This window comes from Podarcis vaucheri (assembly GCF_965113315.1).
Source record: "Podarcis vaucheri genome assembly, chromosome: 9".
Lineage (NCBI taxonomy): Eukaryota > Metazoa > Chordata > Lepidosauria > Squamata > Lacertidae > Podarcis > Podarcis vaucheri.
Genome location: NC_138767.1, coordinates 345684 through 415247, shown reverse-complemented (window position 1 = coordinate 415247; position 69564 = coordinate 345684). Strand labels below are relative to the sequence as shown.

The 69564-nt window shown below is 54.5% G+C and overlaps 1 protein-coding gene and 2 long non-coding RNA genes across 5 annotated transcripts in view; 1 reads left to right on the top strand and 2 right to left on the bottom strand.

The window, feature by feature from the left end:
- The window catches only part of LOC309540167, a 9980-nt gene extending 588 nt beyond the window's left edge, over nt 1-9392 (bottom strand). Inside the window, exon 1 of the long non-coding RNA XR_014223091.1 lies at nt 6879-9392. This is a non-coding gene — a long non-coding RNA (uncharacterized lncRNA). The remainder of the gene's footprint in view (nt 1-6878) is intronic.
- Nucleotides 9393-12701: 3309 nt separating this feature from the next.
- LBX2 (ladybird homeobox 2) lies at nt 12702-20859 on the bottom strand. 2 transcript variants are annotated; one of them, XM_082236744.1, is made up of 2 exons: nt 20587-20859; nt 12702-13977 (listed from the first exon to the last, which is right to left on the bottom strand). In XM_082236744.1, exons 1-2 carry the CDS (start codon nt 20780-20782, stop codon nt 13499-13501), a joined length of 675 nt encoding a protein of 224 aa, XP_082092870.1. In that variant the 5' UTR covers nt 20783-20859; the 3' UTR covers nt 12702-13498. The 2 variants fall into 2 exon arrangements, with proteins under 2 accessions (XP_082092870.1, XP_082092869.1); XM_082236743.1 differs by lacking the exon at nt 20587-20859 and adding an exon at nt 17581-18347.
- LOC309540194 lies at nt 18576-36551 on the top strand. 2 transcript variants are annotated; one of them, XR_014223118.1, is made up of 3 exons: nt 18576-18681; nt 19709-19817; nt 35904-36551. It is a non-coding gene; the product is annotated as an uncharacterized lncRNA (long non-coding RNA). The 2 variants fall into 2 exon arrangements; XR_014223119.1 differs by lacking the exon at nt 35904-36551 and adding an exon at nt 21916-22311.
- Nucleotides 36552-69564: the final 33013 nt, after the last annotated feature.

Here is a 69564-nt window from a genome sequence, read left to right as displayed (position 1 = left end):
ACACAATCACGAATTTCAATTTCCAATTTCAATGTCTGATTCTGATTTCTTTTTTTATGCATTACTGTTCAATATCACATCTTTACAACACCACTGTCAGAGCTGCTACCAGGTCCCAGCTCACATAGGACCACGCCACACAGCGTCCACTTTAAAAGAGTCTTTATTGAGTTACAGGTTTCATTTCCGAACTGCAGCGTGCAGCTCTACACCTTCTGCCCTAGGTCGGCGAAGACCCATCTGAGTCCCCGCCTCTTGCACACCAGCTTAATACCCTAGCCTTGCTCCACCTCCTTCGCCTCTCCCTACGTCTCTGGGTCCTTCTGCCCCCCTGGGACTCCTCCCTTCTACTCTCCTCTGACGCTGACCCCCCTGATCCTTCCGCTTCCTTTCGGCGGGCTTTGGGACCTGGCTCACTCTCCGGGCTGCTTACTGCTCCAGCTTCCGCTGCATTTGAACTTGGCGCGCGCGCCCAACTCTCTACTTTCCTCTTGACCGTTGCCTCGCTCTCTGAGGAGGGCGTGACCACCCCTGACTCGTGCCCTCCCTCCTGCTGACGGCCTCCGGAACCCGATGCCTGGCTGCCTTCCTCCCTGCTGCTCTCAGTCTTGAGCGTGGGTCCCGACTTCCAGCTGCTGCTCTCTGAATCTCCTCTGTTCCCTTCCTCCTGGGGTGTTCCCCCGGATCCCCCCCTTGCTCTGCTCACTGGGGCTCCCTTTTGGGAGTCCTCTGACTCACTGCTTAGGCTTGGAGATCTCGGGTCGTCATCATCACTCATTCTCCCTTCGGCTTCCTCCCCCTCGCTCTCTGTTTCCACCCTTCTCTGCGTCTCTGCTTCTGAACCCCTGACATCCATCCCCCCCTCGAAGCCCCCCCTTCCCCCCTCCCCGCTGTCAGGTGTGGGTGCTGGGTGCTCCATCATCATGGGAGGGAATGCTGGATACAGGTCGCTCCCCGTGGGTGGCCGCCAACTGAAGACCTCCGAGTCTTCCCCCTCGCGGTCGTCGACGTTGACTTGTTGCTCTTCCATCTCTGTACCGCCGTGCTCGAACCCGAGGTCCTCCCCGAACACGTCCATGTCAGTCTCTGCGTCGGTCGCTCGACCTGGCATCTCCAGCCACTTCTTGCGCCATTGCTCCTCTGGTCGATCGTCCCACCAATACGAGTTGCCGGATGCCGAACCTGCCGGTGAACCTTCTGGGGAACGGGTGCTCCGTGCGGGTTCCCCTTCTGAGTCGAATCCATGGAACGTGCTGGAAGAAAGTGTGGGTGTGAACAACCAGTCGTCGAAGAAGCTCGCTGGCATGGGTTTGTGTGGGAAGAGGGCATGAAACTCGTCCTTGAGCAGGGGTTCCTCCAAAGCGTAGTCTGGTACCCAGCTATTGGCGCTGGCCCGGGTGCCCTCTCTGGCTAAGAGGTATTCGACTCCCCCTTCCCCCCATCTGGAGTCCAAAATCTCCGTGACCTCGTTGATGTGGTCCTGGTGCTTCACCCCCCGCGTCTCCGTCCGTTCCCGGAGCGGACTTGGCGCCGTCCCTGGCTCCTGGAACCTGTGAGGTGCCTTGTAGGGAGTGAGCACCGACCTGTGGAACACCGGATGCATTCTGGAACCCTCCGGCAGCGCCAGTCGGAAGGCTACCGGGTTGATCTGCGCTTCGACTTGGTACGGACCGATCTGCTTGTGCCCCAACTTCTTCTTGGCAAGTGACCTGGTCGGCACTGCGTGGGCTGCCAACCAGACCCAGTCTCCCACTTGGATCACTTCGCCAACCCGCCTGTGCTTGTCAGCTTGCACCTTGTAGGCGTGTTTAGCTAGCTCCAGCTGCCGTCTGAGTTGATCGTGGACCGCCTGCAGCTCTGACGCGAACGCGTCCGCCGTCTGTGGTTCTCCTTCCCCCACTCTCTCCAGTCCCGGGAAGGTTCTGGGATGCCTCCCATTGTTGGCAAAGAACGGCGTCACTCCTGTGGACACGTGCTTCGTGTTGTTGTAAGCGAACTCGGCTAGCGGCAGGTAATCCACCCACGTCGCAGGCTGTTGATTGGCATAGCATCTCAGGTACTGCTGCATGATGGCATTGACCCTCTCTGCTTGCCCGTTGGTCTGCGGGTGTCTTGCTGATGCCAGATTGACCTTGACATTTAGAAAACCCATCAGCTTCTGCCAGAAAGACGAGATGAACTGGCGTCCGCGGTCGGACAGGATAGACCGTGGCAGGCCATGCACTTTGAACACGTGATCTATGAACAGTTTGGCGGTTTGTTCCGCCGTGGCCACCTTCGCACACGGAATGAAATGTGCCATCTTGGTGAACAAGTCCACCACCACCAGCACAGCTGTCTTGCCTCTCGAGCTGGGTAAATCCGTCACAAAGTCCAGGGCCACCCTCTCCCACGGTTCAAACGGCGTTTGCAGCGGTTCTAACAGTCCCGCCGGTGGTCTGTGTACCGGCTTGGCCCTCTGGCAGGTGTCGCACCTCGCGACGTAGTCCGCGACCTCCCCTCTCAGCCTGGGCCACCAGAAGTCTCTCGCGACTAATTCCATCGTTTTCTCTGTGCCAAAGTGACCGGCCGTGGGTGCGTCGTGCAACTGTTGCAGTACCTTGGCGCGAAGGTCGTCTCCTGGTACATAGACAGCTCCTTTGCGTAGGAGCAAACCGTCCCGCACCTGGAACTCGTCCGTGGTAGCCGTGCCTCTGAGCAGTTCCGCCATCTTGTCTTGCGCGAATGAGTCGTCCCGCAATGCACGTCGCACCGCATCCAGGTCTACTGTAGCTGAGGCACACGCCCACGCCGTCGGTGCGAAGATGTGCATGGCCGCCGCTGGCGTCACCTCTTCTAGGTATTGCGGTTTTCGGGACAGTGCATCCGCCATGATGTTGGTGTCTCCTGGGACGTACTCTATTCGGAAATTGAAGTCAGCAAAGAACTCCGCCCAACGTATCTGCCTCTGGTTCAGGAACTGAGCCGTGCGCCAGTGCTCCAGATTCTTGTGGTCCGTGCAGACCTGCACCGTGTGCTTGGCGCCGATTAGGAAGTGCCTCCACGCCTTGAAAGCTGCATGAATGGCCAGCAACTCCCTGTCCCAGATGGTGTAGTTCTGCTCCGACTTGCTGAGCTTTCTGGAGTAGAACGCTCCCGGCCGCCACACCCCCTGCGGGTCTCTCTGCAGCAGGACAGCTCCCACGGCTCTGTCTGACGCGTCTGTCTCTACCCTCAACGGTTTACTGGGGTCGATATGCAGCAGTTGCTTCTCCGATGCGAAGAGATGCTTGAGCGCTTGAAAGGACTGTTCCGCCTGCTCCGTCCAGATGAATTTCTTTTTTTTGGAGCTGAGCGTGTCCGTAATTGCTGCCGTCTGCATCGCGAACCCCTTGATAAACTTGCGATAGAAGTTGGCGAAGCCGACAAACCGCTGGACCTCCTTCCGGTTGCGCGGGCTCTTCCAATCCAATACCGCACGAACCTTGGTGCTGTCCATGGCTATCCCCTTGTCCGACAACTTGTATCCCAGGAAATCCACCTCCGTCGTGTCGAACTGGCACTTCTCCAGCTTGGCGTACAGTCTATGTTGTTGCAACCTGCTGAGCACCTCCCTCACGTCTCGGTCGTGAGCTTGCTGCGAGTCAGAGAAAATCAGGATGTCATCCAGGAAGCAGACGCATGTCTTGTAGAGGAGTCCCTCCAACACGTGATGCATAAAAGCTTGAAAACAGTGAGAGCCATTTTGTAATCCAAAGGGCATAACTCTGTATTCGTAGGTGCCCAGCGGTGTGAACATGGCCGTCTTCCACTCATCGCCCTCCCGCATGCGGATGAGATTGTACGCCCCTCGCAGGTCCAACTTGGTGAACACGCGTCCCTTGCGTACCGTCGCGAGGAGGTCGTCAATCCTGGGCATGGGGTAATCAGACGGTTTGGTCATCTGGTTCAAAAGGCGGTAGTCCACAACGAGTCTTTTTTGGGGCGTGTCTTTCTTTTTCACGAAGAAAACGGGACTGCCCCCCACTGCCTTGGACTCTCTGATGAAGCCACGCTCCAGATTATGCTCGATGAACTGTTTGAGTTCCTGCATTTCATCTTCAGACATGGAGTATAGCCGCCCCTTCGGCAGCGTCGCCCCCGGTAGGAGGTCAATCTTGCAGTCATATGGCCGGTGAGGGGGTAGCTTGTCCGCCTCCTTCTCGCAGAAGACCTCCAAAAAGCTCGCGTATTTGTGGGGGACCGCTTGCAACGTTCCCAACTGCAGTTGCGATTCCTCCTCCTCTCCCTCCCGACGGGGCAGGATGCAGTGTTCTGCGCAATAAGAGGAGCCGAAGATCAGTTGTCTCTGGTACCAAGCCAGTGTCGGACTGTGCCTGTCCAGCCAACTCATGCCCAACACAATGGGCGTGTCCGACAGTTGGGTGACATTAAAACTGATGACTTCCCTGTGGTTGCCAAGGCGCATCACCATCGGTGGCGTCTGCTTCACCACCTGCCCCCCTAGCAACTCTCTGCCATCCACTGTGACGACTTGCAGGGGCAGAGTGGCAGGCAATAGCTGTATAGCGTGCTGCTCCACAAAGCTCTGCGCTATAAAGTCTGCGTTGCTTCCAGAATCCACAGAAAGCGGCACTTCGATAGTGACGCCGTCGGGTAGCTGGAGAGACGCTGTGAGCTGCACTACTGGTTTGGGTGGGAGGGGATCCGTGGGTTGCAATATCGCTGGGGACTGCTTCACAGATGCGTCTGGCTGGGCCCCAGTGCCTCCGTCTCCAGCCAGACATCGTCGTTTCCCTGCTGTGGTTCTCCTTGCTGCGTTGCTGCAGTCACCATTGCTGAGGCTGCAGTGTGCTTGTGGAGCCTCCGGGGACACTCCTTCGCCAAATGGCCTGGATCCTCGCAGATGTAACACTTCCTGTTCCCTCTAGGAGGCTTCGCTTTCACTGCTGCCGGTGCTAGGGCTCTGGCTGCTGACTGAGCCCTTGCACCTCCAACCTCCATCGGTTCCCCTCCCCCTCCTGGCGGAGGTGTGGATTGCGCACGCGCTGCTTCCCTCGGAACGAAAGAGAAACTTCTCGCTGCTTCGCGCCCTCCACGTCCTTCATCTCTGCACCATGGACGTTCTTCCAGCCTCACCCCCACAGTCAGCGCCCTTTGGACCACCTCCTGCGTGCTTCGGGGCCTCTCCCCCCTTGCAATTTCATCCTTAACCGCAGAACTTAGACCCTCCCAGAAGAGGTCTCTGACAGGGTGCGAATCCCGCTCCCATTCTAAAGCACTGACCAGCGCAAAAAATCGGGCGTGATACTGCCGGACGCTCGCCCTCCCTTGTTTTAGTCCATGAATCTCCCGTCTGGCAAGATCCACATCAATAGTAGACAAAAAACACGCATCCATCGCTTTGATAAAGGCATCTGCATTCTGAAGCGCCGGATCTTTATCCCTCCACAAATTGCGCAGCCAGGCTTTGGCATCCCCATGCAAATGGGACAATATGAACCCCACCTTCTCTTCCTCATCTCTAAAGTCTTTTGCCAGCAGTTGCAGTGCGCACATTACGTCTGCTCTAAAATTAGGGTACTGTTGCAAAGCCCCATCGAAGTGAGCCACAAGCCCTCCTGCTCTCCGTGCCAATCCCACGCCCTCCGGTCTGGGTCCCGGTTGCCCTTGCTTAACAAGCATTTCAAACCTGGCGTGTAGGTCTCTGTAGGCGGCTGTAGTCTCCTCCTCCCGTTTCTTGGAAGCCAATACCTCTGAGGACAACTGGGTCACTGCCTCTTGCAACGCGGAGATCCTCTGTTCTTCCGTCATCTTACTAACCTTTGTGAGCTTGCTTACAGACACCCCTCTTCCTCCCCTAGCGGCTTCTGCTCCCGCTGCGAGGTTTCAGGTTTCTGAAGCTTTTTCTGAGATGGGTCTTACTGTCAGAGCTGCTACCAGGTCCCAGCTCACATAGGACCACGCCACACAGCGTCCACTTTAAAAGAGTCTTTATTGAGTTACAGGTTTCATTTCCGAACTGCAGCGTGCAGCTCTACACCTTCTGCCCTAGGTCGGCGAAGACCCATCTGAGTCCCCGCCTCTTGCACACCAGCTTAATACCCTAGCCTTGCTCCACCTCCTTCGCCTCTCCCTACGTCTCTGGGTCCTTCTGCCCCCCTGGGACTCCTCCCTTCTACTCTCCTCTGACGCTGACCCCCCTGATCCTTCCGCTTCCTTTCGGCGGGCTTTGGGACCTGGCTCACTCTCCGGGCTGCTTACTGCTCCAGCTTCCGCTGCATTTGAACTTGGCGCGCGCGCCCAACTCTCTACTTTCCTCTTGACCGTTGCCTCGCTCTCTGAGGAGGGCGTGACCACCCCTGACTCGTGCCCTCCCTCCTGCTGACGGCCTCCGGAACCCGATGCCTGGCTGCCTTCCTCCCTGCTGCTCTCAGTCTTGAGCGTGGGTCCCGACTTCCAGCTGCTGCTCTCTGAATCTCCTCTGTTCCCTTCCTCCTGGGGTGTTCCCCCGGATCCCCCCCTTGCTCTGCTCACTGGGGCTCCCTTTTGGGAGTCCTCTGACTCACTGCTTAGGCTTGGAGATCTCGGGTCGTCATCATCACTCATTCTCCCTTCGGCTTCCTCCCCCTCGCTCTCTGTTTCCACCCTTCTCTGCGTCTCTGCTTCTGAACCCCTGACAACCACCTTATTATCATCAAATCAAAAACATCATAAAACACATAAAGAATATAACAACTTCCTAACAGTAAGTTTCTTCATGAACATTAAACTTCCTGTCCGTTTCATATCTTTTCCTTATTAATAAACTCGATGCTGATTTATTATTAATGGAAGATTACTGTTTCTGTATATTTGTCCTTAACATATATTATCTACAGAAATTACTCGTTTCTTACCTGCCCCCTTCACTGTGTATGTACATGTGCTAGCTAGTAGGCACTGTCATGGTCCAGGGAGTCTCCTAAATGAGAACGGTGGCACCACATGCCTTGTCAGGTGGGCAGTGCGCTCTGGGCAGGCCATCGAGCTGTGCAGGCAGGGCAGAGCTGGCCATCTGCCTCAGCGTCTCGCTCAGCCCTGGACTCGGGCGCAGAGCCCTGTGAAGCAGAGGCCCCCGAGGAGTTAGTTGCTGAGAAAGGCCAGGTCGGGAACCTGGGGGGTGGGCAGCACGCAACCAACACCCAGTGCAACAAAGGCATCGGCAACGGAGTGAAGCCGGGCAACTCATGGTGTGAGCAGCGTGTGCTGGGCGGGCCTCTCCACGGCCCTATGCCAATCCCAGGCGCGCATGAGGGTGGAGCCAGCCGGCCACCTCAGCGCCTCACTCACCCCCGAACTCGCGCAGAGCTGCCCGCAGCAGAAGAGCCCACGGCGCTCTGATGGGCTCTGCTCTGCTCTCCCCGGACTCCACCTCTTGGCCCAACGCCCCTGAGAGCCTGGCGCTTGGGTGGCCTGCACCCCTGGCTCCCCCAGGTTAAGACGGCCCTGCTCTCGCCTCCAGCTTCCCCAGGCGCACCCCACACCCCTTGCTGTGGCCTAGGGGCACTCAGCACTGGCATGTCCCACCGAGTCTTTCTTTGGGACCCCTCCCCAGAAGCAAAGCTGGGGCCACTGCCTGCCCAGAGGCGTCTGCTCCCTCCGAAGAGGTGAGCAGAATGAGGACATCGGTGGTGGTGGCCCTTTCGTAAGTGCCGTGACCCCTCCTCTCCAACAGGAGGGCAGCTGCCGTCTAGGGGGCCGTAGCTGAGAGCTGGGTCCAGGCAGAGAATCCAGCTCCTACCTTCTGTGAGCTACGCTAATCTTGTAGTGAAGGCTGGGGGTCGGAGGGTGAAGGTGCCCAGCTGCCTGACGGGATGACTCTTGGGTTTCATCCAATGCGACAATTCTGAGCTTCCGATTGCCCCGCACCCCAACACACCCAAACCTGAGTCCGGGTGCAAAGGACCCAAGGCCGAAGTTTCAGGTCCCAGACCAGGCACTTTCTCTGCCAGGGCTCCAAACCAGCCCCCAAGAGGTGACACTCTTCTCCCTGACTAAACACGGAAAAACTTCATGACAGTAAGAGCTGTTTGACAGTGGAACAGACTCCCAAGAGAGGCGGTGGACTCTCCTTCCTTGGAGGTTTTCAAGCAGAGGTTGGGTGGTCGTCTGTCCTGGATGCTCTAGCTGAAATCCCTGAATTCCTGGGGGGTGGACTGGATGACCTTTGGTTCCCTTCCCACTCTAAAGATTCTATTATTCTAAGTTCTTGTGCAGAGAGAGAGGGATTGTTCCAGGACATCCCTTGGGGCAGACTGGTGGCGTGGGGCGGCTTTTCCTGCTAGGCTTCCTCCCCCCCCCCCGCCTGCTGCATGTGTCTCATAACTGTCAAATTAAAAGCTATTCCCTGCAGAGAAACTCAAAGGCACCTTCAGGGATAAATTTCATTTCTGCTGAAGCCCTCCTCCCCGCTGTGCTGCAGAACAAAGGAGAGAGAGGAAAGAGAAAGTGACAATCACTGTTCAGCCCCCGCCCCCTGCACCTCACAGGCCTGGACTTCCACCCTTCTCCTCTCCTTGCTCCTATTTTGGCCCAAATCAACTCTCTCTCTCTCTCTCTCTCATTGTGGGTCTCTCCTTCCTACAGAGCAAAGCTGACCTTGCTCAGCCCGTCCTCTGACAGGGGAGGCAGAGGGGGTTGAATGGGGAGGGGGCTGCACCAGCACTTGGCAGCACAGCCGGGACATAGCATGGGTTGCCAGCACCCGTGGCCAAGCAAGTATTGCCCCTCCCTAACCCAAGGACTGCTAACACTCTCCAAGTCCCTTCCACCAGTCCATTATTGAACCCATTAAATCCCCCAAGCACATGCACTGTATTTTTTAAGAACACGCTGATGAAATTAAAAATGCATTTAATGATAGCATGCTCAAATTTATTTAAAATAGCCTGGTGTTAATTTGTGTGCATTTTTCAATAACAGTATCAAAATTTACATTGAAATCTCTCTCCATTAACAGCATCGCTAGGTCACTCGTTGGCTCTTGGCTTCTTGGCTCACTGTAGATCTCTGATACGTTTCAATTGATTTAAGTTTTGAGAAACTTCTTTCACAACTGGCAGCTGAAACAGCAGTAGTTAAAAAGATCCTTAATGCCACAAAAAAGCTGGTCAAAATCTCTTGCAGCTTCCACTTATTCGCCCACCGGAGCAAATCTGAAGCTTTTTGCAAATTCTGAAGTATTGGAGCAGCTGTTTCACCTTTCTTTGTCTGAAACACTGTCTTGCATAACAGACCCGGCTTCGCCCATTTCTTCTTGTTCAATACACTTTAGAATCCTTTCTAAATGTCGCCACCACTGAATGAAATTATTCTGCATAAGGTTGCATAATTGGGGGCCTTCCTCAACAACAGCATTCTTGCTATCCATTTTAAAATAAAAAATGCTCAAAAAAAAATACAAACGGGAAAATAACTGGAAATTCAAAAAATCTGACAGAGAGAGAAACCAGTAGAACACTTCCATCTCCCAGGAGATTCAATACAGGATCTGGGGCAGCTGTCTTATTACAAAAGAATTTCAGAAATAGACATAAAAGAGCAGTGGCAGAATTAAAACTTATTACTAAACTGAAAACTATGGAGAAACCTGGTCCGAACAGAGATAGTGGATTCTTGTCTCATTACACATGTGAAAGCTATTTTTGGTCATCTGCATACTATTCCTTGCTCTTTCCTGTAGAACTAATTGCAGTCGTTAACAGACAGGTTTACCACACCCACCCTCCCTCTATATAGTAGTGTCTGGGGACTTCTGTTTCCCTGTATCTGAAGAAGTGGGCATGCACACCAAAGCTGAGGCCCAGAACAAACTGAGTCGGTCTCTAAGGTGCAGTTGTTGAATCGTTCAGTCATGTCCGCCTCTTCGTGACCCCCTGGACCAGAGCAGGCCAGGCCCTCCTGTCTTCCACTGCCTCCCGCAGTTTGGTCAAACTCATGCTGGTAGCTTCGAGAACACTGTCCAACCACCTTGTCCTCTCTCGTCCCCTTCTCCTTGTGCCCTCCATCTTTCCCAGCATCAGGGTCTTTCCCAGGGAGTCTTCTCTTCTCATGAGGTGGCCAAAGTCTTGGAGCCTCAGCTTCACGATCTGTCCTTCCAGGGAGCACTCAGGGCTGATTTCCTTCCGAATGGAGAGGTTTGATCTTCTTGCAGTCCATGGGACTCTCCAGAGTCTCCTCCAGCACCAGAATTCAAAAGCATCCGTTCTTCAGCAGTACTGGACCATTTTTTTTATTTTAAAAAATCAATTTGTTTGGACTCCTCAGACCGACACAGCTACCCACCTGAATCCGGCAATTCAAAAGGAGGACTTTGAATCTCAAAAGCAAACTCACCAGGGCAGGGAGGGAAGAAACCCAGAAGCCTCAAAAAGCAAGAGAAAAGTCGAAAACCGCAAAAAATGGCCCAGAACAAAAACACCTCGCCCCTCGGCGCTAATAATAATACCATAATAATATAATATATCTATTATAATATAGAACAATATTATTATATATTATAATATATATATTATAACAACAACAACAACAATAATAATAATAATAATAATTTACACTGAATGAGGAGGCAGAGAAGTGGCGAAAGGCGCCGCCAGCTCAACGGGAAGCGAGACCCGGGAAGCCTCTCTCGGCGGCGGCGGAGGCAGCTTCGCCCCGGAGCCCAGGGAGGAAGTCCAACGTCACTTCCTCCCTTCCCGGAGGCGTGGCGCGGACGGCCCTCTCTAGCCACGGACAACTCGGAGGGCCTTAACCCCTTCTGCTCCGGCCGCAAAAGCTCCTCGAGGGACTCAGCCGCCCGTCGGAGGGAGGAGCTGGGCTTCTTCTCTGGCGGCCGCATGGCGGGGACGCGGGTCCGCACGGGACGCCTTCCTGCTACAGCGCTCTCTCTCTCTCTCTCTCTCTCTGTGCACCACCCGCCCCACGGAAGGGGGTGCGGTCCCCGTCCCCGGCCAAGGGTCAGTTTCTGCCCCCTCCCGGGACCTCGAGGGCTCCCCCCTCGCCCCTCACCCAACCTTCCCTTTGGATCGGGGCTTCCCTCCGTGCTCGCAGCTGGCCCCGCGCCTTGCAAGCGGCGACCTTGTTCGACGGCACTCGCTCTCCTCCCAAAGCGGCTCCCCCACCCCCGACAAAAGCCAAGTCTCCCTTCCGAGGAGACGGACCCTCCGCATCTGCAGAGCAACTGGACACGTGTAGAGAGAGAAGGGGGAGGGGTCTGGCCCGACGGGGCGTCCCTCCCCTGCGGAGGCGGGGCTTCCTCCCCCCGCCCCCTCCCGCGGTGGCCGAGGCACGTCCCGCTCATAAAAGGCGCTGTCTGCGGCGCTAGGGAAGGAGGGGGCCGCTGGGCCGGGGTCTCCCCTCGACGCCCTTCCTTCCCCCCCTCCGGAACGAATCCCCCGGCCTTGAAGTGCGACCCATTCCTCTCCAAAAGGCCGGGGGCCGGCCGGGGGTGGGGAGGTTCATCATCGCTAACCCCCCCCCCCGTTAATCAATTGCTCTGCTTGCATGGCCTCCCCTCGACAGGCGGGGTCTCCAATCCATCAGCAGGGCGAATTCACAAACCAGATGGCAGGGCCGGCTCCCAGCGCCTAATTGAATCGTACGGGGCGCAGACACGGCGTGGAGGAGAGGGGGCGGCGGCGGGGGGGGGGGAGATGGATGGCCGGTGGGGGAGGGGCAGCCCCTCCCCCCAGCTCGGCTGATGCTCACATAGCGACCCTCCCTGTGCCGTCGGTTTTTTGTTTTATTAAAGATATTTTCGATTTACAAAAGTGTGCAATGTCTCCCTGTCGTCCCCCCCCCATGTAACATTTTTACAAATCAATTTCATTTGTTGAGACATTAGGAAGAAAAGGGGGAAAGAGGTGGAGGGGGGGAAGATGGGTGGGGGTGGGGGTGGGGCTCTGCCGTCGGTTGAAGCTTGGAAAGGATGCCGGATTTTTCTGGAAGGGGGGGCGCTCTCTGCACATGGTCAGGCGCGCTTGGCGACGTTGCATGTAAGCCTTCCGTTCGGCGCAGGCCGATCCTAGCGGTCTTCTTTTTAGTTCGGAACATTTTGCGCCGCCTTTCTGCCCCCCCCCCGCCCCGTCCCACACAAGTTATTCCCCGTTGAAAACACCCCTAACCCAGAAGCAACGGGAAACTGCGAGCCCCAAGGTCAGTAGAAAAAGGGGGCGGACTCTCCTCGGTTGGACGGCCATCTGTCAGGGATGCTATAGCTGCTGTTTCTGCGTTCCGGGGGGGGTTGGACTGGATGACCCTCTGGAACCCCTCCCAATTCGACAATTACAGGTCTGAGGCCACCACCCCAACTGTTCCAGCCAAAACCAAATACACCCCAAAGCCCCTCGATTTAGCGGCAAGTCCCCTGCGGGGCCCCGTCCCCAGCCCCTTTTCCTGTGCTTGAGACAGACTTGGGGGGTGCCTCTGTGGCGACTCCCCTCCACTCGTGGGAGCGTCTTCTCCGCAGGAGATCCGTCGAGGGTTGATGGTGAGGGGAGACGCTCCCGTTTTCTCATGCGACACCGCCCTCGCCCACCTTCCGTCCGCGCCGCTTCCTGGCTCCGGGACTGCCCGGTTCCTCAGTCGGCCTTTCCCTTGAAAGTTTGTGTCTCAGGCTCCCGGATCCCCCCAGTGCCCCCCACCTGCCCCAGTTCTTCTTAAACTGGAACCTGGCATCGTCATCTGGTGTGTCCTTTTATTCAAAATATATACACGCACACACGACCGAGAGAACCGGGAAACTGAGGGTGGGGTGGGGGTGCGCGAAGGGCTGGGGGAGCTGCCCCCACCCCAAACTGGGAGGGAAGGAAAGCCCCCCTTCCCTAGAGGGGTGGTTCCTCGCGGAGTCGCCAGAGCTCCAGGCCCAGCCGTCGGTGGGCCCTTTTGGAATGTGCTAAATGCGGCCTTCCCGTAATACACGCCCCCCCCACTCCCACAGTCCCCTGTTTCCTCCGGGTGGGTGTCCCAGTCTGGACTCATGGAGGAAAGGCAAACAGCAAGGACACGGGACGGGGGGGGGAGGAATCGAGATCACAGCAGGGACCAAACCACGACTGAAAAATAATGATAATAATAAAATTAATTGATTTTTTTAGAAAAAGAAATTGCACCAAATCTTCCACGCCAGTGACCGAAGGAGGAGGACGGGGTGGGGTCATCTGGGGCCAGAATAAGGGGGGTGGGTCTGAGGGGCAGGCAGGGATGTGTCGGGCAACGCATGGACGACATGCAAGGGGTGAATGGACGGGGCGGGCGGATCAAGATGGAGGGAAATCGGGGTGAATGGAATCCTGGGGCGTCAGGGAATTGGGGTGCAGGACGTCGAAAGTGGGGCCTCTCTGTTCTTGGGCTGGGGCGCCTTCTCAAGCCCCTTTGCTGGCGGTGAGGCGGGAGAAAGAGAGGGAGGTACGGGGTCCGACGGTCAACCCCCCGTCCCTTGGTTCGATGCTGGGGGAGCGGGCTGGCCCGCGCGAGGCTCTCAGTCCCCCACGTCGATCTCCTCGTCCTCGTCCTCGCCCTCCTCCTCGTCGTCGTCTTCCTCGCCGTCGGAGAAGGGGTCCGTGGCGCGGAGCGAGGCGCCGGGCGAAGACGGGGGCGAGGCGCGGGGCAGGCTGCCCCCGCGGGCCCGGGCAGGCTGGGGCTGGGGCTCCAGCTCGGGCATGCTGGCCAGCTTCTCCAAGGCGGCCGGGGGCAGCTTCTTGAGCGACTCGACGTCGGCCTTCATCTCTTCCAAGTCCCGCTTCAGCTTGGCGCGCCGGTTCTGGAACCAGGTGATGACCTGCGCGTTGCTGAGGCCCAGCTGCGCCGCGATGTGGTCCCGGTCGGCGGGCGACAGGTACTTCTGGTAGAGGAAGCGCTTCTCCAGCTCGTAGATCTGGTGGTTGGTGAAGGCCGTGCGCGACTTCCGACGCTTCTTCGACTGCTGCCGCGGCCCGAAGGCGCCCAGCGGGTCCCGGCCTGCAGAGGGAGGCAGATGAGAAGGATTCGCGGTCAGCCGCCCCCGCCGGGCACAAGGGCCAGCGTCCCCCATCCCGCACCTGCCCTGCCCGGTCTGGAGTCGCCAAAGAACCTGCAGCCGTCGGGGGGACAGGGGACTCCAGAGCTACCCCACCAGGGCTGGAAGGGTCGCTTCCTCTGCCTGGAGGCCTGGCAAGGCCTCTCGCTATCCCTTCTGCTGGGGTCGGGAGAGACCTCTTCCCCTTGGGCGCAGGAAAGCGTGAAACTGGCCGCAGGGCGAGACCCGACGGGAACCGAAACCCAGCGAGTGCAGTGGGGGCGCCCGGAGAACGACGGGCGACTTCTAGCTTAACCTCCCCGCCCCGAGGCTGAAGCGCGGAGCGGGAAGCCCAGGGTGCTAGCGGGACGTGGAGCATCTTGGAAAACCGACGGCCTCCCTTCTCTCCCCGTTCAGTCAGGCGGACCCAGTTCTCGTGGGGATGGAAGGGCGAGTGAAGGAGCACAAAGAGGGACTGTGCTGGGCGGCCGCCCTTCTTCAAAGGCGTTGATAACATTTTGTTGAAAACCAGACTCTGGGAAGCGCCGGCCATTTGCTCGCACGACGAAGCAAAGGCGGTCAAGGCGCCGACCTTTGTCCCAGAGAACTGGGCTGGGGGGGGGGGCAGAGAGAGAGAGAGAGAGAGAGAGAGAGAGATGTTTGGCACCAAACTAAAATTTGGAACAAAATTCCAGATCAAGGAATAATTGCTACACTTTTATCCTGAAGTGAGGGTGGGGATAATAATAACAATTTAATAATAATAATAATAATAATAATAATAATAATAATAATAATTTAATAATAATAATAATAATAATAATAATAATAATAATAATAATAATAATAATTTAATAATAATAATTTAATAATAATAATAGTAATAATAATTACAGCAACCGCATAGCAGTGATACTTTCTTTCTTGGTCCTGACTGTGTGATGGGAAAGGAGAGCGAAAGTCTCCTGCGTCTATTTTCCCATTTCTCCTTTCCACCTCTCAGAAAGGCGCGCAGGAGGCAGTAATGAAACCAAATGGCTGCTCTGAAGTGCGGGACCCTTGACCTCAGCTGCCGCCGAAGGACAAGAGGTCTTCTTCCTCTCCTCTCGTCCCGGACGAGGACCTTAAAGCCGAGGGAGTGACGAGGCCAGGGACTGCCCGAGACTAGGCTGCGGCTGAGCCCGCGCGAGGGCCTCGTCTAGAATTAAAACGATTCGGCCCACAGCAGAGAAGCCGGACCCCTCCAGGAAGGCCTATTACCTCTCGCAGAATTAATCCGTTTGGGTGACTCCACAGGATCAGGCCCTTCTCATCAGGATGGGCTCATCCAAACTAATGGCTCCTTTACACTAACTGCGCGCTGCGCTCAAATCCTGCTTTCCTCTGTCGACTATTTTCGCAAATGCTGCTCAATTTTCCCTTTCCCAGGTCTGAAATCCGAATTTGTACACGTGAACTGTTTGAGCGTCCTGGGAATACCTTAGAAAAGCGTCATTTGTGAATGGTGGGGTGGAAAATGGGACAAAAAGAGAAAGTAAACCCATTTCCATGCGCCGGAATTTAATTTCAATTTAATTTATTGAGATTCTGTTCCGACGCATGATTTGCACTTCAGCTGGGGGAAATGCAAAAAGGTATTAAACTGAAAGTTTGAAAGCGCCCTGAAAAAAGAGCAACAAACCTGGATTTAAAATTGGTTTAAATTCTCTTTCTGTCCCATTTTCCACTCCACCATTCACAAATGACGCTTTCCTAAGATTTGTTGTTTCACGATTAGAAGGAAAACACCCGCCGCCTCCCTCGCCCTTGGCCAGTCAGAATTTTGCCCGAAGGGCGCCGAACGGGCCCTGGTGAGGCCCGGCTAATTTCACAACGCAGGAAAAAAAGAGAGTTTCCCGGGTTCTTTGGGAAAAGAGGAACTCAAATATTACCCATTTTGGCGCCGGGAGAGAGGCGTTTGAAACATGCTCCTTCATATTTATATTAAGTTGAAATATGGTTTTGGGGAATTGCAAGCAATTTAAGCTGAAAGACTGGCGAGGAACATTCTCCCAAGAAATATGGGAAATTGTAAAATATAAAGAATATGAATTAATATAATTAATTTGAACTAATTACGTAATGTCCGATTGCGCCTCTCCACGAGGCTCTTTGGGTACCTTTGAGAAGCGATGAGAAGGAGGGTCCGGGGCCTTCACTCGCTTTTTGCCCAGGGCACAATTGGGGGGCTGACTATTCCGAAGCGTGGCTCGGCCAGGAACAACCTTCCCGAATTCGGGGTCCTGGCGGAAAATTGTTTGCTCGGCCTGAAAGGTTTTTAGCCGCGGCGACGACTGGAAGGCCCGGCTCCCCGGAAAAGTGGAGGCGAAACGTTGTGTCTCACTCTCAGTAACATTTTTTAAAAAGAGGGGTGGTAGAATCCGTTGAGGAACCGGATGTTAAACGGCGGTTTTTTTTGTGGGATGGGGGCCCGGGCAGGGCTGTGCCCACGTCGATTATCCGGCCGTTCTCCAACCGGCTCGATTCCCGGATTTCGCTCCTGGACATCGGAGCAAACGGCCCGGAACAAACTAGTGCGTTTCCCTTTGTGGTTTAACGCGATTCGGGGCCGTTTTTCGGCGTTCATCCTTCTGCTAATTTGAATCGAGAGTGTCTCTCTGTGTGTTGCAGGGGCGGGAGGGGGGGTCACTTTACAGAAGCAGAAGGCAGAATTAAATCGCAGTCGTGTGAAACCCAGCAAGGAGAAATTATCGCGCGCGGTAAACGAACCCAGCCGCCGCCACGAACTTGAGCACCCGCCAGAAACGAATTCGCGCCGTTTAGGCCGGTGGCATTTTTCTTTCTCGTCCGGCGGGACCGAAAGAGAGAAAACGGTCTAGTTTTGAAAGACCCAACGCGGCAGCCATTTGCTGTCCTCGGAGCGCGGGCGGTTTGTGTGTCGGTTCGCGGTCTGGACTGACTCTGCCCGTCAAGTGGAGCCAGCGGGACAGATAAACAAATCCACGCCGCTGACATAATATTGACTTAACCGGCTGCGGATTCCGCGGGGCAGGAAAAAAACGATTAGAAAGGCCAAAGGGGAGGAAGCGGCGTTGGCGTTGGGGGGACCCTGTGGAAAGAGGGCTGGGCGGACCAGCCCTTCGCCCCCGACGCCGCTAGACCTCCGCATCAGGATTTCCGAAGGAAAGCGGCGGATGAGTCTCTTCCTCGCCTCCGGGAGCTCCGCGCTTTTCTCGGGAAAGCGGCGGCAGCGGCGGCTCCTTGGGACACCCGCCAGCCCCGGAGGCGGCTCCCTGGGCTTCCCAAACCGCGGAGGAGGGTCCGAGCCTCGCCCTTCGCTTTGCCCGAGAAATCTCCGGACAGGGGAAGGGCCGCCGCTTCCTTCGCTTCGCAGCAGCGGTGGTGGGAAGGTGGCCCCCGGGTGCCGCCTCGTTACCGAGCCTGCCCAAGCCCCGTGGCCGAGAGCCCCCGAGGAGGTCCCCCCTCGGAGCGGAAGAGGCGAGCGCGGCCCTCCGCCGCCCCGCCGCCGCCTCTCCTCTCTCGCTCGCCCCGCGCCGACCCCTTACCTTCGGCCGCCTGGAGCACGTTCACCTCGAGCCCCTTGAAGGTCTTGCTGGCCAGCTCCTCGAGGGCGCAGAGCGGAGAGGCGGGCGCGGGCACGCCGCTGCGGGGAGGTCCGGCCGAGCCGGCGACCTTGTCCAGCAGGCGGGCGGCGGGGGCTTTGCGCGCCGAGGGCTTGCTGAGGATGTCCTCGATGCTGAAGGGGGTCAGCGGCTTGTTGGAGTTGGCGGGCGGCGGCAGCTGGTCCAGCGGGCTCCGGCGCCGCTCCTCGGTGGCCGGCTGAGGCAGCGCGGGAGCCGCCTTCCCTTCCTTAGCGGAGGTCATGGCCCGCGGGAGGGAGGCGGGAGGGAGGGGGAGGGAGCCCCCCAGCTTCTCCTGGAGCAGGGATGGGGCTCAGCACCCCCTTGGGGTCATGGTGCTGCTGCAGATCCCCCGGCGTTGTTATCTCTGCGCGCCAGCCGCTCTGAGCCGCCCCCTCCAGCTTTGAGCGCGGAAGCTCCTCTTCTCTCCCCCCCCCCCCAGCCCCGCTGCCCGCTGGATCCGGGCCTAAGAGGAGAGCGGCGCCGCACAAGGGCCCCCCCGGCCCATCCCCCTGCCTGGCCTTGCCCGGCGCGGCTTGGGGAGGGGGCGTCCCGTCGGGTCTTCCTTGCCTCTGGCCGCCGGTGAGCCCGTTCAGTCCTAGCCAAGTCCGCCCGGGCGCTCCAGCCTTAAAGACGCACAGGCAGGGCCATCAATTGGGCACCCGGGTAGGAGGAGCCAGCGCGGAAGTGTTAGCAAAGTTTCAGAGGGGGGAGCGAGTGGGGGGGGGGCGCGGGGAGGGGAGGGGGTCCCCGCTTCTCCGGCCGCCTTGCAGAAGCGGCCACCGCCCGGCGGCTCTGCCTTTGCTCTCAGGCCTGCCCGGGGGCTCCCTCGGCTCCACCGCTGAGCTGCCGGCCCCGATCCCGGGAGCAAAGAGGCGTCGCGGGAGCGGCTAGGCCTGCGCCAGGGCCCGGACCCGACAGCTTCTCCGGCTCCCCAAGCCGAGGACAGCTTCTGCTGTGAAGCTGCGCCTTCCGGGCTGGCCCCTTCTCGGCTTATCGCGCTGGGCCTCGCCTCTCCAGCTCCCGGTATGTGTGCTCCGCGGTGGTCCCGCTCCTTCCAGACCCTTCCACCGCCCCCTGCCAAACTGGCTGTAGATACAAGAAGGGCAGCTGGGGTGGGCGATAGAGGACCCTGCCTCCCCTGCGGGGCTCATCTCTGGCAACTGTCTTAAGCTGCCGCAAGTGTCTCTGCTCCCCTGAGTTTTGGCATTGTCTCTTCGCCCCCCCCCGCCTCTCTCCAGGAGCTTTATGGAGCCGCCTGGATCGGGTCTGCTTTGGAGGAGGGAAGCCTTCCTTGACCGGCATGTGGGGCGCCCTTTGCGGCCTTTCCCTCTGGAGAGATAGTCACGCTCCCTCTAGCGCAGTTCCTAATCGCCAGTCGCCCTTCTCTGGCGAGGATTCTTCCGAGCCGGGTTCTTCCGGGGCCTTCCGGCTGCTTCTCATTCGGGCGGCGGCGGCGACCCTCCAGCTAAACACCCCTCGGGGGTTTGTGGCAGCCTCGCTTATTGTTCTCGGGACTCTGGTTTTACCTCGCCGCGCAATTACGCGCAATTGCAGCGCCTTCACTAGCTTGGCGGCCCCGAAATAGCCCCGCGGGGACTTCGGGGAGAGGTTTCTCTTCCTCCAGAGCCGACAGAGCCACGGAGGGTTTTCCTCCGCTTGGTGTAAGGGAAAGGAAGGAAGGGAAAGGCAGACTTCGCACCCCGCGAGAGCCACTCCACGCTCTCCTTCGCGGGCGCACGGAATTTTGTTGCTGCCGCAATTGTTGAAGACGTGCTTTGCTATTACTATGACTATTGTTGTTACTGTTGTTACTATTAGTAGTAGTACAAGTAGTACAATCAGTAGTACTCTTTGTAGTAGTACTATTATTCGTGCTAGTTACAGATGGGTAGCCGTATTGGTCTGCCATAGTCAAAATAAAAAAATTCCTTCCTGTAGCACCTTAAAGACCAACTAAGTTAGTTCTTGGTATAAGCTTTCGTGTGCATGCACACTTCTTCAGATACATTATTCGTGCTATTACTGCTATTATTATCTTGGGCACCCTCAGGTTCCCCTCTCGCTCAGCGCCGGCTCCGGCTTGTTCAGCGGGCGTCCTTGACGTGCGTGGCCCGTAGGATCCGAGACGCTGCCCAGAGGAGCCGCTGCCTCCGCTCCAGGTTTGCCCCTCGCGTTTCCCTGGGTGCCCTACGGACCCTCCTCCCCCACCCATCGTGGCCAGCTTGGGGTCTTCTTCCCCCTTCCCGGCCCTCCACCCTCCGGTTCTTCCCCTGCGCTCTTGGGAGTGAGCCGACTCGCTGCCCCGCCCGAGGTGCAGGGCGGCTTCGGCGGCGTCCCAGGGTCTCTGGTGGATCGGGCCCTCCGGCTGCTTGCCTCGCCGCCTGCGGCCCAGCTGGGCGCTCCGCTAGGCCCCTTCGCCACCCCCGCCGCTAATGCAAGGCAGACGTGCAACATCCCCGTAAAGGGAGCCATAAAAAGCGGCTCCCCCCCCCCAGCGCTGTAAAGAGCATTTCAAAGCCCCCCGCGGGCCGCCTGCTGGGGAGGGGAGTCTGTAGACAGGCTGGGCGGCCCCGACCTCCCCCCGACGGCTAGCCCGGCCTCTCCGGAGAGAGGGGCCTCCATGGGGTTCCCCACTCCCCTCCAGGATGCACCCCGACTATTCTAACCCCCCCTCGACTGCCTGGAGTTTTATAGCCTCCCCAGTTCTAAATGGCCCATAAAAGCGCCGCGTCTGGGAGTGATTATGGCCCGCAGCGCGGGGCTTTGGGCAGGTTTTGAGTTTCACTGCCCGGACCGGCCGTAAAAGCCTCATACAAATAGCTCCATGATCCCGCACGCTTGTAAACCCCCCCCTCCTTCCCTCCCTCCCTCCCAGCCTGTCCCCCTCCACAGCCAGCTGCTGAGAGGCCAGGCCCGTCCTGTCCAAACCTCGGGTTCGCCTGCGCGCAAAGGGCTCCCGGTGGACGCGCAACGAGCTCCCCCTGTAGCCGGTCGGACTCGGCCGGAAGGAGGCACAAGACCCCCGGGAAAGCCCACAGCGCAAGCAGGAGAAAAAGAGGGAATGGGGGCGGTATCTCTGAAGGTTACGGGGTGGGGGAGGGCAGGAAAATCCCTTCCCTCCCATCTACACCCCAAATGTAGGCGCACAATCATATAATTGGAGAGTTGGAAGGGACCTCCGTGGGCCATCTAGTCTAACCCCTTGCAATCCAGGAAGCGCAACTAAAGAATCCTGGACAGATGGCCACCCGACTTCTGCCCGGAGGACTTCGCCAATGGGCGGAAGAGAAACGGAACATGGACCTCAATATATCCCAGAGCCATCTCACACCTCCGGAGGTAGCGCGAAAGGCCCAGGAGAAGCTGGCAGCGCTCGCCACGGGCCGTCCGCATTCCGCTCGCCTTCCGCATCCGCCCTGTGACCGACTTCCACCACCTTCTTCGCCGCAAGCCAATCCATGGCACCTTCTTCGGTGTGGGCGAGCGATATCTGGGAAAGTCCTAAGAGAGTCTTTCGTCCTACGAGCCGTAGTCTCTGCCCACACCGAAGGTCAGAAGAGGCCGGAGGAAAGGAGGAGGAAAGGGCGGGTGCGTTCACACGAGACACGGCAAAGCACTTGTGGGGGGCCTCTCTGGCTGTGTGAACGTGGCCAGTTGCCCCCGGGCATCTCAGAGCCAGCAGCTCCTCCAATCACCCTGAAAGGCGACCATAAGACGCCTGTTAGCTAGAAACCCCGCAAGATTCAGAAGTCGCCTTTTGTTTCCCCCTCCCTTCACAACAGTCATGGGGATAAAAGTGGCCCTCGGTTTGTGACAGGAAGGTACAACCTCCGCGGGGCAGAATGCTCCTTCGCGTGATAATCGCCGCCCCGCAAGAACACCGTCTAGACTAGCCTTGAGACGTTCAGCTTACAGGCCTGGAGCACGCGGGTCTCTGAGCCTCCCTCCTCGCCGGCGAAGGCACTGAAGGCCCAGCCTCCTCGCGTGTCGGGCGGCGGAGCTGCGGGCCTGATCTGTGTGTTTCCCAGTCCCGCGATCCCCACGGCCGGGTGGAACAGCAGGTGTGAGGCGCAGGCGGCGTCCTGCCCTGCCCGGGCCTGAGAAAAGCGCTGGCGGCCGGGTCGTGGTGCTCAGGGCCAGCCCAGGAGACCCCCCAAGCAGGGCCAGCTCCCTCCCGGTTGGAAAGGGGTCGGATGGAGCCGCCTTCCACCCCTCTATCGTCTCTTGGTCCCTTATTTAATATTTTGCTTCTTTTAGGTTAACGCAGAACAAAGGAAACCTATAGAAGATAAATATTTGGAAAGTTAGAAGGAATCTGTCAGGTAAGGGGGTGCGGTGCGCTCTTTCTAGAGCTGTAAGGGTTTGGAAAACCTTTTTTTTTTTAATTAAAGAAATAAAATTGTCAGCTGCAACCCCAATAAGGCAGTGCACCCCCTCCGTTTTTCCGGTTGCGTTTTCTTCTCGGCCCAGCCTTCAAAGGGGAATCGGCCCCGATCCTGCCCGGGCTGTCGGAGCGCCTAGATTGTCTGTGGCTGAGGTTCCTCTCCTTTTGCCCGAACCCAGTCGGTCTCCTATTCCCCATTTCCCCCCAAGAAACCTGGAGACGGGCTCCAGGCTTGGCCAGGCCCCAAACCACCCTTCGGCGCCATTTCACGTCGGAGAAAGGTCTCTCGGAGATCATTGTAACCGTCGCGCGCAAAGCCACGTACCCCCAAAGCCCAAGAATGAACGCAGGAGCTCCCCCGTAGAATCACCTCTGTATTGGGGGGTGCAATGCAGTGTGTGGGGGCTCCTCTGCCCAAAGACACCCCTCATGGTTGGGATCAGGCCCAGCGCTTACAGCAGGTGAGGAAGCTCCTCCCGCGGACCCCAAGGCTTCCACCCCGAATAAATTCGCTTCTTGCGTTAGAGCCCCCCCCTCTATAGTCCCCCCCGCCCAGTTAAAAGTTTTGCCCCATCCCGGAGCCGAAGTGGTTAAGCGCAGCTGTCACTCAGCGCCTGGCGGGCTGCGCGCCCCTCCGCTCGGGGGCCTTTAATCCCCGCTCGCCGTGATAGATGGGCCGTTTACACGAGCGATTAGGAGCGGATGGAGCCCGCCATGGCCACAGCCGCGCGGGCGGGCGGAGGGGGGGGCGGCGGATCGGGAGAGCGCGCCGCCAGATGGTGACTTTCATGTCGGGACAATCCCCAGCGCGTCGCCTCATCTGCTTTTGCTGAGGGAGGGGAGCCTGCAAATTGAAATTTGGGAGGGTGGGGAATGAAAATCATTGGGATCGGAACCGGGGGGGGCTGACTTTGGTGTGAAGGCACCGCGAGAGTAAGCGGGAGGACCGGGCATTGTCTCCCGGGCGGGGCGCTCCAGGTTCCGGCCTCGGTCCATTCCGGAGTCGATCCCGAAGGGGCTCGCCTTCCCTTCCCAACTGGCGAAACTCCCTTATGGTTTTCCGGACAATAGGGGCGGGAGGCGCCTTTGGAAAGAGGGGATCCCCCCCCCAATCTGTCGCGCCAGGGGAGCCTCCCTCGACGCCCCTCGCGGGTTCCTTCCAAGCGGGTTTGCCTGACCGGCTCCGCTTTGCTCCGGGATTTCAGCGAAGCCCCGCGGAAGTCTGGCAAGCGCCGCCGGCCGGGCTTTCTCCCTTTGGGCCTTTCTTAATTGCTTTCCCTTTCCGTAGTTCGCCCCTCTCTCAAGACCGCGCTCAGCCGCAGGAGTGAAAACGCGCCGGGCCTTCCCTCGCCTGCTCCTTCCTCCTGTCTTCCGAGAGTCCCCTGAGCGAGACCGGCGGCAGCTGGAAGGCGCATCGTTCCTGGCCGCCAAAGGCTCCGATCCCAAGACTTCTCCGAGCGGGTGGGTGGCGGTCAGAATACCGTCTAAATGCTTCTTCAGCCAGAAGCGCACTGGATGCAGAAGAACCGGCCAAGCCCCATCAAGCGGCTTACACGACGCGGAAGGCGAGGCGGCTCCTGGCGCAGAGATGCGCAGCATCACTTCTGAAAGGCAAACGCTATTTTTATTTGCATCTGTTGCCGCAGAAGTGGGTTCCTGGAGATCCCGATGCGGAGCGAGGAGAGTGGAAGGCCGCTGACCCGAAACTGGGGGAGAGAGGCGCTCCATATGACGAGAAAGGGAGGTGCGAAAGTCCCGCGGGCGGCGGAGTTTTGACGCGGAGCCAGGAAGGAGGGAGCCCGCAGCCGGGGCTACCGCTCCTCCGCCGCCTCCTGTCCTCTCCTGGGAGGGAGCAGGGAAAAGCAGGCGCGCCCCAAAATCTCCTCCAAGGTAAAGCCACCCAAAGCGCAAAGTCTACAAGTCGCCCTAGCTCTCGCTTCCCGGATTCCACTCAGGGTTTCGCCTCTCTGCTTTAGCGCCTTTATTGGTTTTCGTTTGCCTGTTTCTAACGTTGCTGATTTTAAAAAGTTGGCGCCTGGAGCGTCTTGGTTGACAAGGCGGACTAAGAGGTTTTTTTATCCGCCAGCGAAGCCAGAGGCCTGGAAGTGTTGCCCGGCGCACGTCGGATAAATCATTTCTCCGACGGCGCGCGTCTGTTTGCTGCAGTGGGGCCTTGGAGGCTGGCGAGGGGCCCTTGCCCAGTGAGTCGGGGCCTGTTCGCCGGTGGCCCCGATCCCTTCTGTCCCTGGTTCCACAGAGCTCCTCTTAGCCGTCTTATCTTCCTCCTTAGCACTGACAATCCGTCGGTCGCCGCCTCCCAGTCCAGCGCCCGAACCTCCCTCGGCGCCTCTGCGGGAGGAGAGCTGTGGACGCGGGTGGCGCGCAGGATTTGACTCGGGACTCCTCAGGGACAGCCCAGGGGAGGCGCTCTGGGAAAGGCAGGCCCGGGAAAGATCTAAGCCACAGCGGAAGTCCAGCTCGCCCGGGGTTGCCTCTTTGCTAGCCCTACAGCAAAGGAAACGGGTTTGTTGGTTGGTTGGTTTGTTTGTTTGTTTGAAATTAGACTCTGTTTGATTGTAAAAAAGCCTCAAAGTGGTTTATAAAACTAACGAAAAATAAAATTATCGATAAAAACAGTTATAAGCAACATTCGAAAAATTAAAACCACACATAAACTAAAATCAGATGAAAACAAACACCAACATTTTACCTGAGTAGGTTTGTCTAAGCAAGGATGCGTTTAGCAGGCGCGGAGAAGAGCGCAGGGAAGGAGCCGCCCTGCTGTCAACCGGCAGGGAGTTCCAGAGGACAGCGCTGCCACACTAAGAGATCGGCTTCTTACGAGTGAGGAACGGGCATCGTCTGGCACCCGACATAGGGCCAGATCCACAGTTCTTCCAGACTATTGTTGTTATGTATGTATGTATGTATGTATGTATGTATGTATGTATGTACTTACTACATTTATATACATCTCTAAATTCCAAGGGGCTCAAGGTGGTTCCATGGTTCTTTTCCTCACAACAACCCTGTGAGGCGAAGAGATGGTGACTGACTCCAAGGTCACACGGGCTCTCAGCTGTGGTCCAAATAGCCCAGTGTTGTCCACCTCCCTCTGTTTTCTCCTCACAAGAACCCTGTGAGGGAGGTTAGGCTAAGTAAGAAACAGGGACTGTCTCTTGGTCCCCCAGAGCTTCGTGGCTGCCTTTGAGCCGCGATGCCTCCGCTCTTAGCCCAGCGCTCGGACCAGGAAGCCTCGCTGAGACAAAGGACCTCAGGCGACAGAGAAGCCCCTTTCCTCCAAAGCGTCCGCGCCTCCTCCGGCTTCTGTCTCGCCGCTCCAGCTGAGGCCACAACACAGCGGGGAGTCTTTAAGGCCCCACCCGATGCACCTGAAGCACACAAAACCTCCGTTGCGGGGGGGGTGGACTAGATGACCGTTTGGAGCCCTTCCGACTCTACAATCCCGCGATTGCATGAAAGCCTGGTGCCATAATGAAGGCGCAACAGACCCTTTTTTCTGCAGCAGACTAAGGCGGGCGCAACCTCTGGAAGAAAGAGGCGTCTTCGCTGCCCTGGCGTTACACGGGGACTCGGGGCGTGTTCGCAAGGACACTTCAACCTGCAAGGAGAGACAAATGCTCCTCCTGCCCTCCCTGGTTCCTCCCCGCTCCTTGCCTCGTACAGACCCTCCCCCCGCGACCCCCCCCCCCGCCGCCGCCCTGCACACCGTCTCGCATAATGCCCTGTGACACGCACCAGGAAATTGCTGCAGAGGGAAATCCTTGCAGGCCCCCATCTCATTCTCAGCAGGTCTTGCATCTCTCTCCCCCCCCCCCCCGTTCTCCTTCAGCATCTTCCTCCCCCCCCCGCCCCCACTGCCAGCTTATCTGGGGCGTTGACAGGGAAATTGAGTTAAGTGATGGAGAAGAAGAATGTGCTCGTGGGGCGAGCAGCTCCATCGCAGGCCTTTAGATGCGTGTGTTTGTGCGCGCGCGTGCGCTCGCGCGCGCTAATCTCAGTTGTCAAGAGCGCGAGGACTAGCTGGGCTCTGCAGCCACTTAAGGGAACGAAGGAGCGCCTTGAGAAGACCAAGACGCCGTGGAAGGGCCCCTGGATCAGGACGTTTTTCTAACAATGGCTCTTGACTTAATTCTATATAAGCGATATTATTTGTAACCTTAGCTTTAGGCTGCCGTGTGGATGCCCCGTAGGAGCTGGAAGGCGGGCAAGGTGTAAACGGGAGCGGGTGGCGCTGGGCTTGCCGATCAGAAGGTCAGCAGTTCTAATCCGCGAGGACGAGGTGAGCTCCCGTTGCTCCGTGCCAGCTTCTGCCAACCTAGCAGTTCGAAAGCACACTAGTGCAAGTAGATAAATAGGTACAGCTGTGGCGGGAAGGGAAACAGTGTTTCCGTGTGCGCTGGTTTCTGTTACGGTCCCGATGCACCAGAAGAGGTTTAGTCCTGCTGGCCACATGACCTGTCTGTGGACAAACGCCGGCTCTCTTGGCCTGAAAAGCAAAGCAAGATGAGGGCCGCACCCCATAGTCGCCTTCCATTGGACTTAACCATCGGGGTCCTTTCCCTTTTTTACCTAAATGGTTAAATAAGCAAACTTGTGCCAGGGATTGTGGTGGGGTGTGTGGAAGGGGATAGCCTCAGAAAGTGGTGGAAGGGGTGGGATTGGGGCCAGGAGCAGGAGAGGCTAGGTGCCTTCAAGATGGGGTGGAGCTGGAGGGGCTTCATGAAGTTGGCCTAGAGGCATCGCCTTCTGTGGGGTGTGAAACACGGAGCAGTCAAATACAACATTCCTAGAGTGGACATAAAAAGGGGATGTCTGGACCAGCCAGTCAGAACTTCCGGTTTCCTCCTGGGCTGGGACAAACTTCCTCTACATGTGACCAGAGGTGGGCGTGACCTCACCTGTGCAGGTAACAAAATCGCACAGGGGAGGCAGCCATCTCTCTCTCTGACTCCATTCCTTGAAGTAGCAACATCTCCTTAGCCTAAGAAGCTCTCTCAGCTAAGAGAGGACAAAGAAACTATGGTATCTCCTTATGGGATAGATTCCATGTGTATACATTTTGTAACCTAAGTCTGCCTTCTCGGATCCTTCTGTGTACAGAATGTGAGTAAACTATTGTGGGAATGTTCTGGGGTGCAGGAGAGGATATATTGTGGGATTATATCCTTATCCAACTTGTGCTAACAAGTTCCCAAAATATCAGCAGAGTTTATAGACATTCCCCTTTAAGTTCGCAACGGTAACGTGTGCACAGGTTCGCTAGAACCTCTATAATAATTACTCTGGTAATTTCCCCTTTGTTCTCTCTTAAAATACAAGACACAACACAGTCTTTATAAAAGTATAAAAGAGTTTACTCACGTTCTGTTCACAATATGATCCCAGAAGGCAGACAGGCTTAAAAAGGTTACATACATTCAGAATCTATCTTGTAGCAAGATAGTCCTTATCTCCTCTCTTGGCTGGGAGCCAAGAGAGCATCCTTAGATGCTTCCTCATCGAAGTAAAATGGCAGAGAGAGAGAGTGGCTGCCTGCCCTGTGCTTTTGTCATTACCTGCACAGGTGAGGCCACACCCACCTCTGGTCACATGCGGAGCAAGTCCGTCCCCAGGAAGTTTACCTGCTTGCTGAACAGACATCCCTCCCCATGTTCTAACATGTACACTCTAGGAATGTTGTCATTGACTGCTCCTGTGTTTACATCCCACAACTATTTTATATACTTTTATACAAGACTGCGTTGTGTCTATTCTTTTTAAGAGGGAATAAAATGGGAATTGCCAGGAAACTTATTTTAGAGGCTTATGCAAGCCTGGCAAAGACCTATCCACTATGTAAGTTTAAAAGGGGAATGTTACTCTGCTAAATTGTAGAACTTGTTAACACAAGTTGGGAAGGATATAATTAAACAATATATCCTCTCCTGCCTCCATGAACATTCCCACACCTTCACCCCCTCCAGCGAAAGGGTCTCTGCCACCACTGTGACTCCACTGCCACAGGCCCAACCACCTCAGGGGCTCCCAGGAGGGCTAGAATAGTGCTAGCTGTGATTCAGCCTCAGCCCAGTATACCTGAAGGAGCATCTCCACCCCCATCGTTCTGCCCAGACACTGAGGTCCAGCTCCGAGGGCCTTCTGGCAGTTCCCTCATTGCGAGAAGTGAAGTTACAGGGAACCAGGCAGAGGGCCTTCTTGGTGGTGGCACCCACCCTGTGGAACACCCTCCCAGCAGATGTCAAAGAGAACAACAACTACCAGACTTTTAGAAGACATCTGAAGGCAGCCCTGTTTAGGGAAGCTTTTAATGTTTGATGTATCACAGTATTTTAATATTCTTTTGGAAGCCGCCCAGAGTGGCTGGGGAAACCCAGCCAGATGGGCGGGGTATAAATAATAAATTATTGTTGTTGTTGTTGTTGTTGTTGTTGTTGTTGTTGTTGTTGTTGTTGTTATTCTTCCTGAGTTGCATGGACTTCGACTAGACCAGTGTTTCCCAACCTTTTTTGGGCAAAGGCACACCTGTTTAATGAAAAAACTCTCGCGGCACACCACCATTACAGCCCCGTGACGTCAGCGCGCAGCGTCACGCCGGGAGGGACGCACGAAAGTGAAAGTTTTCAATTTTTTTCCCTCCCCCTTGCCGGGGAACCTCCAAGCTTTGGGGGTGGGGGGGAGGAGGCAGCAGAGCGAGGGACTGAGGGACGGCGGCAGCTGAGGCGGCGGCGGCTGTTGTGGTGGTGGTGGCAATAGTGGGCGGAGGAGGGGCGGCGGTGGGGCCGAGGTGGTCGGCGGCGGCGGGGGAGGCAGCGGCGGGTGGAGCAGGAGGGCGGCCGAGGCCGGTGAGGGAGTAGGGTTGCCCGGAGCTTGAGGATCCGTCGCCGGGAGTTGCTGCTGCTGTTGTTGCTGCTGCTGCCCGGACATGCCGGCCTCCTCCTCGTCCGCTGTCTCGCGCTCCTCCCTTTTGCACGCGCTGCCCCGCCGCTGCCCCATTGGCTGGGTCCTGTCAGCTGATCCTGTGTTATTTCCTGTGTGTGTGTGTGAGGGGAGAATGGAGAGAGAAACCTCGGCACCACCACCGCGGAGCCGCCCCCGGCTCGACGCGGATCCTCGCCGCCGCCGCCTCTCACCGCCCGACTCGCCCGCCTCCCTCCCACGGCACACCAGCCAATGTCTCACGGCACACTAGTGTGCCGCGGAACACCGGTTGGGAAACACTAGACTAGACGACCCTTTGGGTGCCTTCCAACTTTACAATTCTATGATGGCTCTTCACTGGAAAACTATCATTATTTGCAGGTGGTTTTCCATAGCATGATTTGTGATCTTGGATGCATGCCTTGAGCATGTGCAGAGTGTATTTGCCTCACCACTCAGGAGTGTCAGCCTCACACTCACCCAGCGTCTGGGATTTGAAGACAAGGATTCCAGGCCAAGAGGGTGTGGCCCCCTTCTCCCTCTCAAGTGACTCCAAGCGGGGGGGGGGGGGGACCCCTGAAAGCCATCCTAGCCTGCAGCTTCTCTGGCCCCCGGAGCCCTGGGCCTCAGGGGCAAGTGAGCCGAGGCTGGCAGAGGCAGGTGAGCCTTCACAGCTGCCCACGCCCCTCCCCCTGCTGTGATTGATGGGACAGATGCAAGCAACCCTGGGACTCCATCCAGCTGCTGTGCGCATGATGCTGGAACTCCTGTCTACCTCCCCCCCTCACTTTGATTTGACAGCTATGCAAAGGGGCTCTAAAGCCCCAGCACATCTGGCTGGTATGGCCCAGCCGCTTCCTGCGTGGTCTCCCAGGCACAGAGTCCTGGCCACACCCAGAGCAGCCAGGTGCCCACCAACAGAGATGTCGGGGCATGTGCTGTGCCCTCCATGTGCTCACATGCTCCTGCCAGCATCCCTTTGACCTTTTGGCATACGTGATGTTGATGCCTTAGACCTCCCATGGACTTGGCAATGGGAGCACTTGGCAGTGTGGCTGGAAAGGGGCAAGAGGATATGTGCCCACACTAATTCCTGGGTGATCCCCCAGACAAGGTTAAACACACATGGTGTGAAACACACATGGGTGGGTGTGTGGGTGTGTTTTTGTGTGGGTGTGTGAGAGAGAGACAGACAGACAGACAGACAGACAGACAGACATTGATTCAGATTGAATGGGAAGGTGGTTGGTGTGCCTGAAAGATGTAAAAACGTTATCTGGGTCAGGAAGGAGCTTGTGTGAAGCCAAGCAGGAAGGAAGCTGCGATTTCATAGAATGGTAGAACTGTAGAGTCAGAAGGGATCAACCCTGAAGGCCAACTCCTGCAATGGAGGAAACACAGCAAACAAAACCCTTTTTTTTGGGGGGGGGGTTGCCCTGCAAAACCAAAAAGCAAAAGGACTCCAAGAATGCATGCAATGAGCTCGTTTTAGATGGATTAGGCCCCCTTTCAACTTATCAGGGGTGCTGCCCAACAGGACAAATGTTAAGGATGGTAGGAGAGGATATATTGTTTGGATATTATCCCTCCTCACAAACTTACAATCCTTTAATTAAGCAATCCAGTCTGGCTTGTTCCTGGTAAATCCACCTTTATTCCCCTCTTAAACTAATAATAACACAGCACAATCTTCTTTAAAAGTAAGAATAAAGTTTTACTCACATTCAGTTCACAGCAGGAATCTGAAGGCAGCCTTTATCTTGTGGTCACAGTGAAAAGAAGCCTGGGCTTTCTGCCTGTGGGCTCCATCCTGTGTGAAGATTGAGCCATGCGCTGGCTAAGAGCCAGGAGAGCAAGAGCCCAAGAGAGAGGTGGTTGCGTGGCCAGCCCTTTTACCTGGTCAGCTAAGGTCACGCCCATCCACCTGGTCACACACGGGGGGGGGGTGAGATCCAGAGCAGGTATGACAGGAAGATCTCCCTGCCTGGAGCCACGTTCCCCTGGGTGTCCATGCCAGGCAACAGGAAAAGGTTGTACTTGACTTTTCTGCATTCCACAACAACCACCAGAAGGTGTGATTTGAGACAGGGCTCAGCAATGCAGGCACTCCGGAACATGCAAGGGGTGCCTCTGGGTATGTGCAGAGTTCCTCTGTCTTGTGGCTTAGCTTCACGTTGCTGGTCACAAGACAAAGGCACTCCAGTCAGAGGTCTCGACCCTGGCACCTCTCCTTTGGGAGAAGAGTAGTGGTAAATGAACGGGTACCACACAACCCTTCTGTCTCAGGGCCCCATCATGTCCCAGCTAGTTACTGAAGGATGCTGAGGTTTGCCAAGCCCATAAGCAGAAAATGCTCAGTCAACAAATTTCCTATCAACAAATAAATAATAAAACCCCAAGGTTGTGTCTCTGTGTGCTTGTGTTTGGCTGTGCATGTTAAAGACTGCTTGAATTGGAGCACGAATGTTCATGTGAATTGCCGTGTGTGTGTGTGTGTGTGTGTGTGTGTGTGAGAGAGAGAGAGAGAGAGAGAGAGAGAGAGAGAGAGAGAGATCCATTTCATTTCTTCCATTTTTCTCCTGCTCTGTCTTCCACCAGCTGGCTCCCAAAGAGATTTCCCATAATGAAATAATCAAATTCAAATACAACAAAAGCACATGGCTTGTGTGTCAGAGCAACACCCACGGGGCACGCAGTGTTGATTAGGTACGTATACTCGCTTGCGCCTGTGCGGAGCTGTTCCCGTGACGCGCTGCTGATTGCCTCCTTGATGAGCGCGGAGGTGCTTTGCATTTATCTTTCTCTGTATCTTTATGGTGGGCGGTGGGGTGGGGTGGCCAGAGGACCCTTGTTTGATCCCTCTATTATATAGCTTCTGAGATCAGTTTGGGGGAAATGGGGAAGGGACCCCCCCTGTCTGAAGTAGCCCTGAAGAGTCACTGGCCAGGCAGAGGAGAGGACACAGGAGCATGGACAGAGAAAGTGTTGTTTAGTCATTTAGTGGTGTCCGCCTCTTCGTGACCCCCTGGACCAGAGCACGCCAGGCCCTCCTGTCTTCCACTGCCTCCCGCAGTTTGGTCAAACTCATGCTGGCAGCTTCGAGAACACTGTCCCACCATCTCGTCCTCTGTCTTCCCCTTCTCCTTGTGCCCTCCATCTTTCCCAACATCAGGGTCTTTTCTATGACCTATGAGCTATATGACCTATAGCTATGAGCTCTGCCGTGCAGGGCCACCCAAGATGGACAGGTCATAGTGGAGAGTTCTGACCAAACGTGATCCACCTGGAGCAGGAACCGGCAAGCCACTCCAGTATCCCTGCCAAGAAAACTCCATGGGCAAGGACAGAGAAATAGTCTTATGTATTTTAAAGATAGCTTCCTGGGTTATGTCTGGGCCAGCCTTATATCTTACCACATGAATAAAAACCATTTAAAACAACAGTGAAGGATTAAAATACAGTACTTTAAAGCTACTCATGTTTCTCATTTAAAACTGCGACCCAGCAATGGAGAATAACTCTGGCAGGGGAGGGCGGGGTATAAATAAATTATTATTATTATTATTATTATTATTATTATTATTTGTCCAACCCGATTTAAATAATTATTCCACCTCATCTTCTGAAGACCTTTTGGAATAAGACAGTTACACACACCAAGGCAGGATGGAACCCATCAGGGGACGAGGGTGGAATTGGTTTCCAGCTGGTTCCCAGTTCCTCATTCTTAGGAAAAGTCCAAGCAGAACTCAAGAAGAACAGCCAATAATCTTTATTTTATTTAGTAATTTATTAAATTTGTATTCCACCTTTCATTGGTAGATCTCAGGGCGGTTCACAACATAAAAATACAAAATAAAAACACAAAATATGTAGTAGAAAAAAGTCCAAACACACAGAGAGACTAACAAACCCCTTCCTTCATCTTTGGCTATGTCACATATTTCCATAACGGGAGGTGGGACTCTTGTCAAGGCCACACCAGCTTTCAAGGTGCTCTAAGGAGGGGTGTTCTGAACATGAGACCGTTGACAGGCTGGGCTCCGGGGGGGGGGGCTCAGTGACCTCCTGGCCCCCCAGCCACCTGCAGAAGAGGAGCAGAAGCCACCTCAGGAGCCACCGAATCTAAACTTCTCCACCTGTCCCCAGGCCCTCCTCAGGTCTGCTCCATCTCTTCCTCCTCCTGTCGCAAAGCTCGGATCTCAGTGTGCAAAACTGTCCTTCTCCCGCTGCTTTCAGGACCGGGCAGCCTCCCTGGGGGGCCAGGAGACGAAGCCTGTGAAGCACCCCAGTCTCTCCGAGGAGGAAGGACTCAGCTAAGGGCAGCATCCCAGCCCTTGGGCAGAAATCTATTTCCCTTACTTCGGGGTCAGAGGAGAGGAAGGGGCTGGTATCTTTCCAGGACTTGCAGGTGATTCTGCCCTTTAGATGGGGGGGGGGGCGAGGTGTGTGTGTGTGGGGGGGTATAAACCAAGTAACTAAAAATAAGTATGGATTGGGTCCACAGTCGGAGGCAGGACGTGCTTTTGAATGGCTGGGAAGCGCAGGCGAGGAGAGTTCGGCTGCTGCTGCGCTCAGGCCCCGCTTTGGGGCCTCTGTCTGGCCACTGCGCGAGCAGAGAGGTGGGAGAGAATCCTAGAGTCGGAAGGGACCCCCAAGGGTCATCTAGTCCAACCCCCCCAGCAATGCAGGAATCACAGCTAAGGCAGAGAAGGCCGGGGCTGGCCTTGCGCCTTGTTCTCCGCAGGTGCTGTCTGCAAGGATCGGATCCTGGGCTGCGGCTGAACCCAGCTTGAAGGAGCCCGTCTCAGCCTCTCTCCCCTGCCTCGCAACCGCGGCTGCTTTGCCGACACGGACGTAGTGTCTGTTCACACGTGTGTGTTGACTCCTAGGCACCTCGCAGCCTTTGAGGCCTCATTTGGCTAGAAGTGGAGAGCGGTGGGGAGGAGCCACTCCAAGCCCCGTTTGCCCCTTCCCAGCGTGACCCTCCCGGCAGATGGCGCGGGAGGGGGCGTCCCGGAGCTCCCATTTGCTCGCCCGCCAGCGCGCAGCTCCGAGCACCCGGCCGGGCAGCCCTGCAGCTGCGGCGCATTTCCGCACAGGCCCCCTCCCTCGGTGCCAACGGCGCGCCCCCCCCCCCGCCCCCCGCTCATCTATTATTGAGCGGCTCCATTTCAATAATGCAGATCTGGCGGGTGTAATTCAATTATGTCCCCGAGCCGGGGGGGCTCGGGAGGGCCGCGCCTGTTTTCGGATGGAAATTGCTTCCAAATGAATTTCCCTTTAATAAGGGGAATGGCTGGGCGCAAAATTAAGCTGTCAATAAGACGGCGAGGGAACAGCAGGCTTCGGCAAAGACAGCCGCTTTCACGCCTTGCGAGGCTGCGGAGAGGCCAGCGGGGTCAGCGGAGACGAGCGGCGGCTTTGATCCCGGCTCCTCCGCAGCGCCGGCGGGGAATTCCCACCGGCGGCTCTGGGACAGCGCAGCGCAGCCCCCCGCCTCCCCCTCCGCCGGGCCAGGAGCCGAAGGGGCTCTCCACTCTGCGCCAGCTAGATAGAAAGGAATACAGGAAGGATACTGAATCAGACCATCGGTCCATTTAGTCCCATACTGTCTGCACTGGCTGGCAGCTACGGCTTTCCAGGATTTCAGGCAGGAGGAGTCTCTCCCAACCCCACCGGGAGATGCCAGCGGGCACTGGGCCCGGGAGCTGCTGCTGCCTAGCTTCCCCGAAAGGCTCTGCCCGGCTCCTTTCCGGGGCCCCTGGCCAAAGCAGGCGACACTTGCCCGCCCCTCCGCCCGTGAGGTTAGGCTCAGGCGGACAGCATCTGTGCCCGGGGCGCAGCAGGCCCGGGACCGGCTTTTCCTCTCCCTGGCGCGGCGGCGATTCCGGGCTCCGGCTCTCCCGCCAGCACAGCCGCTCCTAGCAGCGGAAGGCCCATGACCCAGACCCACCACTCGGGGGTCTCCACCAACTCGCTCCCACAGGAGGCAGTGATGGCCAACACCGTGGACGGCTTTGAGAGAGGATTCTGTAGATTCCTGGAGGTTATCCACGGCCAGGAAAGCTGCGCGCTCTACCTTCACAGCTGAAGACAACGGCGCTTCTGAAAGCCTCTTGCCGGGATCCGCAGGAGCTGCGAGGGCTCGTGCGCTCAAATCCTGCATGCTGGTTTTTCATAATGGGCATCTGGCTGGCCACTGTGAGAACAGGCCCCCTTTGGCTCTTAGGTTAACTGGCTTTGCTGTTCCAGGCAGAGGCCCCCCCCTCTTTGTTCTGCTGCCTGGCTGGCTAGATCTTGCGACCGCAGCGCAGCCATGTCACCCCGCAGGCCGCTGACATCAAGCCGGGGAGGCCAGCTCACCTCTTTCTGCGGAGCGGGCTGGCTGCTTGCGAGGGCTCTGGGAATAGGGTACGAACTGGAGCAATGTACAGTGGTACCTCGGGTTAAGTACTTAATTCGTTCCGGAGGTCCGTCCTTAACCTGAAACTGTTCTTAACCTGAAGCACCACTTTAGCTAATGGGGCCTCCTGCTGTTGCCGCGCCGCCGGAGCCCGATTTCTGTTCTCATCCTGAAGCAAAGTTCTTAACCTGAAGCACTATTTCTGGGTTAGCGGAGTCTGTAACCTGGAGCGTGTGTAACCTGAAGCGTACGTAACCCGAGGTACCACTGTATTTTATTTTATTTCCTGCGCTCTTGCCCACGCCCTGCTTGGTGGAACTGGGGGGGGCGGGCAGAAGTCTTGGAGTCTTGCTCCTCCCCCGCCTGACAGCCACATCCAAACCCCAAACGCCTTTGGCTTCTCATCCGTTTTATTTGTAATGCGCAACTGAGTGTCTCGCTTTTTATTCGCCCTTAATTTTGTTGAACGGTGTTTGCACTTTTATTGTTCTAATGCATTTTCTTTTTTGACAGTTGGCTAGTCAATATCCTCCTTCTTTTGCAGAAGGCGAGCGAAACATAAAGGGGTTTCCTGACACCTCCCCCCCAAAAAAAAATCTACGGCGGAACAAGGCAGGACCTGAATTCACTTGGCACAAGGAAGGGCTTGGAAGTGTCTAAGAAGCAAGCAGGCGGCGGACCCGAGGGGACTTGGCCTAAGAGGGTGGGTGGTAGTCGCGATGTTTGTTGTCCTCGTTAAACTGGGGCGGGGTCTCTGGTGTAGCTCGGCTGCTTCCCCAGATCCCTTCCAGATCCAGTCGCGGCTTCTTGTTCTGCCCGCGCTTGCCGCGCGCAAAGGTCCCCTGAGAAGCTCGGTGCTTAAACAGCCAACGTCCAGGCGTCCTAAATTATTGTGAAAAGAGAGGACCCGATCCACCGCGACTGCTGCTAGACAAGCCCGGTTGAAAGGAATGGGGTCGTGTACCAATAGGTCCCGCCCCCAATTCCAGGGTTGCATCTTTGGATGGGTCGGTCCCCGGAGTGGAACCAAACCAGTGTGAGGCCAAACGCTTCGAAGATTCAGATTCTCCTTAGAGAAACCTTTTCCTTCCTCGAGAGCCCAGCAGGGGTGAAGCCGGGTCAGTTCAGCCGTGGCAGACGCCTCGCCGGCCTTCGTGAGCAACAGTGGAGCCCGAGGGCTGATCCTGAGAGAAGCCAGGCCGCCCCTCATAAAAGTGGCTTATAAACTCAACACCTTGAACTGCGTCCAGCAAAAGCGGGGAAGGGAAGGAGGAAGCGAGCAGGGGGCGAACACGTCCTGGGGTGCGGAGATGCTCCTGCTGCGAGGGCGGTAGCGGCGCGGGGTTGTGCGCTCCCGGCTCGCAGGGAGATCCTCCGCCGCCTGGGTTTCAGGCTGCGCCGGGAGCGCATCTCTTGCCCACGGCGCCTGCTAGGAAACAAGCGCCAGGCCGCAGCCTTCAGACGGCGCGTCTATCTCCTGCGGATCTGCTGGCTGCCGTTGGCTCCTGTTTGCTTAATTGTTCGTCGCATTAATATGCCAACTTTTCCTCCTAGGAGCCTGAGGTGGCGCACACAGTCCTCCCCACCCTCAAGGAATTCCCACAACCATCTGGCGAGGTAGGCAGAGAGGCAACGAAGGTCACCCGGGAAGCTCCATGGCCGAGTGGGGATTTGAACCCTGCTCTCTCTCTCTCAGGTCCTAGCCCGACTCTCAGACCACTACGCCACACAGCTCCGGGTTTAGCTGAATTTTTATGTACAGTATTCCCTTTAAGCGGCTTACAAGAGGAATAAACCAACAACTGAAAAAGCGAGTCTTGTCTGGAGGGAAATCGGGCTCGCTCCCCTGGAAAACCGGCGCTTTGGCCCCTGACCAGCTTCATCGCCCAGCCTATCCTGAAAGCCCAAGCAAAGCAGCCTGGGAGATCGTCAACCCGCGTGTCCGCGTCCCGCAGAAGAGCCACGCGCCTTCGCCGGACTCGGGGGCTTTGAGAAAGCGACGGGAAGGGGCTTCGCGGACCCTGAGCCCCGGTACACAGGGGCAGTCTGTTAGATCTAAGGCCAGCAGAAGAACTCTGACCTGAATCTTGCGCAGAAATAAATCTGTACTACAATAAATAGTACATCTGAAGAATGTACTATTTATTGTGTATCTGAAGAAGTGTGCATGCACACGAAAGCTCATACCAAGAACTAACTTAGTTGGTCTTTAAGGTGCTACTGGAAGGAATTTTTTTATTTTTACAATAAATAAGCTTCTTAAAGCCTTGCTTGCGTAACTTACCTTTAAATGTTACAAAAGATACGTTGGCTTCAGACTTACAACCTTTCTCCCACTGGTCCCAAAGTCAGTCTTTAAACATATGTTATTAAAAAGTAGCTTTCCAGCTAAAAATCAAAATATTGCTCCTCCCCCGCCCTCCTGCTGGCCAATACGCACACACCGAAAGCCACCTGCGATTCTTTGTGCGTCTGCAAGCGGCTTCATTTGCATATCTAAACACCGGCAAAGACGCTCCGGTTCCAGCTCCCCTCGCCGCTGCCTCGTGACTTCACTCGTGATTCACGCATGAAACTCCGTCAGAAGGTACCGCACCCTCGAGGGGGAAGCCAGCGGGCCGTGGGAAAATACTGGCTACACGCCGAAAGCATTGTTTGTGGCAGCTCGAATACAATGCAACTACAAATACAGCATTTTATGTAATCATTTAAGCACAGCCTGTCTCCGCGCATTCGGCACCAAGCGCCTGCCCCCGCCTTCCTGCTCGCGTTAGCTGGGTGGCTTTGCCTGCTTTGCGGGGGGTCAGACTAGACGACCACGGAGGTCCCTTCCAACTCTATACTTCGAGGATTCTACGACGGCGCCGCCAGCCAGAGGTGACAAGCCTGGTCAACGCGGCTCCGTCGGCCTGAAGCCAGATGCGCGCCGCACCCCGTAGGCGCCTTGGGCTGGACCGCACCGTCCAGGGCTCCTTGACCTCTCTCTGGGCTTCCCAAGACCGCGGGGCCTCCTGTCCTTCGCCTCCAGCCGTCCGTTTCCCCGGGGGCGCCGTCGCCTCGCCTGTGAGCCGGCAGGGAGGAGGCCCCCCGCCAGCCGCGCGCCTCCCCGCAAGGTGCGCTGCCTTTCCACGCGCGGAGAAACCGCCCAGCGGAGCGCGAGCGCAGCTGGGAGAGTCGCTGGACGGCGCGCAAGGCCCGGCAGGGACGCCTCCCCTTCAGTATTGGCCCGCCGGGATTGGCCCTCCGCGCTAACCCGATTGCTATAGATCGCCCGCGGAGGCGCAACTAACGCGATTAGCAATTAAGCGCCTGCTGGGGCGGTTGGCCGGAGCTGGGAGGCCGCTTCTCACGGCCCCCGAGGAGAGGCCAGCAGCGGCTCCCGGGTCACCGAGGGCGGCCAGAGCCGCAGGAGATGCGCTCTTGCTGGGCGCAATTCCGGCCGACGGGCCCAGCCCTGTCTCCCCCGCCGATCATTATGGGATGGGGCGCCCGGGGGAGCAGAGCGGAGAGTCGGCCAAGCTGGAGACAGGGCAGCCTCGCAGGCAGAGCCGGGCCGCAGCAGCGTTAAGGGGGGGCCGGACCGGGGTCGCCCTGCTGCACTCCCAAGGCAGCCCCAGCCAGTCCGCCGAAGGATCTCGCGGGTGTGAAGCTCATTCGAGGCAGCTCCGTGGCGCCTCCAGGCTGTCACTTGGTGTAGAGCAGAGGGGCAAGGGGGGGGGGGTCGCCACTGCTCCCCACAAGAGGACACTGACAGGCCGAGGTGAGGAAGAGGATGCTGGCCTGGGGGGCCTAGCTGTCAACTTTTCCCTTTTCTTGCGTGGAATCCTATTCGGAATAAGGGAATTTCCCTTTTTAAGGGGGGCACTTTGGGTCTGATCGATCAAGGGACCCACCCAGCCTCGGTAGTGAAAGGAGGCTTGGGAAGGGGGTCCTGCTGCGAAAGGCCACTCGTTGCACCTCCCAGCTGGCCACCTGCTGCAGAGTCCAGGGGCTGGAAGGATCTTGGGCTCTGACTGGCTGGCTGGTCTCAAAATGAGAGCTGCCCCCTCAGCTCCTGTAGGAAGAAGGATCCTGGCAACAGCCTGCAGGTTCAGGTCAAGGCGCTGCCTAGTCCAAATAGCCACTCGTTGTGGGAAACAGGCAAGCAGGACCCAGCAGGAGAGTCCTCTCCCGCCTGCGGCTTCCATTGCTGCCTCCAGGGGGCCCAACTTTAATTAAATATTGGGGAGGGGGGAGGTAAGCCCCACCCTGCATAATCATCACATGATGTGGCGCTCGCACACACGGAGCATTTGAATGGCAATGCCCATCAACTTTGGGGCTGCCCCCTCACATATTTTATTGGGGGGGGGCGAAGTCTCCTTGGCCCCTAGGAGTTGGCTCCTATGTGGACACAGAACCTAGTCATTGTGGCTGGGAGCCAGTAGCCCTCTTCGCCTCCACGAATCTGTCCAATCCTCTTTTCCTAGAATCATAGGGTCTGATGGCGGCTCTTGTGATAACTGGAAAGGGGGGGGGGTAATAGAATCGTAGAGTTGGAAGGGACCCTGAGGGTCATCTAGTCCAACTCCCGGCCAATGCAGGAATCTCAGCTCAAGCATCCAGGACAGATGGCCGTCTAGGTTGGGGGGCCAACGCTGCCTCCTGTGGGAGAGGGTTCCATAGTTCACCTTCCTCCCATTCAGCCCAGAGCAGAGTCAGGCTGGTCTTTTTCATCTCAGGATGATCTGCTGGAGTTTCTCAACACTTTGGAGGTCCCACTTCGCAAGGTGGCTAGACTGGTCTCAACTAGGGCCAGGGCCTTTTCAGTACTGGCCCCAACTTGGTGGAACGCTCTGTCCCAAGAGACCAGGGCCCTGCGGGACTTGACATCTTTCCGCAGGGCCTGCAATACAGAGCTGTTCCGCCTGGCCTTTGGCTTGGACTCAGTCTGACCCTTATGTTTCCCTCCCCTTATGGTCTTGATCTATGGGCTACTTTTAAAATGAGGCTGCATTTTAAATTGCATTTTAACCTGTATTTTAAATTGGTGTTTTCCCCCTATTATGTTTTCACTGAAATTTTACTGGTGTTAGCCGCCCTGAGCCTGGCTCTGGCCGGGGAGGGCGGGGTATAAATGAAATTTTATTACTATTATTATTATTAAGATGGGAGGCCTGGACCATCTCTGCCCATTGGTAAGTTCAAGGTGTCTCTTTCCATGAGCCGACTCTGAGACCCAAATGGAAGTGGTGGGAGCTTCCTGGAGCTGCTCCTGTTTCATGCCCCCCCCCAAGACAATGGGACTGACTCTGACCTTCATCCTTACCAAGACAGCCAGGAGTCTTGTGGCAGATTAGAGACCAGCAGATTTATTATGGCAGAAGCTCTTGAGGCCACTTTCCTGCTCCATGAGAGCTATTCTTTGCGTAATAAATTCACCGGTCTTTAAGGGGCTGCGATGCAAAGGAGCCAAACAGCTGCTGCTGCTGCTGCTCTTCCCTCCCTCCCTGCCAAAAAGCGAAGAAACTGGCTGGTCTTCACTGGAGCCAGGGGTCACCAGGGCTTAGCCTGGAACACGGAGCGCAACTGCGAAGAAGGCACCTCTGAGCATAGGCAGGTTCTTTCTGGGTCACGGGGCCCGGATTCCAGAGACGCCCCAGCACACGCTGCTTCTTTATGATCCGGGGGGTGCTGAGCCCCCTAAGGGCCGGGAGGAAGGCCTCTGGGGTGGCCCTAGCGCTGAGGAAGAGCCTCTGAACGAGAGTGGACCAGGAGGGAGGAGGAGAGACCAAAAGGTGCCAGGCAGCCTGGCCTCCCCCTCCCGCCCTTCCCGTTTGGCCTTTCCCAAGGTCAGGGGTCTCGTCCATCAGCAGGGGGGACATGCGGAGTGCAGGGGGCTGTTTGTCTGACCTTCCCCATCAGGTAGGGAGCAGCTTTGAAATGTGAAGCCTGCTCCAACCCCCCCACCCCGTTTGGCCTCTTGGGCCATTTGGAGGTTGTGCAGGGGGGAGGCATTTGTTTGGGGCCAGGGTGACAAGAAGACCCTCCCTCCTCCTGGACTGTCACCTGGGCTGAGCTTGGCATGGATGTCCGTGTCCAAGGGCTCTGCTGCCAGACCCCCAAAGCCAACCAGTGCTGAGACTCTGGAGCAGCAGCAGCAGCCTTGCCTCAGAGTTGCGCTCACCTCGCTGGCTCCCTCAGGTAGGAAAGTGGGAACTGCAGGAGCAGGAAGAGGGTTGGGGCCCCTGGGGGAGGTTCCTGGGGTCGCTGTCTGCCAAGTGGGTGGGTCCAGGGTGGCGTGACTCTTGTGGTCCGTTCCCTTGATGGCCAGGCTGATGGCCGAAGCAACCAAGCAGCAAGGATGCCCCATCTGACCTGGGCAGTTGTGCCACGCTGCCAAGGCACCAGCGGGAGCCTCTCAGGCCATGGCATGTCTTGGGATGGCGTTTCTGCAATAGAACTGAGGTCCCAAGTGAATCTTCTCTCTTTATCTTGAGTACGTTCAGCCTGGGCCAGGGAATGTCCAAGTGCTGGGTCATATTTATATAGCGGTGACAGTGTGATGCCAGGTGAGATGCAGAAGTGATGCAGTCCCTGTGGGTTTCAATGAGTAGGAGAGGATATATTAATTGCAATTTATCCCTCCAGGCGCCCACGTCTTGGGGTTGAACAGAGCTTCAAAATCCCACCCTTCGCAGCAAAATCAAAAGCATAGGAATTAGGCTGTGAAACCTTGTTTTGAGCAAGTCCAGATATGGAGTTAGCTGGCTCTCCCTTCTGAATAACGAATCAGGCAACAATCTGTAAGGTAAGTGTCAGGGGTTCAGAAGCAGAGACGCAGAGAAGGGTGGAAACAGAGAGCGAGGGGGAGGAAGCCGAAGGGAGAATGAGTGATGATGACGACCCGAGATCTCCAAGCCTAAGCAGTGAGTCAGAGGACTCCCAAAAGGGAGCCCCAGTGAGCAGAGCAAGGGGGGGATCCGGGGGGACACCCCAGGAGGAAGGGAACAGAGGAGATTCAGAGAGCAGCAGCTGGAAGTCGGGACCCACGCTCAAGACTGAGAGCAGCAGGGAGGAAGGCAGCCAGGCATCGGGTTCCGGAGGCCGTCAGCAGGAGGGAGGGCACGAGTCAGGGGTGGTCACGCCCTCCTCAGAGAGCGAGGCAACGGTCAAGAGGAAAGTAGAGAGTTGGGCGCGCGCGCCAAGTTCAAATGCAGCGGAAGCTGGAGCAGTAAGCAGCCCGGAGAGTGAGCCAGGTCCCAAAGCCCGCCGAAAGGAAGCGGAAGGATCAGGGGGGTCAGCGTCAGAGGAGAGTAGAAGGGAGGAGTCCCAGGGGGGCAGAAGGACCCAGAGACGTAGGGAGAGGCGAAGGAGGTGGAGCAAGGCTAGGGTATTAAGCTGGTGTGCAAGAGGCGGGGACTCAGATGGGTCTTCGCCGACCTAGGGCAGAAGGTGTAGAGCTGCACGCTGCAGTTCGGAAATGAAACCTGTAACTCAATAAAGACTCTTTTAAAGTGGACGCTGTGTGGCGTGGTCCTATGTGAGCTGGGACCTGGTAGCAGCTCTGACAGTAAGACCCATCTCTTCAAAGCTTCAGAAACCTGAAACCTCGCAGCGGGAGCAGAAGCCGCTAGGGGAGGAAGAGGGGTGTCTGTAAGCAAGCTCACAAAGGTTAGCAAGATGACGGAAGAACAGAGGATCTCCGCGCTGCAAGAGGCAGTGACCCAGTTGTCCTCAGAGGTATTGGCTTCCAAGAAACGGGAGGAGGAGACTACAGCCGCCTACAGAGACCTACACGCCAGGTTTGAAATGCTTGTTAAGCAAGGGCAACCGGGACCCAGACCGGAGGGCGTGGGATTGGCACGGAGAGCAGGAGGGCTTGTGGCTCACTTCGATGGGACTTTGCAACAGTACCCTAATTTTAGAGCAGACGTAATGTGCGCACTGCAACTGCTGGCAAAAGACTTTAGAGATGAGGAAGAGAAGGTGGGGTTCATATTGTCCCATTTGCATGGGGATGCCAAAGCCTGGCTGCGCAATTTGTGGAGGGATAAAGATCCGGCGCTTCAGAATGCAGATGCCTTTATCAAAGCGATGGATGCGTGTTTTTTGTCTACTATTGATGTGGATCTTGCCAGACGGGAGATTCATGGACTAAAACAAGGGAGGGCGAGCGTCCGGCAGTATCAAGCCCGATTTTTTGCGCTGGTCAGTGCTTTAGAATGGGATCGGGATTCGCCCCCTGTCAGAGACCTCTTCTGGGAGGGTCTAAGTTCTGCGGTTAAGGATGAAATTGCAAGGGGGGAGAGGCCCCGAAGCACGCAGGAGGTGGTCCAAAGGGCGCTGACTGTGGGGGTGAGGCTGGAAGAACGTCCATGGTGCAGAGATGAAGGACGTGGAGGGCGCGAAGCAGCGAGAAGTTTCTCTTTCGTTCCGAGGGAAGCAGCGCGTGCGCAATCCACACCTCCGCCAGGAGGGGGAGGGGAACCGATGGAGGTTGGAGGTGCAAGGGCTCAGTCAGCAGCCAGAGCCCAAGCACCGACAGCAGTGAAAGCGAAGCCTCCTAGAGGGAACAGGAAGTGTTACATCTGCGAGGATCCAGGCCATTTGGCGAAAGAGTGCCCCCGGAGGCTCCACAAGCACACTGCAGCCTCAGCAATGGTGACTGCAGCAACGCAGCAAGGAGAACCACAGCAGGGAAACGACGATGTCTGGCTGGAGACGGAGGCACTGGGGCCCAGCCAGACGCATCTGTGAAGCAGTCCCCAGCGATATTGCAACCCACGGATCCCCTCCCACCCAAACCAGTAGTGCAGCTCACAGCGTCTCTCCAGCTACCCGACGGCGTCACTATCGAAGTGCCGCTTTCTGTGGATTCTGGAAGCAACGCAGACTTTATAGCGCAGAGCTTTGTGGAGCAGCACGCTATACAGCTATTGCCTGCCACTCTGCCCCTGCAAGTCGTCACAGTGGATGGCAGAGAGTTGCTAGGGGGGCAGGTGGTGAAGCAGACGCCACCGATGGTGATGCGCCTTGGCAACCACAGGGAAGTCATCAGTTTTAATGTCACCCAACTGTCGGACACGCCCATTGTGTTGGGCATGAGTTGGCTGGACAGGCACAGTCCGACACTGGCTTGGTACCAGAGACAACTGATCTTCGGCTCCTCTTATTGCGCAGAACACTGCATCCTGCCCCGTCGGGAGGGAGAGGAGGAGGAATCACAACTGCAGTTGGGAACGTTGCAAGCGGTCCCCCACAAATACGCGAGCTTTTTGGAGGTCTTCTGCGAGAAGGAGGCGGACAAGCTACCCCCTCACCGGCCATATGACTGCAAGATTGACCTCCTACCGGGGGCGACGCTGCCGAAGGGGCGGCTATACTCCATGTCTGAAGATGAAATGCAGGAACTCAAACAGTTCATCGAGCATAATCTGGAGCGTGGCTTCATCAGAGAGTCCAAGGCAGTGGGGGGCAGTCCCGTTTTCTTCGTGAAAAAGAAAGACACGCCCCAAAAAAGACTCGTTGTGGACTACCGCCTTTTGAACCAGATGACCAAACCGTCTGATTACCCCATGCCCAGGATTGACGACCTCCTCGCGACGGTGCGCAAGGGACGCGTGTTCACCAAGTTGGACCTGCGAGGGGCGTACAATCTCATCCGCATGCGGGAGGGCGATGAGTGGAAGACGGCCATGTTCACACCGCTGGGCACCTACGAATACAGAGTTATGCCCTTTGGATTACAAAATGGCTCTCACTGTTTTCAAGCTTTTATGCATCACGTGTTGGAGGGACTCCTCTACAAGACATGCGTCTGCTTCCTGGATGACATCCTGATTTTCTCGGACTCGCAGCAAGCTCACGACCGAGACGTGAGGGAGGTGCTCAGCAGGTTGCAACAACATAGACTGTACGCCAAGCTGGAGAAGTGCCAGTTCGACACGACGGAGGTGGATTTCCTGGGATACAAGTTGTCGGACAAGGGGATAGCCATGGACAGCACCAAGGTTCGTGCGGTATTGGATTGGAAGAGCCCGCGCAACCGGAAGGAGGTCCAGCGGTTTGTCGGCTTCGCCAACTTCTATCGCAAGTTTATCAAGGGGTTCGCGATGCAGACGGCAGCAATTACGGACACGCTCAGCTCCAAAAAAAAGAAATTCATCTGGACGGAGCAGGCGGAACAGTCCTTTCAAGCGCTCAAGCATCTCTTCGCATCGGAGAAGCAACTGCTGCATATCGACCCCAGTAAACCGTTGAGGGTAGAGACAGACGCGTCAGACAGAGCCGTGGGAGCTGTCCTGCTGCAGCGAGACCCGCAGGGGGTGTGGCGGCCGGGAGCGTTCTACTCCAGAAAGCTCAGCAAGTCGGAGCAGAACTACACCATCTGGGACAGGGAGTTGCTGGCCATTCATGCAGCTTTCAAGGCGTGGCGGCACTTCCTAATCGGCGCCAAGCACACGGTGCAGGTCTGCACGGACCACAAGAATCTGGAGCACTGGCGCACGGCTCAGTTCCTGAACCAGAGGCAGATACGTTGGGCGGAGTTCTTTGCTGACTTCAATTTCCGAATAGAGTACGTCCCAGGCGACACCAACATCATGGCGGATGCACTGTCCCGAAAACCGCAATACCTAGAAGAGGTGACGCCAGCGGCGGCCATGCACATCTTCGCACCGACGGCGTGGGCGTGTGCCTCAGCTACAGTAGACCTGGATGCGGTGCGACGTGCATTGCGGGACGACTCATTCGCGCAAGACAAGATGGCGGAACTGCTCAGAGGCACGGCTACCACGGACGAGTTCCAGGTGCGGGACGGCTTGCTCCTACGCAAAGGGGCTGTCTATGTACCAGGAGACGACCTTCGCGCCAAGGTACTGCAACAGTTGCACGACGCACCCACGGCCGGTCACTTTGGCACAGAGAAAACGATGGAATTAGTCGCGAGAGACTTCTGGTGGCCCAGGCTGAGAGGGGAGGTCGCGGACTACGTCGCGAGGTGCGACACCTGCCAAAGGGCCAAGCCGGTACACAGACCACCGGCGGGACTGTTAGAACCGCTGCAAACGCCGTTTGAACCGTGGGAGAGGGTGGCCCTGGACTTTGTGACGGATTTACCCAGCTCGAGAGGCAAGACAGCTGTGCTAGTGGTGGTGGACTTGTTCACCAAGATGGCACATTTCATTCCGTGTGCGAAGGTGGCCACGGCGGAACAAACCGCCAAACTGTTCATAGATCACGTGTTCAAAGTGCATGGCCTGCCACGGTCTATCCTGTCCGACCGCGGACGCCAGTTCATCTCGTCTTTCTGGCAGAAGCTGATGGGTTTTCTAAATGTCAAGGTCAATCTGGCATCAGCAAGACACCCGCAGACCAACGGGCAAGCAGAGAGGGTCAATGCCATCATGCAGCAGTACCTGAGATGCTATGCCAATCAACAGCCTGCGACGTGGGTGGATTACCTGCCGCTAGCCGAGTTCGCTTACAACAACACGAAGCACGTGTCCACAGGAGTGACGCCGTTCTTTGCCAACAATGGGAGGCATCCCAGAACCTTCCCGGGACTGGAGAGAGTGGGGGAAGGAGAACCACAGACGGCGGACGCGTTCGCGTCAGAGCTGCAGGCGGTCCACGATCAACTCAGACGGCAGCTGGAGCTAGCTAAGCACGCCTACAAGGTGCAAGCTGACAAGCACAGGCGGGTTGGCGAAGTGATCCAAGTGGGAGACTGGGTCTGGTTGGCAGCCCACGCAGTGCCGACCAGGTCACTTGCCAAGAAGAAGTTGGGGCACAAGCAGATCGGTCCGTACCAAGTCGAAGCGCAGATCAACCCGGTAGCCTTCCGACTGGCGCTGCCGGAGGGTTCCAGAATGCATCCGGTGTTCCACAGGTCGGTGCTCACTCCCTACAAGGCACCTCACAGGTTCCAGGAGCCAGGGACGGCGCCAAGTCCGCTCCGGGAACGGACGGAGACGCGGGGGGTGAAGCACCAGGACCACATCAACGAGGTCACGGAGATTTTGGACTCCAGATGGGGGGAAGAGGGAGTCGAATACCTCTTAGCCAGAGAGGGCACCCGGACCAGCGCCAATAGCTGGGTACCAGACTACGCTTTGGAGGAACCCCTGCTCAAGGACGAGTTTCATGCCCTCTTCCCACACAAACCCATGCCAGCGAGCTTCTTCGACGATTGGTTGTTCACACCCACACTTTCTTCCAGCACGTTCCATGGATTCGACTCAGAAGGGGAACCCGCACGGAGCACCCGTTCCCCAGAAGGTTCACCGGCAGGTTCGGCATCAGGCAACTCGTATTGGTGGGACGATCGACCAGAGGAGCAATGGCGCAGGAAGTGGCTGGAGATGCCCGGTCGAGCGACCGACGCAGAGACTGACATGGACGTGTTCGGGGAGGACCTCGGGTTCGAGCACGGCGGTACAGAGATGGAAGAGCAACAAGTCAACGTCGACGACCGCGAGGGGGAAGACTCGGAGGTTTTCAGTTGGCGGCCACCCACGGGGAGCGACCTGTATCCAGCATTCCCTCCCATGATGATGCAGCACCCAGCACCCACACCTGACAGCGGGGAGGGGGGAAGGGGGGGCTTCGAGGGGGGGATGGATGTCAGGGGTTCAGAAGCAGAGACGCAGAGAAGGGTGGAAACAGAGAGCGAGGGGGAGGAAGCCGAAGGGAGAATGAGTGATGATGACGACCCGAGATCTCCAAGCCTAAGCAGTGAGTCAGAGGACTCCCAAAAGGGAGCCCCAGTGAGCAGAGCAAGGGGGGGATCCGGGGGGACACCCCAGGAGGAAGGGAACAGAGGAGATTCAGAGAGCAGCAGCTGGAAGTCGGGACCCACGCTCAAGACTGAGAGCAGCAGGGAGGAAGGCAGCCAGGCATCGGGTTCCGGAGGCCGTCAGCAGGAGGGAGGGCACGAGTCAGGGGTGGTCACGCCCTCCTCAGAGAGCGAGGCAACGGTCAAGAGGAAAGTAGAGAGTTGGGCGCGCGCGCCAAGTTCAAATGCAGCGGAAGCTGGAGCAGTAAGCAGCCCGGAGAGTGAGCCAGGTCCCAAAGCCCGCCGAAAGGAAACGGAAGGATCAGGGGGGTCAGCGTCAGAGGAGAGTAGAAGGGAGGAGTCCCAGGGGGGCAGAAGGACCCAGAGACGTAGGGAGAGGCGAAGGAGGTGGAGCAAGGCTAGGGTATTAAGCTGGTGTGCAAGAGGCGGGGACTCAGATGGGTCTTCGCCGACCTAGGGCAGAAGGGGTAGAGCTGCACGCTGCAGTTCGGAAATGAAACCTGTAACTCAATAAAGACTCTTTTAAAGTGGACGCTGTGTGGCGTGGTCCTATGTGAGCTGGGACCTGGTAGCAGCTCTGACAGTAAGTTTAAAAATATGGTCTACTTTATAATGATGCATTGGTTCACAGCAACGGCAGCAGTAAAAGCCACACTTCAGGCATTTCCTAAAGCTGGAATAACTGGTGACATGTCTGCCTCCAATGCTGGTCAAAGGAAGAGAGAGACGGAGAAGCAGGAAATGCTAACCACATGCTCCTTCCTGTTCCAGAGAGGAAATGACATCACACAGAGCCCTCTCTACCAATTGTATTTCTATGGTCTCAGTATCCATAGCTCTGTGGACTCGGCCCCTTTTCATGCTAAATAAGCATTTGTTAGGTTCGACTGTTCATCTCCCACCTTCCCTGCCTGGGGGGAAGACGGTTGAAGGGAAAGGTGGATGCAGGTCTTCAAAAAGGGGCAAGAGGCAGAAAGGAGAGAGCAGAGGCCTCTGTGGGAAGCTTGATGCAGGTTGAAGCAGGAGTGGGGGACCTGGGGTGGGGTGGGGGGGGCTGCACAGACGTTGCTGGACTACAGCTCCCATCGTGCCAGGTCACTGACCTGTTGGAAGTGCTGGGATGCAGTTGAGAGTCGTAGAGAGGGGCCTCCTGTCTTCCTAAACACCAACAGGACCAATATTTAAAGCTAGAACCATCTGGAGGGCTACAGATGTTCCCTGCTATTTCCTGCTGTGGCACTCCTCCAACAGATGTGCTTGGCAGGCAAGCTGTGGTCCTGAGTTCCAGTTCAGAAGAGAGCTTAGTAGTCCCCCCCCCTTACTTCACTTAATTCAAAACAGGGGCAAGCCACCCAGGCTGCACTGGGGGGCCCCTTGCTCATTGCTCCTGGAGGGGCCGAGAGAGATCACAACAACTTGAGAAGGGCCTGCAGCCTCCTGTTCTCACAGTGGCCAACCAGATGCCCCAAATGGGAAACCCACAAGCAGGACAAAAGCACAAAAGCTACACTCTGGTCCCTTCCTGCGGTTTCCAGCAACAGAGGACAGCCATCCTGGCCACTGGCCATCGATAGCCCTCTCCTCCTCCTCCTCCATGAATTTGTCTAATCCTCTTTCAAAGCCATCTGGATTGGTGACAGTGCCGGATTTACAGTCATACCTCGGGTTACAGCCACTTCAGGTTGCAGACTGCCGAAACCCGGAAGTACCGGAACGGGTTACTACCGGGTTTCGGTGGTTGCGCATGTGCAGAAGTGCTAAAGTGCACTTTGCGCATGCGCAGAAGCACCAAATCACAGCCTGCGCATGCGCAGACACGGGTTGCGAACACTGCGGGGTGTGAATGTGCATCCCACATGGATCATGTTCGCAACCCGAGCATCCACTCTATGTCTAAGCTAAACAAGCTCTAGCTTGGGGGCCCACTCTCTTGGGGGCCCCCCAAAAATTTAAAGGACGAAAAACCTGGATGTACATTTCCAAAATATAAGAGAAAAATCCAATAAAATAAAACCTACATACAGCAACCGTGTTTTGTGTTGTGTAGGCTCCTATGATGTACCTAAGTCCTGGGCCCCGCCTGCTCGCCTGCTCCCTAAAATATCCCTGGTTTGCTCCTTTCTATATACAGGGTGCCTCCATTCTGCCTGGACTGGTTGCAGGGCAACATGGGCAAATGGCTTGAGATACCTATGAGGTCCATCAATGACCATATAGCATCTATTCAACACAAAAAAACAGCTACCATTTGTTTTTGACAAAGGAGAGCTGGACATATAAAGGGCCCCATTACATTCAGTAGCTGAGGGCTGCATCAAACCTAATTCTGACCCTGGTTGATAGCCATCCCTGCCTCCTAGTTTGGCACTATGACGAAGTTATTTCTTTTTTCTGTCCTGATTCTTCAACCATTCAGCTTCGTTGGAGAGACGTCTGGGGGCTGAGGGGAGGAGAGTGAGGGGCTGCTCTGAAAGCAAGAGTGGCGTTTCCTCACCCGCAGGTCCACAGTGCCCATTGTGCCCATGGTCCAAGGCCCGCCTGGGAGATAGGTGTGTTCTTGAGTGCCACGGTGTCCCTGGCTGCTGCCAGGTGCCGGCTTGGGCAGGGGGAGTGAGCCTCATCTCCCCCCCCGACTTTTCTGCTGTCCCCTCTCGCTGCTCTCACCAACATGAGGCTTCAATTAAAGCTGCTGCTGCTGCTGCTCTTGCAGCAGGGAACTCCAGCTCACCCCCTCACTGGGGCAATGAAATGAGGAAATGGTTTGTCTGACTTGCTGACAGCCATGCGCCGGCACATGGAAGATGGATGACCCCAACGATTAAAGCTTTGCAGGCGGAGAGGACTCACCTGGGGGGGGGGGGAAGGGGTGCTGGGGAGCAGGGTGCCAGGGAGGTCGGGGGCATCTCATCGCCCTGCGCCAAGGATGACAAATTGAGGGCAGTTTGGGGGGAGGCTGAATTCGTGGGCGGAGGTTGGAGTGCCACCAGGACCGTTTGCATCAGTGGGTCTAATGGTAGCTCTTGCAATAACTGCAAGGGGGGGGGGAAATAACAGAATCCTACAATTGGAGGGGATCCCAAGAGAATCAGAACTGAAGCATCCATGACACAAGAACTGGGATTTTGAGGGGAGGGTGCTCAGTTCCCTCAGCAAAGGGCCTTTTGCACCAGTCATTTAGGTAGCATTCTAGATGGCAGCATGGGGAGGGACACTGGGGGTGAAAATTTGAGGTAGGGGCAAGTAAGAGGGCCTGTGCATTTGAGGGTCCCTATCTTCTCCTCAACCCAATGATTGACGCACTGCTTGTTCCACTGGTTTCCTCACTACGACTACCTTTAGCAAAATCAGACTAGAGTTCTTAAGTTTTAGGAAAATAAGGACCATACTACACATTACAGGCAAATAATAAAATTTTTTTTTAAATCATCATTGTTTATTTGTATACTGCCATTCCATAGTTACACCACGCTCCATTCAGATTGCAATGTCAAAAGAAAGCAACAGAAGGAAAATAAAAGCAACTCAATTTTTGTTGTTGTTGAGTCGTTTAGTGGTGTCCGCCTCTTCGTGACCCCCTGGACCAGAGCACGCCAGGCCCTCCTGTCTTCCACTGCCTCCCTCATGCTGGTAGCTTTGAGAACACTGTCCCACCATCTCGCCCTCTGTCATCCCCTTCTCCTTGTGCCCTTCATCTTCCCCAACATCAGGGTCTTTTCCAGGGAGCATCTCAATTAGTACACAATAAAATTAAACAATTCCCAGGTGATTCACAATAAAGTCTATCAAAAAAGATACAGAATACCAAAACCAGCAAAAATTGTGCATCTCCAGAATTAAACGATAACTCCTCAACAACCCTGAGAGCTTCTTGGCAGGTCCTGCAGGACTCACAGCCAAGGTGGTCTCTGACCCTCGGGAATCCCCTCAAACTCTACCATTCGAGGTTTCTGGGATTCTATGAAGTCATGACCACTGTCCTCTCCAGGTATTTGGGAAATTCTGAAGAGGTGCCTTCAAGGCCACGACTGATGCCAGAGGAACAGGAAGCCCCAGGGAGGAGGAGTCTTGAGTGTCCTGTTCAAACAAGATGGCGATCAAGAGGGACAGGAAGCATGAAACGCTGGGGCTTCCTGTCCCTGTCCCTCTCCTGACCCACCTGAAGATGGCTGGCCCTTGGGAGGAACAGGAGTCGGGCTACCTGGATCCTGCAGGGCTGGCAAGCTCTCTAGTCCTGTTCACCCTGAAATAAAAAATGTAAGGTCTTATATAAAGGTAAAGGTACCCCTGCCCGAACGGGCCAGTCTTGACAGACTCTGGGGTTTGTGCGCCCATCTCACATCTATAGGCCGGGGGCCAGCGCTGTCCGGAGACACTTCCGGGTCACGTGGCCAGCGTGACAAAGCTGCATCTGGCGAGCCAGCGCAGCACACGGAACGCCGTTTACCTTCCCGCTGGTAAGCGGTACCTATTTATCTACTTGCACCCGGGGGTGCTTTCGAACTGCTAGGTTGGCAGGCGCTGGGACCGAGCAGCGGGAGCGCACCCCGCTGCGGGGATTCGAACCGCCGACCTTTCTTTTTTTTATAATAATTTTTATTACATTTTTTCCAATTACAGAAAAGACAGAAAAAAGAAAAAACATAGAAAATAGAAAGAGAAAAAAAAAAACAGAGAATCAAAACCATTTCAACAACTTATATCAAATTTCTATCGGACTTCCTCGCATCTCCCGCATAGTGCGTTCTTAACAATAAAATTATCAGCAAGTTATACCCTTGTTTCATGTATTTCTTTGTACTTTCAATTGCAATTTAAGTTTAAATCCCTTATTTTCCATTTACTCTAAAAATATGGCATATTATCGTTTTTACCCATTTAAACTTTAATTCTTTCATAAATATTATCCAATTTCATATATAATCCACTCTCGTTGCTGGGGCTAACCTTCCAAATCATACGGCATCTTAAAGTTCATATAACTTATAATACTTTTGCAAATAATCCTTAAATTTTTTCCAGTCCTCCTCCATTGCTTCTTCTCCCAAATCTCGGATCCTGGCAGTCATCTCGGCTAGTTCCATGTAGTTCATCAGTTGCGTCTGCTAGTCCTCCAGTGTGGGCAAATCTTGAATCTTCCAATGCTTAGCAATAAGAATTCTTGCTGCTGTGGTAGCATACATGAAAAAAGTTCGATCCTTCTTTAACACCCTCTGGCCGACAATGCCCAGAAGGAAGGCCTCCGGTTTCTTAGGGAATGTGTACTTAAACACCTTTTTTAACTCGTTATAAATCATTTCCCAGAAGGCCTTCACTTTTGGACAAGTCCACCAAAGATGAAAGAATGTCCCCTCAGCCTCCTTACACTTCCAACATTTATTGTCGGACAAATGGTATATCTTAGCCAGCTTGACCGGGGTCATGTACCACCTGTATACCATTTTCATGATATTTTCTTTCAAAGCATTACATGCAGTAAACTTCATACCGGTGGTCCATAACCTCTCCCAGTCTCCAGACATGATATTATAACCAATGTCCTGAGCCCATTTTATCATGGCTGATTTAACTGTCTCATCCTGAGTATTCCATTTAAGCAGCAAGTTATACATTCTCGATAATAGCTTGGTCTTTGGTTCTAACAACTCTGTCTCAAGTTTCGATTTTTCCACCTGGAATCCTGTTTTTTTGTCTAACTTAAAAACTTCATTAATTTGGGCATAATGAAGCCAATCTTGCACCTTACCCTTTAATTTTTCAAAGCTCTGCAACCTCCAATTGTCTCCGATGTTTTCTATTATTTCCCAATATTTCGGCCAGCCGGCCTCCATATTGGGTTTTTTCCGAGCCTTGGCCTCTATTGGTGATACCCACCTCGGAGTTTTGCTTTCCAATAAGTCTTTGTATTTTTTTCCAGACCATAAATATTGCTTTTCTGACAATATGGTTTTTAAACATTCCGTATGTTTTTCCCTTGTCATACCACAAGTACGCATGCCAACCTAGCGAATTATTAAAGCCTTCCAGATCTAGGACATCAGTGTTTTCTAACAGAATCCAATCTTTCATCCAGCAGAAGGCCGCAGCTTCATAATATAACCTTAAGTCTGGCAGGGCAAACCCCCCTCTCTCCTTTGCATCAGTTAGTATTTTAAACTTTATTCGGGGCTTTTTGCCCTGCCAGACAAATTTAGAGATGTCCTTCTGCCACTTTCCAAAACATTCCACTCTGTCCACAATCTGCAAGGCTTGAAACAAAAACAACATTTTTGGCAAAACGTTCATTTTTATAGCTGCAATTCGGCCTAACAAGGATAGTTTCAATCTTGACCAGATTTCTAGATCTTTTTTAACTTCTGACCAACATTTCTCATAATTATCTTTAAATAAATTCAAGTTCTTGGAAGAGAGATTGACCCCCAGGTATTTCACTTTTTTAACAATATTTAGTTCTGTTTCCTTCTGAAACCCCTCTGTTTCAGTAGCTGTCAAATTTTTCCCTAACACCTTAGTTTTTTGTTTGTTCAGCTTAAAACCCGCCACCCGACCAAATTTCTGAATCAATTCCAAAACTCTTTTTGTACTAGATTCTGGCTCCTGTAATGTTAAAACCAAGTCATCTGCAAATGCTTTCAGTTTATATTGTTTCGCTCCGACCCGTATTTCTTGTACCTGCCGATCCTTCCTTATCATGTTCAGCAAAACCTCCAGGACTGAAATAAACAATAAAGGGGAAAGGGGGCACCCCTGACGTGTTCCTTTTTCAATATGAAGTTCTTCTGTCACCACATTGTTCACTATCAATTTAGCTTTTTGTTCTGAATAGATTGCTTCTATTCCATTCTCAAACCCCCTTCCCACTCCCATCCCTTCCAAGTTTTTCTTCATAAATTTCCAAGAAATGTTGTCAAAGGCCTTCTCTGCATCAATAAAAATTAGCACTGCTTTGGTGTTAATATTTGTTTGTAAAAGTTCCAGAATATCGATAATATTCCTAGTGTTGTCAAACAAATGTCTACCTGGGAGAAAGCCTGCTTGGTCCTTATGAATTACTTCATTTAGTACTTTTTTAAATCTATTAGCCAAAATATCTGCAAATATTTTGTAATCCACGTTTAGGAGTGAGATGGGACGGTAGTTCTTAAGTTGAGTCTTTTCAGTTTCCACTTTAGGTATCAGTGTGATGAATGCTTCTTTCCACGTATCTGGTGCCCTCCCTCCCCCCATAATCTGGTTGCAAACCTCCATTAATGGTTGTATCAAGTAGTCTTTTAACATCCTGTAGTACTTGGAGGTAAGTCCATCAGGGCCTGGAGATTTGCCTAGCTGCATATTCTGAATGGCATCCTCGATTTCCTGTTGTGTTATTTTACAATTCAAGATTGATCTCTTCTCTTGAGATAGTTCTGGTAGGCCATTGTCTTTCAAGAATTGTTCTATCTCAGTCGCTTCCTCAGACCCTTGGGTGTACAGTTTTTTAAAGTATTTCTGGAAGCACTTTCTAATTTCTCCCGGTTTCTGAATATTTTTCCCTTCAACTTCTAGGTTGGTAACATAATTTAGTTTTTGTCTCTTTTTCAACTGCCAAGCTAGCAGTTTCCCACATTTATTCGCAGATTCAAAAGATCTTTGTTTCATTTGTTTGATTTTCCATTCCACTTCTTGGTTGATCAATTTCGTGTATTGTGACTGGTGGAATTTAATTTCTCTTAAAGTCTCTTTTGATTTTGGATTCAATCTTAATTTTTTCTCTCCATCTCTTATCTTCTCTAATATCTTATCCTTTTTCCCATTCCAAAATTTTTTCTTAATCGTATTCTGTTGTATCAGAAACCCTCTCATAACAGCTTTACTTGCGTCCCAGATTATTCTTTTTTCCACCGAGGTGTTCAAGTTAATTTCAAAGTAGTCCTTTAAAGCTTTTTGGGCCTTCTTTACAATCTCTTGATCTCTTAGCAGGTTGTCATTCATTTTCCATCTGAAGGAATCGGCAGTAGTAAATCTCATTTCCATTTTCAGAGCGTTGTGGTCGGAGCAGGTCTTTGGGCAGATTTCTACTCTTGTAGTCTTAGGTGCCAGACCTCTAGTTGTCCAAATTTGGTCGATTCTTGTCCATGACAGGTGAGCCTCAGAGAAGAAAGTTCCTTCTTTACCTAAGGGGTTTCTCGTCCTCCATAGATCAATCAGATCCATATTGTCAGTTAGTTCGAAAAAAGTTTTTGGTAGTCTTCCATCCTTGGTCAGTGTCAGGGAACTGCCATCAGAGGAAAGGGAGGTGGAAGGGCTCACAGAGGCTGGCCGGGAGTCAGCAGCGAAAGCAGGGACCAGCAGGGGGAGAGAGGGGTCTCTGGAGGAGGGTCTCATGAATGCGGAGAGAGACGCAGCAGCAAAAGCAGGAACTAGCAGGGAAGAGGGAGGGATCAGGGACACGTCCAGCGAGAACAGCGGGGAGGTGTCAGAAGCTCCTATAGGGAGACCCATGCTTCGCAGGAAGCTGCCACGTCGTGAGTCCAGAAGACGCGTTTCCGTTAAGGAGCTTCTTTGCTGGAAGCGCTTCCGCAGACAGCCACTGTCGGAATCTACGAGTGACTAGGGCAGACATGTTTGAGGAGCTCTGTCACACACAGAGGTTTGTGGAGGGGCACAAACTCTGAGGGAGCACGATTTTACGCACAAGCAGCTAATCATCCCATCACAGCATTCCGACAGTCTCTGTACGCTGCCTGTGCAGGAGAAGGCATCATGAGCGACCCAGCCGGAACCGAAGGAGCAGGGGTTGGAGCTGGTCCAAGCTTGGAAGAAAGATACCGAGCGTTGGAAATCCAACTTGCGCTGCAGACGGCGAGGCATGAGGAGAGAAGGGCTCAGGATGCAGACAAGAAGGGGAGAGCCACCCAGTTCACCAGAAAGGTACCAGGATTGGTGCAGAAGTTTGGGGGGGATCCCAAGGACTACCATGCCTTTAGGACAGAGATGCAATATGCCCTTAATGTGCAGTTTGATGAGTTCCCTGATGAGGAATCGCGAGTTGCTTTCGTGATTGGGCATCTTGAGAGGGGGGCGAGGGACTGGGTTAGACCCCTGATGGCAACGCACAATGACATCCTAAAGGACACTATGAAGTTCTTTCGTGCAATGGATATCATGTTTTCCAGTGATATTGAGGAGGGAGTGGTGCGCAGACAGCTAATGGCTTGCAAGCAGGGAAGCCGATCTGTCCGTGAGTACTGGACTGAGTTTACCATGCTGGTTCACAGATTGGGGTGGGACTTATCGGCGGCACCCATTCTGATGCTATTTGAAGAAGGTCTTTCTTCGGCTGTGAAAGACGAACTGTCCAGGAGCCCCAGGGCGGTGTCTATGGATCAGCTGACCAAATCTGCGCTGACCATAGGAGCGCGCCAGGAGGCAAGAGCTTTGGAGAGGCGGGAAGGTAAAGGGGAACGTTGGAAGGAGTTCCGCATTCCAGACATTCCTGAGCCAGCTTTCCCGCCGGCAGAGCCGATGGAAATCGGAACAGCGCGCGCGCGCGCAGTTTCAAAGCCCAGTGAGGGGGCTAAGAAGGAGGGAAAGGGCGCACGGAAATGCTATCTCTGCCAACAGCCAGGCCACTTTGCCAGAGTCTGCCCCCAGAGGAAGGAATGGCAAGGGATGGTGGGAGCTGTTGAGGGGAGAGAGCAGGGAGAAACGGAGCAGGTAAAAGCCAACGCCTGGTTGCCACAGTTGGGGCACAGCAGCCAGGCCAAAGAGCAGTGAAAGTGCCCATGCCAGAAGCTCCTCAACCTGCTCTAGTGATTGAAGTGTCGCTAGAGCTGCAAAATGGACACCCCCTAAAAATAAAGGCGCTGTTGGACTCAGGCAGCTCCTGCAATTTTATGAGCAAGGAGTTTGCTGCTGAACACCAGATACAGACGATCCCTTTAAGCAACCCCCTGCAGGTGACCACGATCGATGGCAGGGAGTTGTTGGGAGGAGGGGTCAGCTTGCAGACCGTCCCAATGATAATGAGGGTGGCAAGGCACACAGAACTGATAGCGTTTAATGTGGCCACCTTGGGAGGCGCTCCCATTATTTTGGGAATGAGCTGGCTAGCGCTACATGATCCGCTGGTGGGCTGGCATCAGAGAGTGGTTTCCTTTGGTTCAGCACATTGCTTAGAACACTGCAAAGGGGAAAAGGGTTCAGCAGGGGCCCAAGCCACCCTAGCAGGGACTGAAGTAATGGAGAAGGTGAAGGTACCACCACAATATGCAGATCTCAGCGACGTGTTCAGCGAGAAGGAAGCCGACCAACTACCCCCGCATAGGCCCTTTGACTGTCAGATCAATTTACTCCCTGGAGCACAGCTTCCTGTAGGCAAGTTGTATGCCATGTCAGACAGAGAAATGCAGGAGCTGCGAGAGTTCATTGACAAGAACCTGAAAAGAGGCTTCATCAGAGAGTCCAAAGCAGCGGGGGGTAGCCCAGTGTTTTTTGTGGATAAAAAGAACACGGACAAGCCGAGACTTGTGTGTGATTTCAGGGGGTTAAATGCAGTGACAGAACCAGTGGCTTTCCCTATGCCCAGGATTGATGACATTTTGACCAGGGTGCGGAAGGGAAAGATTTTTACAAAGCTGGATCTAAGGGGGGCGTACAACCTGATACGTATAAGGAAAGGGGATGAATGGAAAACCACCATGTTCACCCCTTTGGGGGCATTTGAATATCTCGTTATGCCATTTGGATTACAGGCAGGCTCCGCATGCTTTCAATCGTTTATGAACCACGTACTGGGGCCTTTGCTCTACAAGAATTGCGTGGCCTTCCTAGATGATGTGTTGGTGTATTCGGAGAATGAGGAGCAGCATGTGAGAGACGTCAGAGAAGTGTTGAGCAGGCTGCAAGCCAACAGGCTGTGGGTGAAACTGGAGAAGTGTCAGTTTCATACCAAGGAGGTGGAATTCCTGGGGTACCGCCTGTCAGACAAGGGATTGGCCATGGATCCCGGCAAGGTCCAGGCAGTGCTGGAATGGAAAACACCCAAAACCAAGAAGGATGTGCAGAGGTTCCTAGGGTTTGGAAACTTATCGTAAGTTCATCCGAAACTTTGCACACCTGACGGCGCCCATTACGGACTGTCTCAGCAGTAAGAAGAAATTTGTTTGGACTGCGGAGGCGGAGCGAGTGTTTGAAGAACTGAAAAGGGCCTTCGCCTCTGAAGGACAACTTCTGCATGTGGATTTACAAAAAAAGCTGAGGGTCGAAACAGACGCATCGGACAGAGCCATAGGGGCGGTGCTTCTTCTTCTGCAGCCAGGGAAGGAGGAGTCAGAGTGGCGACCGTGTGCCTTCTTTTCGCGAAAGCTGAACAAATCCGAGAGGAACTACATGGTGTACGACCGGGAACTTCTTGCTATTCATGAGGCTTTCCGGAGATGGAGGCACCTGCTAATTGGTGCACAACATAAGGTGCAAGTGTGCACGGACCATAAGAACCTAGAGTATTGGAGAACTGCGCAAGTGCTCAACCAACAGCAGTTGAGATGGGCCCAGGAGTTTTCCAAATTTAACTTTGAGATTTGTTACGTGCCAGGCCCAGAGAACGTTAGGGCGGACGCTCTCTCACGCAAACCTGAATATTTGGAGGGGGAGGGAGCACCCGAAGAAACCCATGTCATTCCAGAGGACCGCTGGGTGTGTGGGGCGGCATTGGTGGGGCAAAGGGAACTGGTAGAGGGAACGGTGCATGATGAATACGCCCAGGACAAACTCAGGGGTCTCAGGAGGGAGGGAGACAAACCCGGGGGTTTTGAGGAGAGAAACGGGGCGTTGTATTACAAGGGAGCGTTATATATACCTGAAGGTGAATTGAGGGAGAAGGTACTCAAGCAACTGCACGATAGCCCCACAGCAGGGCATTTTGGGCAACACAAAACCATGTGGCTGGTTACCAGGGAATTTTGGTGGCCCAAGGTCAGGGAAGATGTGCGGGAGTATGTGAGAGGGTGTGACCAATGCCAACGAGCCAAGGGGGAGAGGCGGGCACCGGCAGGGTTATTAGAACCACTACCCACACCTGAAAGACCATGGGAAACAGTGGCAATAGATTTCATGACTGATCTGCCAAGGTCCAGAGGGAAAACAGCCATCATGGTTGTGGTAGACCTGTTAACCAAAATGGCCCACTTTATAGCCTGCTCACATGCGGTCACGGCAGAAGAAACCGCTAAATTGTTTGTAGAAAATGTGTTTAGGTTGCATGGCGCCCCCTTGAGGGTGGTTTCAGACCGAGGGAAACAATTTACTTCCAGGTTCTGGAGGAAGCTCATGAGCTTACTGCATGTAGAGGTTAATTTCTCAACTGCCCGGCATCCTGAAACCAACGGGCAGGCGGAAAGAGCTAATGGCGTCCTCCAGCAATATTTGAGGTGTTATGTGAATGACAGAGAGAATGATTGGGTGGAGAAGCTGGCGTTGGCAGAATTTGCCTACAACAATGCAGAGAACGTGTCCACGGGGATGAGCCCCTTTTTGGCTAATTACGGGTGCCATCCCCGAGCCTTCCCAGGGGGGGAAGGGGAGAACTGGAGCGTTCCAGCTGCAGAACAGTTCGTAGAAGAAATGGAAGCGATCCATCGCCAGCTCCAACTTAACTTAAACAGGGCTAAGGAGGAATATAAGAGGCAGGCAGACAAAAACAGAAGAGAAGGGGAAAGCATTAGGGTGGGGGACCAGGTGTGGCTGTCAACCCAAGGGTTACCATTCAAAGGGGGTTGTAAGAAGTTAAGACCCAAAAGGCTGGGCCCATTTGAAGTCACGCAGCAGGTCAACCCAGTGGCTTTCAGACTCCGGTTACCGAACCACATGAAGCTGCACCCAGTTTTCCACAGGTCGTTGCTGTCACCGTATAAAGGGGACAGAGAAGGGCGGGTCAATAGGGGACCAGCAATGGAGGAGAAGGAACACAGCTACCATGTAGCGGAGATTCTCGATTCCAGGTGGAAGGGAGATCAAGTAGAGTATTTGGTAATGTGGGAAGGGGAGCCGGAGTCGGAAAACACCTGGGTTATGGCAGAGGATGTAGATGACGAGGTTTTAATAGAAACTTTTCATCAGAGGTTCCCACGTAAACCTCAGCCAGTGGCGAGGTTCCGGAGGGAATACTTTGCCACCACCGACGAAGAAGAAGAGTTGGAGGGGTTCCCTGATTCCGAGGAGGAGGAGGATTCAGCGAGCCGGAACGAAGACCGATGGAGGGAAATGTTTGAGACGTCTGAAGATGAAGAGGATTCTTTTCGGGGTTTTATCTCCTCACCGCCCAGAGGAGAGAGAATGGGCGGGGGGAAGGGGGCCCTGGAGGGGAGGTGGATGTCAGGGAACTGCCATCAGAGGAAAGGGAGGTGGAAGGGCTCACAGAGGCTGGCCGGGAGTCAGCAGCGAAAGCAGGGACCAGCAGGGGGAGAGAGGGGTCTCTGGAGGAGGGTCTCATGAATGCGGAGAGAGACGCAGCAGCAAAAGCAGGAACTATCAGGGAAGAGGGAGGGATCAGGGACACGTCCAGCGAGAACAGCGGGGAGGTGTCAGAAGCTCCTATAGGGAGACCCATGCTTCGCAGGAAGCTGCCACGTCGTGAGTCCAGAAGACGCGTTTCCGTTAAGGAGCTTCTTTGCTGGAAGCGCTTCCGCAGGCAGCCACTGTCGGAATCTACGAGTGACTAGGGCAGACATGTTTGAGGAGCTCTGTCACACACAGAGGTTTGTGGAGGGGCACAAACTCTGAGGGAGCACGATTTTACGCACAAGCAGCTAATCATCCCATCACAGTCAGATTCTGGTTCTGTGACTTATCCATATAGGTAGAGACCACCCCATTCATGTCTCCCATCATAATGATGTTAGAGTAGTCCAGATAGTCCAGTAATGTCTCATGAAGCTTCTTGTAGAATTCTGATTTCCCCTCATTTGGTGCGTAAATTCCTAATATCAAAACTTTTTCTCCTTGGGTTTGTATTTCAATAGCCAGGATTCTTCCTTGTTCGTCTTTAAACAAAAATTTTGGTGATAGATTCTCCTTTGCGTAGATCACCACGCCTCTCTTTTTAACTCTGTCTGATGAAATAAATTCTTGGCCTAATCTTTTGTTTATTAACACTTTCCTATGGAGCCTGGTCACATGAGTTTCTTGCAGACAGATTATATCCAAATGTTCTTTCTTCAAAATATGGAAAATCCTTTTGCGTTTTTCCGGGGAATTTGCGCCATTAATATTCCAACTATACAGCTGTAGAGACATCCTGTATCAATCTGTTGTTGCTCTTTATGGGGCGTCTTCTTTTTTGTCCAAATCCGAGGGTGCTGGCTCTTTTCCAGACTCTGGTGGAGGCCAAAGGGCTGTTACTCCCTTCTGCAGGTCTTCTCCGTGATCGTGTAGAAACTTCTGGCTATCCTCTTTCGTTTTGATTTTAATCTTCTTTCCTTTGTAGTTGAATGATAGGCCTTGTGGAAACTCCCACCTGTAAGGTATTCCGCTACTTCTCAGAAGTCCAGCTAGATCAGTGTAGTTAGATCTGAGATCCAGTAATTGTTTAGGGATATCCTTGTAGATTTCTGCTCTTCTGTCCTGAATCTCAAGTGCTTTATTGAAGTGTAGGTCAAGTAATTTGTCTCTCTCTTGCTTGGTCCTTAAGATGATCAAACAATCTCTGGGCCTGTCCTTCCTGGCAATTCTTCCCAGTCTGAATGCAGTTGTTATTTTAAAGTCTGTGTCTTCCTTTATACCCCAGAATTTAGAGAATTCTGTTGTCAAAAAGCCGGTCAAATCCTCTTTCTCAATCTCTGGAATGGAGCGTAATCTTAAATTATTTTCCCTGTTTCTCAGTTCCACCATAGACAGATAGGCCTGCTGGTCACTGATATGTTTATGTAGTGGCCTTACCTCTCCTTTCAATTCATCCACTTTCTGGATTGCCTGATCAGCTTTTTCGTTTGCAGCCTCGGCCAATTTCCGACTCTCAGATGTGGCGTCTTTTAAATTCCCAATTTCTTGTGAATGCTTAGCCACTTGTTCGGATAGTTTAGTGATTGAAGATGTGGCTAAGTCAATTTTTGCTGTTTGGTCATCAACCTTTTTATTCAAGATTGCAAACTGTTGTAGCATTTCCTCTAATAGAGTGCCAGATCCCCCTGCTGCCATATCCTCAGTTGTTGGCTGTTCAGCTTCCTTAGATGGAGCTGTTGTTGAGGGTACAGCTCCCTGTAAAACAGCAGGGACTGAAGATCTGCGAGCCTGAGAAATCAGAGTTGTTTGTACAAGTTGGCCTTTCCCTGCTTTCGACGCAGCTCTTGTTTTTGGAGGGCCACTCATTCCACACCTGTCTTTGGATTCAAGGTCAAACTGTCAAATGTTCCATGGGAAAGACAGGCCTCAAAGTAGATAACCAAACCACAGAGAGTCAAAACAAAGTTAGTTCTCAGGAATTTGTAAATCCCAAACTCCACTAGAGGGAGTATTGTTGCAGTTCAGGAAAGAAGGAATAAAGTTTTGGTCGCCATTAAAGTTCCTGCAGTTGAACAAGTTAACAATAGTCTTTAAAAAGAAGAAGAAAAAAACTTTTTTCCACTGGCAGAGCCCTTTCAATGTTGCCACAATAGTCTATCTGAAGATGCAAGATACAGTTGTTTAATTGTATCTTCCAATGATGCCTCTATGTATCCGTTTCAACTTTGTATATGTATCCGCAAATCAACCCTTTTCCCCCTGCCAGCCCGGGAGTGGGTTTTTTAAAGTTTTTAAAGTCCACAAAAGGAGGAGGTCTCCAAGTTAAATCAACACAATAACAGAAAGAAAAAAGAAGGCTTGCCTTTCCCTTCAATTGCTAGCTCCGCCAGACGCATGATACTTCCCGTTTTAAAATCCCTTTCTATTGCTTCCAGCTTGTCTGTTCCTTTGCCTTTGATCACTAAGCACTACCGGGAGACGGACTTCCTTTTTCTCGTCTCCCGCTTTCAGCCAAATTTTCAATTTACAGTCCCGAATTAATACTCTTCTTACTCACGAGTAGATGATTTAGAGTCCAATACTTAAGGAAGAAAGGTCGGCGCTCATCAGCAACAGCCGCGCGGCTTCGCTCCCGCAGAAAGAGCGATGTACTCTCAGCACCGCTTCCCCTCCGCGCTTCCGGAGCCCCTTCCGGGGTCCCTTCTTCGTTTTGGGGGTCGCTCCAGGTGCCCGCCGAGTCCCACGGCCACAAGCTCACTCTGCTCGTGGTTTTTCTTGATGGATCGTCGCTGTGCCGTAGCGAACGATCCTTTCCTGCGGAGCCCCTCTTCAGAGACTGAAGTGGACCGCCATTGCCCATTTCGCGCCGCCTCCGGAAGTCCTCCGAACCGCCGACCTTTCGATCGGCAAGCCCTAGGCGCTGAGGCTTTTACCCACAGCGCCACCCGCGTCCCTTTAAGGTCTTATATATATAATAATAAATATTCATAACTGCATATACCACATGTCTGAAACCCCACAGAAAAAGTCCTGAAACCATTTTGTCCCTCCCAAATTGACCTCAAATATTTCTCTGCAAGGTCGAAGGAAAATGGAAAAGCCTCCCCATTGTCTTTTCGTTCACAAATCCTGTCTTAAGGGTATGTCTGTGTTTGAATAGGGTGTGAGCCTGTGACCTGGCTCAGGAAATAAGTATTTATCATCACAAAAGACTGGTGTGACTGTGCTGGTCCCAGGGGTAAGGTACCGTGAGTGTAGCAGAGTCCACACGAAGAGGGGCGAGGTCCGATGCAGAGAGCCGGGCGGGGAACAGGAACGCTGGAACAGAAGGCTGAGCAGGCAACAGGAACGCCGGATGGTCGGGAACAGGAGGCCGAGCAGGGAACAGGAGTACTGGATAGTCAGGAACAGGAAGCCGAGCAGGGATCAAGAACACAGGAAGGTCCGTAGCCAACAACGACATTGCTCCCGCAACCTGGGGCCGGCCTGACTGGGCTTTTATCCTCTGCTAAGGTCAGGGGCAGTCCCGACCCCCAGGAGCCCCGCCTCCTCTGGCCTTAAGGCGAGCACTCCTCCTGGGGGCAACCAGCTCCCTTCGCCTCTCTGCCCTAAGCCTCTGCAGATCAGGAGAGGCCGAAGGGTTACTGGGCCCTGGAGGAGGCTCACCTGTGGCCACTGAGTCATCAAGCCCCTCTGGGGCCAGAAGGGCTTCACCTGGGGCCAGCTCCTGATGCACTGCCACAGGTGCAGGCTCCTCAGCATCTAGGCCTTGCCCCAGTTCAGCCGGCCCTGGAGGCGGGGACTCCTGTGCAGGCTGGGATTCCTCTGTTTCATCCTCCGAATCGGAATCCCAGGCCATCACACCTGGCCAGGCTCCCCAGGTAATCCAATCAAGTGACCATTAACAGGTAACCTGGCAGACAGGAGATAAACAATGCACTCAGATTTCTGTTGTAGACCACCCTTTCTGTGATGTAGGTATGATGTATCTGGGGGGTGGTCTTGGGTTACACCCCTTCTGTGATGTATGTATGATGTATGGAGGGGTGGCCTTGAGCTCCAGGGCAGGGAATTCAAAATGTCTATATAAGGGCGGGCACACCTTGGTTCTGGGTCCTCCTCCTTTCCTGCGTGTGAGGGGAGCACCCTGTTGCAACAGATCAATAAAGATCAGGCTTACGAGCTGCTTTGCTTCTCAATATTCTCTGGTTGGCCTCTGTTATTTTCTCCTACCAATAGGGACCCCACGTAAGGACTCTATACAGGCTCTTTCCCCATAAGGGAAAAAGGGCAGATTTTTGTTTATTACATCCCAATCACTGATCCCTCCTGAACTGAGGGTCCAGGGCTGCTGTTCCTGGTGCTGGGGAATCAGCCCTATGTTGGCAAAGGGGTTTCCTCCTTCTGCATTCCTCTCTCCAGGGGCTTCTTGGGCCCCACAGAACCATCGGCGTGGCTCTGGGCCTGGCTACACAGAGCGGGTGGGGGCTCCAATTGTGTGCGCAAGCAGGTCAGGGGTGGGGTGGGGGGGAAAGGGAGGCAGCCCGCTCCCTCCCAGCTTTTCCAGATCTGTTTGCGGGATGATCTCAAGGTGTTTCCTGCCTCTTGGTGGTTATTGATAGCCTTGCTCCGTTGGGTCACCAGTGGGGTGGGGGGCATTCTGCAGATCAGGTGGGGGGAGGCCAAAGCCCTTCTGTGTGGACAGGGCCAGGGGGAGGGAGAAACCCCAGACGGAGACAGAGCAGGCTTCTTACACCTCCCCTGCCTGGAGGTCCTCCGTTCTCTTAGGACACCCCCAAGCCCCCACAATCTCTATTCCTCAAGGGAGCCTGGATGCTGCCCCCCCACAGGAACCAGCAGGAATTCTCACAAGAAGGCACCTGTGATCTACAGTGGACACTCAGGTTGCGAATGTGATCCATGAGGGATGCATGTTTGCAACCCACAGCATTCACAGTGTGCGCCTGCACGTCTGCGCACGTGCGGGATGTGATTCGGCACTTCTGTGCATGCGCAAAGCACGATTTAGCACTTCTGCTCATGCACGACTGCTGAAACCCAGAAGTGACCCATTCCGGTGCTTCCGGGTTTCGGCAGTCCGCAACCTGAAAAAAGGCAACCTGAAGCAGACGCAACATGAGGTATGACTGTACTGAGCTTGGATCCTAGAACAATTTTGCATTACTTTCCATGATAAAGTGCACCTTGGTTCTGGAGTGCTTTGGTTTTGGAACGGACTTGCGGAGCAGAGTAAATTTGAGAACCAAGGTATCAGTGTATCCTGAAGACAGCGCAGTCTCTGCTGACCCTCATTCCAAGGAAACCGAACTCTGGGCCAGGGTTGGGACCCTGGGCTCCTTTCCCTGCTTGGAAATTGGGGTGGCTCACCCCAATACGGAACCCAACCTTCCCCAGGAAGAACGTCCTGAATGAGAACACAGCTTGGAGCACATGCTGCGGGGTGCAGAAGGGAGAACAGTGACGGGACAGGCATCTCTGGCAGGTGCCTGGAGGCCTCAGGAGAAGAAGGGCTCAGGGCTGAGTGAGCGGGGTGGAGTTTAACCCCTTGGCCTCCTGCCTTCTTGTGGCTCACCACTCCACTCAGACGCCCTCCTCCCTCCCTCCCTCCCTCCCTCCCTCCCTCCCATCGGCAACAGATCCCACTCACGTTCCCAGCCTCAGAGCTCCTGCTAGGCCAGGCGAGAAATCGTTTCTCTCACTGCAAGTTTATTAACACTCTTCCCCTGGGGAAGCAGGGCTGGCAGCCCCCAGAAATGATTACAGTGGCTGGAGCAGACTGGGATGGGGGCAGAGAAGTCCAGTTGGAGCCCAATGTGCCCTGGAACATAAGAACGTGGACAACTGCCCAGCGCAGAGTCAGACCTGTGGGAATGTTGTGGATAGTAGGACAGGATACAGTGGTACCTCGGGTTACAGACACTTCAGGTTACAGACTCTGCTAACCCAGAAATAGTACCTCAGGTTAAGAACTTTGCTTCAGCATGAGAACAGAAATCGTGTGGTGTCGGCAGGAGGCCCCATTAGCTAAAGTGGTACCTCGGGTTAAGAACATTTTCAGGTTAAGAACAGACCTCCGGAACGAATTAAGTTCTTAACCCGAGGTACCACTGTATATTGATGGAATATTATCCTTCCTCACGCTAGTGAGCTGGTAGCACAGCACATCCCCTGTATATTGCAGGAAGCTAGTTGAATCTCTTGAGTTAAGCAATCCAGTCTGGCTTGTCCAGATTGGATTGTTCCTGGTAAATTCCCCTTTATTCCCTCTTAAAACCAGCAAAGACGCAACATTCTTCTCTTAAAAGTAATGAGAAGTTTACTTACATTCGGTTCACAGTATGATCCTTAAGGTAGGCTTTAGCTTCTAGTTACAGAAGAGAGTGTGGGTTCATCCCGTGTGGGAATGATACCATGTGCTGCTGGCTGAGAGCTAGCAGACAGCAAAAGCATCAAGAGGGAATAAAACCAGGAGTAAGCATGGATTGCTGGGACGCGGGTGGCGCTGTGGGTTAAACCACAGAGCCTAGGACTTAGAATCATAGAATAGAATCATAGAATCCTAGAGTTGGAAGAGACCACAAGGGCCATCGAGTCCAACCCCCTGCCAAGCAGGAAACACCATCAGAGCACTCCTGGCATATGGTTGTCAAGCCTCTGCTTAAAGACCTCCAAAGTAGGAGACTCCACCACACTCCTTGGCAGCAAATTCCACTGTTGAACAGCTCTCACTGTCAGGAAGTTCTTCCTAATGTTTAGGTGGAATCTTCTTTCTTGTAGTTTGGATCCATTGCTCCGTGTCCACTTCTCTGGAGCAGCAGAAAACAACCTTTCTCCCTCCTCTATGTGACATCCTTTTATATATTTGAACATGGCTATCATATCACCCCTTAACCTCCTCTTCTCCAGGCTCCCTTAGCCGTTCCTCATAAGGTGGCCAAAGTCTTGGAGCCTCAGCTTCAGGATCTGCTCTGTGATAAGGGTGGTATAATAATAATAATAATAATAATAATAATAATAATAAAATAAATTTATTTTTAAAGTCATCCGACTGGATACCTGCACTGCCTCCTGTGTGAGTCATTGCCATAGTTTAGCTATGCACAAAGAGGAACTTTATTTTATTTGTCTCGAAGGTTCTCCCTCCGCCCAGGACCCTCTTCCTGTCTCCTCCTCCTCCTCCACCGCCTCCACCTCGGCCTGCTGCTGGAGCTCATGAAATCTGCGCTCCGCGCGGCCTCATTTATCTCTGCCTCTTTTCCCAGGGGCAGGAGGAGTTAATAACAATAAAAGTGGCCCCCTCTCGCTGTCTGCAGATTTACTGTTATTTAATCATGACCTTTTGTGGGGAGCCAAGGCCGGAAGGCACATCGGGGGTTAAGCATCAGGCGCCAAAGGTCAACATCTCCTTTCATCCTTCAAGTCCCACAGGGCAAGGGGGGGGGGAGCTGGAAGAGGGAAATAATCTGCGCTGTGAATCTATGCCCACTCCCGAGGGGGCAGACTCTGCCCAGGCTGGAGAGCAGAATGTGCCCTTGGTGCAAGCTTTCTTCTCACACTCAAACCCTCAACGTGGCAGCCGCCTGATTCAAAGGAAAGCTGGGTCCTTCTCCTCCGGAATCTGGTTCAGCTGCCTCTGGGCAGCCCACAAGCAGAGCACAAAAGCAACCAAAGGCATGGAATAAGAGAGTTGCAGAGTCGGAAGGGACCCCAGGGTCATCTAGTCCAGCCCCCTGCAGCGCAGGAATAATAATTGGAGAATTTCCTACAGAAACATCGCTGCTTCCGATTGTGGAGGCAGAAAGCAGAGCCGTCCTGCTGGCAGCCACCCAGTATGTTTCTGAGCACAATTCAAACTGTTGGTGCTGAACATTAAACCCTAAACGGCCTCGGTCCAGTATA

What these genes read in the sequence shown, in the direction of transcription:
- LBX2 (XM_082236743.1), bottom strand. Translation starts at nt 17,899, where the DNA reads ATGACCTCCGCTAAGGAAGGGAAGGCGGCTCCCGCGCTGCCTCAGCCG. An exon ending in CGTGCTCCAGGCGGCCGAAG is followed by an intron (nt 13,978 to 17,580) that starts GTAAGGGGTCGG and finishes CTCCCTCTGCAG; the next exon opens with GCCGGGACCCGCTGGGCGCC.